This window comes from Somniosus microcephalus, chromosome 3 (assembly GCF_052327205.1).
Source record: "Somniosus microcephalus isolate GS21.2 chromosome 3, FLI_Smic_1.0, whole genome shotgun sequence".
Lineage (NCBI taxonomy): Eukaryota > Metazoa > Chordata > Chondrichthyes > Squaliformes > Somniosidae > Somniosus > Somniosus microcephalus.
Window position 1 is genome coordinate 188166625 of NC_140989.1, and position 72089 is coordinate 188238713.

General features: G+C 47.2%; 1 protein-coding gene across 1 annotated transcript; it reads left to right on the forward strand.

The window, feature by feature from the left end:
- Positions 1 to 8531: 8531 nt before the first annotated feature.
- Positions 8532 to 31645, forward strand: LOC147121637 (sentrin-specific protease 6-like). Its single transcript, XM_085982050.1, has 5 exons — positions 8532 to 8649; positions 11873 to 11952; positions 17396 to 17464; positions 17571 to 17721; positions 31111 to 31645. The coding sequence occupies exons 2-5, from the start codon at positions 11897 to 11899 to the stop codon at positions 31219 to 31221; spliced, it is 387 nt and encodes a 128-aa protein (XP_085838176.1). The 5' UTR covers positions 8532 to 8649; positions 11873 to 11896; the 3' UTR covers positions 31222 to 31645.
- Positions 31646 to 72089: the final 40444 nt, after the last annotated feature.

The window sequence follows — 72089 nt, forward strand, 5'->3', positions numbered from 1 at the left end:
AGTGCTGGGTGATTTAAAACCCATTCAAATCTTGAACGTTTCCCATTCAAGGTACAAAAGCCTCTTCTGCAGTTTAGATGTATCCACTCGATATACAAACAAATGCTAATAGCATTCAATTGCTTTGTAAACAAAGCATTGTCCTTTGTCTTCGGCCATGTGGTGACAGCCATTTTTATCCCAGGAAATTTAAAAGCACATCGCCCAGGGATTCTTTAATCAAAAAAATGAATCTTCAGAACTGTAAATTATTGCGAATTCTTACAGTCCGCCCTTGGATACTTCCAGCTTGCTTGTAGTATCCTCTTGAAGAAATGAGCAATGATTTCTGACCCCCCACAAACAACCATCCCCTGTATTTACCTAATAGCTATCTGCCACTGATCCCCGTCCCGTCTATTCCCCTTAAATTCAAGAAAAAAAACCATGGTACGGTAGGCATCTTACAGATACTTCAGTTTTCAATAAGGGGTCTCATACCCCTACACGCTTGTAAAATTATACAAGGTAAACCAAATTTACAATCACCTTTTACATCATAACTTATTACAAAATGTTGCAATCTTAGCTACACAATGTACTCAAAATGATCCCAAGCACGGAGAGGGTCCTACGCCTCTGCTCAACTTGGAGTTGTCACAAACTGGTCCCAAGCACGGAGAGGATCCGACGCCTCTGCTCAACTTGGGGCTGCAACACAAAATACAAAAAATCATTAAACAACATGCTTAAATGAACCCCGATCACGTGCCGATGATGGGTCGCGAAATTCGAGTGGGTAATGCTCCTCCCACCCGGGCAGTAAATGTACCTTCCACCCCCCCTTTGATCATCATAAACTTTAAAACAGGCAGAATAGATTTACAGACCAGCCTGCTCCGCCAGCCCCGAGCCGTTCCCTTGTCCTTTTGTGGAGGCGGGGTACCCCTCACGTTTCAAATTACCTTGGCACAGACCGAGACCGGGAAGTATGGGATCTCATGACTCCCAGTCCCTCCCCCTCCCGTCTTCCCTCGACTGGCTGCAGAAAATGATAGGTGCCTGTGTGGCGGCACTCCCTGGCCCCACACTGATCCGGCCACCCACTCATCCTTCCCAGCCACACTTATCCTCTTTGCCCGTGGGCCCCCGGGTGAGTTCCTCCCTCCCCCGACCGCACCCACTCGACTCCTGGGTCTCCCCCTCCTCTATACAATCATTCCCGGGCCATCACCACCCACGCCCGGGGAACGCGTCCCTATCACCAGGCGCCCGCGCTTCCCCATCATGACTCCTCAACAGCGAGGTCTCCCGCAAGTGAACTTCGGTCAGGATAGTGCTGGGTTGGGGGCCGTGCCCCACCCAGCTGGGGCCATCTCCTCCCCGTAGGAGGAGTAGGCAAATTCCTCCGGACTCTGTCCGGTTTTTCCTGAAGATCGCTGCGGTGTCTCCTGGATTCGTCCAATGGTGAGGTGATCCCCAACATTCCGTATCTTCATTCGATGTTCAGCTCGGGCTGGGCGAACATGGCTGCTTCATTTTCCCATCTCCTGCAAAAACTTAAAAGGGACATGCAGCCAGGTCTCGCTGACCTGCTGCCTTAGGTGGAGACATGGTCGGGTCCCTCGACCTCGGACCAAAATACAAACATTCGGCACACATGTAAACTTAAACTCTTTAAACTTAAACTTAAAACTAGTTATATCAACAAAACTTAAAATGCACCTTAAAGCAAGCTATATGCACTCACATAGTATAATACAATACAAATGCCGCCCGTCTCCGGACGGCCAGGCTAATTTCTGGCACTGTCGCAGAGTGCTGCTGGCTGCAGCGAAGCTGGACTGCCTCCTGTCTCTCGTCCCTCGCAGCTTATGGCTGTTGAGTGGGGCCCCCTGTTCTCTGGCTTCTCCCTGGCTCGGGAGTCCACCCTACTCCACTGTAAAGTGGGTGACCATGCTTTCTTAGGCTGGGGCACCCGCTGAGACCTTCTGAGGGGTGTCTCTATGGGGGAAACTTTGGCTGGCGGACCCTGAGCTTGGGTCACAGCCCCAGCTGGCTGGGAACCTTCTCCCCCATGTCCAAATAGCCCGCACTGTATAATGTACCTGGCAGCCTGCCGGTGCAAATCTCTCTCTGGGTTTGTCTGCTCTTCCCTGCCTACTCCTGTGCTGGGGGCAGGTATACTCTCACCACCTGCTGCTGGTGGCTGGAAATTTTCCTCCCCATGTTTAAAACCTGGTGTCAGCTCCCTCCCTATGTCTCCTGCAAGAGGGATTGCTATCCCTGCCCCCGCAGAGTCCCACATCATGGGGGGGACCACTCTAGAAGCGGGCTGGGAAGCTGGCCCCTTTAAACAGGCCACAGTGCCTGTCTTTACAGGCGGTGAACTTGAACTTGCATGGATAGCAAACTCATGTTCCCTCACCCAGGTGGCTTTAAATGGGGAATTTTGGATCTGCCTTTCGTCTGGGGCCAAAACTATCCCCTGTGTGCCTCCCTTGTCCTGGATTTCTGCTACTGCACCTGCTCTACAGGGGTCCCAGAACTCTCCTTTCCTGTTCCCTGGCTTAAACAGCTTACTCTGAATATGAATGGCTCCTCCCCCCCACACAAGCCACAGTGCTTGCCTGTGAACTCGAACTTGCTGTGGGCTGAGGATTCCTATTCTCAGGCTCACTCCTCACGGGCAGACCGTACCTCCGTTGTTGGAGGGGGTACACTGGTCCTGGTCCCTGCCTGCCTAGCGGGACCTGCTGGTGATCTCCTACCACCCCATTGTCCACCCCTCCTCGCTGCCAGAGCTCCTCAAGACTCGGAGCTGTGGGCTGCGGTCTTGGGGTCTCTAATTCCCAATCCAGCACTGTTCTGGGTGCTGCCTGCGGGATGGTTCTACTTGGGCTGCCAGTAAAATCCGGCTGACCTGCCTTCGGGCTGATCATGCAAATCATTCCCTTTGATGCCTTTAAAGCCATGTTAAGGCTTTCTATCTCTGCCCTACAGGGGCCATGATCTGCTTCACCAAACCTGGCATTCTCTTCCCGCAGTCTCATCTCATTTTCCCTGGCCTCAGTGATTTGGTACTTTAGGAATTCTATTTCGTTTCTCACATGGCTCTCTCTCTCGCTAGCTTCTTGGGTGAAGTGTGCATTCTCCTCTTGTAGCCTCATCTCTCTGTCCCTCGCCTCTGTGACTTCCTGCACAAGGCGCTCTATAAATGCCTGGCATTTCGTGACCTCTAGTGTGAGGCGTGCATTCTCTTCCCGCACCCTCATACCACTAGCTCTGGCCTCATACACCTCTCTGAGGCGTTCTACCTCCGCCTGGCATTTTTCAAGCTGGGACTCACGATTCTTGGCCTCTTTAAACTCCTCCTGCTCTCCCATCTCACCCTTCCTAGCCCAGCCACCTATACCCCGATAGGTCAGCTTACACACTGCCACTACCTTCCGCAGGGTTGCCCACAGACTGAAAGCAAGAAAGACAATAACTGATGCTTTCTCTAGATCCAGACCACTTATCATATCAAAAACGGCCTGCAGTCCTGCCCGCGGTCGCCATTGTAAGGGTTTGGGGGCTTCTTTAAACTGGTTTAAAGTAATTTTCCTGGTCTTGCAGCCTTTGCCTGCACCCTCATACCAATTCCAATAAAACCAATTTTAAAACAGCGGTTTCGAATCGCTACCCCACCTTCCAGTTCTGACTGCAGGGCTTATAATTATTGATATTAAAACAGACACGTAGTTTGGATGAGAGAAAAAAATCAAGTTTTATTAACTAAAAGAAACTATAATCAAAATATCAAACTATCCCACACGAACACAGTAAAATTGTAAAACTATATAACGGGGGTTGCAGATGGCGAAAACGAGGGATACAATGGCTACAATGTTATTTTAAACAATCTTAGCAATTCCCTTAAATCACCATCCCCCAAACTCCTTAACTAGGTTGCTTTGCTGAGGAGTCAGAACACCCTGCTCACCTTTGGTCCAGCGAAGTAAGAGAGAGAGATAGCTTCTCAGCCGCTATCTTTATACCTGGTGAGGCCCCTGCCATTCTGCCTTGCAAGGGCTGTGTGCAAAATTCCCCACCCAAAAGGGTCCAATACACAAGAGAAAGCTGTGATTGGCTAACTCAAAGTGGTTAGACTGGGTTGATGTGTCTTCTGGAGCTCCCTGGGCTGAAACAAAAGGGAGATACAACTGCTCTATTGTCCAGTGCTGGGTGATTTAAAACCCATTCAAATCTTGAACGTTTCCCATTCAAGGTACAAAAGTCTCTTCTGCAGTTTAGATGTATCCACGCGATATACAAACAAATGCTAATAGCATTCAATTGTAAACAAAGCATTGTCCTTTGTCTTCGGCCATGTGGTTACAGCCATTTTTATCCCATGAAATTTAAAAGCACATCGCCCAGGGATTCTTTAATCAAAAAAATGAATCTTCAGAACTGTAAATTATTGTGAATTCTTACACCTTCCTGCTGCCATCTCCAGCTGCTTGTAAGTACGGGACTGAGAGAAATCAAAGCACGCAGCCAGTGGTTGCGTGCTGCTGCTGCTAGCTTTCCTCTTGGTCCTAGTGCCCCTCCCAGCTGTCTTCGGGCATTTGTCTCTTCCCTTGTGTTACTTTGTATCCTAGGTAGATTTCTTCGTCCTTCCCTACCTGTACCTTTCTAGGGTTTAGCTTTAGTTCCGCATTCTGTAGGGCTCCCAGTACCGTAATCAATCAAATATTGTAGAGAGACCTGCCACTATCGGATGTTCTCGCGGAGCGGATTTATCTTATTCAATTCGGACTACACCAATCCACACCCCGTGGCCACAATGAAAGTCTGGCTTCAATAGGTTAACCCAACTCTCAACTCCAATTCAATTGTAGACCAATCCCCCTTTCAACCAACCAGCATCACTTGGAAAAGAAAGAAGGAAGCCATTTCAACAAAGAAACAATCCCTCATGCCCTGCAAACATTCACATTCAAATTCATTTTCTTCCAGGCACACCGGCAACTGTAACGTCAAGGCCGAAGCCCATCCTCTGCATCAACAATGAACAGACAAAACAAAACAAAATAGCACATTCTTGCAGAAAACAGTAAATTATGTCATATTTCTTGTTGTCCTTTCTTCAGATGTCTTTCCAAAATACTATAAAAACATTGAATATAACTGGAGAAAAATTAGTTTTTCAACATTTAAACAAATCAAATCAAACTGCTTTGGAAGATTCCACCATAGCAACCGCAACTCCAAGGTTAAATCTTAGACTGATACTTAATCTTTTGTTAAACAAATTGTTTTTTTGTTTTTTTTTACACACCAGCTTAACTTAAATTAGTTCAAAGTTTTTCCAATTCTGGGGGCACAATCTTATTCGCACATTCTTAAAACTTCCAAAATCCAAGACAAGACAAAAGGGTTAAATGCCTTTTTTAACAGAGAAGTGGGTGGAGCTAAAACACACAACAGACATTTTTCTTTTTTTTTTAAGGACAGACTTTCAGACAAAGGAATATTGCAACTTCTTAAACCTCCATAGTCAGGAAAACTTTCACACTTTAACACACTTTCACACAAACTAAAATTCCAGCATTTTTTTAAGGTTCCTTTCACTCAGCAAATCTTGTATTTTATTTGCCTCGGCACAGATGTTAATAACTTCCATGTCGGTAAAACTTTAAATTTATTATTTAAAAAAAAAAATGTTTTTTAATCGGTGACTCGGCAGCTTTGCCTGGCTTTCCAAATCTCTTTTTTTTCCTTGCTGAGTTTTCAAATTGGTTAGCCTGCAAATTAGATCTTTTTCCTTCTTTATTTCTGTATCCTTTTTAGGCATTCTATATAACTTCTGACTTCTCAATAATTCTTATGTTACCCTACCATTCACCCACACACACTTATTTTGCGCACACTCACTCGTCACGGGATCACGATCCTGTGGTGTTTATGGTTCCCTACGCCTACTTGATCCTGGCCGTCACGTGGGACTACGTCCTCTTAATTCAGGCTCCGGCAAGGTGTTTGAGATAATACACCACCCTTGTCCGTGTCGATCACCCCGTGACTCTCAAGGATCCAATTTTATGCTTTATCAGAATGACGACACAAAACTTATACTCTAAGCAGACAAACACTTATGCTCTAAGCAGACAAACACTTATGCTCTAAGCAGACAAACACTTATGCTCTAAGCAAACACTTCTGCTCTAACTACCCTTTAATCCCTCCGGATCGTCACCCGGTATTTTGTACCGCGGGGATCCCCTATCCCCGGAGAGACTCCCTTTAAGCTCTCTCCCCCGGCCTTCCCCTGACCATCAGCGACACTTAACCCATTCCCTTGAGGGTCTCTCAATCCTCTAGCGCCTTTCCCGAGGGTTTCTGAACCCTTTTAGCACTTTCCCCTTGGATTTCTAAACCCTCCAGCGCTTTTCCTTCCCCCTGGGTTTCTAAACCCTTTAGCGCTTCCCCGCCCAATTTAGGTTTCTAAATCCTACGCTTTCCCACCTAGCGCCTTTCCCTCCCAAGAGTTTCTAAACTCCTCAGGTCTGTTTGTATCCTAAAACGCGTCCTATTGGTCCACACCTGAAGCCTGTTGTTCCTCCACTTGCTGTTCTTTATACCACCGCTACCCCGACCCGCCTCGCGGACTTCCACGTTAAGGGTGAATATTGCTACTCACCCCTCCATGTATGTCATTGTGGAAGATCGATCAGCAGTCCGGTGGTATCCCACTTCTGACAGCGAGGAAAATCTGGATGGTAAAACAGAACTAACAGACTCGGGTGTTACCCAGATCAATAGTTTTATTACGAGTGCACACGGGAGAACCACCTCAGCCACCCCCAGCTAGAGGCACCGTTCTCTGAGGAAAAGTGACAATACAGCTTAGTTTATACAGTTTATTAGACAACACCAACTTATTACTAATGGGGTGTATACATGGGAATATTGATACTTCATTGGTTTACATGGTTAATCAATCAACTGCTAAGCCTGTCCTTCGAACTCGAATGCCCCCTGAATACATCAGCAAAAAGCTTATGGGCTGCGAAGGCATCATTCTAACTTCGCATTTATGAGCTTATCTCTTATTCTTGTTATCAAAAATAGGGAGGCAGGCATCTTCAGCACAACATGGCCTTGCTGAACAAAGCCCCAGTCAAAAAGGGCCAGCTGACTATTCTCTAAGACCTGTCTGCAAAGGTCTCATCAATGTGCCTTTGTGCCTTATCTCTTTCAAGAGGCCTCCTCCAAACATGTACTTGGAGTAATTTACGAGTGGAGCTTTGGAATGTCCTTGGTCATCTACTTGTTAATTTAAAAAGAGTTAATGTAGCCAAGTATCCCATGGTGCTTTGCGTTTCATTTTCCAGCTAACAAGACTAAATGGTACCTTTCAGATAGTTTTATACCGGTCGAATATTGAGGACCCCTTTATATCCCTTAAACCAAATTTTATCCTAACAAGTGTGCACTCGATTGGGGTCACTGTGACCCAAACACTCTGTCTCCTGGAGTATTAACCTGAGCCGGTTGATGCACTATGGCGTATTGTTACCTGTTTGACACATGCAGTGAGTTCATGGTGGAATACGCAGAATACAAAATGTTTACACCAACCAGATGCGAAACTCCTGTTTCAGAACGTTGAACAAGCATTTATTTTTAACTCCAACATCTGATTTTAGCAAATAACTGAACAGTTTGGCCCTGATATTTGCAGGGAGGGTGTGGGTGAGACCGATATTTGCAGGGAGAGTGTGGGTGCGACCGAAAATGGCCGAAGAACCTGGCAAGCCCGGGGATGTGGAGGTCTTAACGGCAGGCACTCATTAACATATTTTTTATCTCCATCTCTTGCCTAATGGTCAGCCTGGCCAGCTGGCGGCAGGTTTCGCTGGCGGCAGGAGGTTGAGGACCCTTGGGGACGGTCCCGGGAGGTCGGTGAGGCCCGTGATTGGGAGGTTGGAGGTACCCACGATCGGAAGGGCTGCGGGGGGAAAGGCTGATGATCGGGGCTGGGGGAGAGGTTGGCAGTCAGGGCTGGGGGTGGCCAAAGGTTTCCTTGAGGGGGCCATGGGGGAACAACTCCTCCTGGCTCACAAGGAGTGCTGAAAGAGGCACTTACCTGTTGGAGCCGGTAGCTCCTGCCTCCCTTTCACTGCCAGGAGCAACAGTAAACTTTAAGCCGGGCTCCCACTTGCACTATAGTGAGTGTGATTTAAATATGTCAATTAAGTGTCCTACCTTTCTACCCTACCCCGTACAGTATTTAACTTTTTAACCCATGACCCTCTGCTGTGTGTGTGTGTAGGGTGGTTAATATTGAGGCCTTTATGCTTGAACATTTGCTGTGTTCAACTACAGATCTGCAACAATGTTAACTTGCAGGACAAGGACAAATTGGTTAATAACTGTTTTAAGGTCTGAAAGCATTCTGCTAATACTGTAGATTTTCAGTGTATTCTGAACCATTTTAACATCTATTGGTTAATTGTGACAGCTGGAGGCTTGATGTTGATGATTAGTAACTTCAGTTTTAAGACTGCTGATGATGTGTGTTGAATTTTCTAAACAGATGCCTTAACGCAAATCCAAGTCAGTTATGCCGATGATAACAATGATCCCTATGACTTTTTGCCAGATCAGGAGTATAGCCAGGTGAGATGATGACTTTTACAGCCCTTTCGTAATAAATAATATTTTTGGATAAAAGGATAATCTGGTTATGGTATCATACATTTATGAATTGATGCTAACTACTGCATTATGGTGCGTGTATTCTAGAATGGCACCAGTCTGTCTCAAGTCCATGCGGATTCACTAACTGCAGCATCTGCTGTCAGGACTTCAAAGAAAAAGGACTTGCATTTATATAGTGCTTTGTCAGAAACATTTCACAACACTTCATGTGCAGTGAGTTGCTTTGACTGTTCTGTAGCCTACAATCCATAACCACAGAAAACAAAAGCCACTGTTGCTAAAGCAAAGTTTGAAAGAAGACAGTTCGTTAAAGATCTGTTGACCCTTCCTCATCTCTACCACTGGCCATTTGTCCACATTCTGTGCATCACAACACTGACTAATATTTTGTGCAAAATTAACAGATATTTAGCAAAATATCAGTCTAGAATCTCTGCTCTGCATTACTTGCACTGACTCTTTGTTCAGTCAAGCTGATGACGGCCAATTCTACCTCTTTTCCTCCTCTATCAATCTAAACGCCATTACTATGCTCATCATTGAGACCTAGGTGAGCCAAAAAATTATAGTTTAATGGCAGCAATTTAAAAAATATGTATGTATATTTCTATATATATTTATATATCATACTTAATTTTTATTTATATCAAAATCAGTGATGGTCATGCCATTGAAGGCCAAGAGGAGATGGCTGGGCTTTTTCTTATTCAAAACCATCCTTTTATTTACCAAGGTTGTTCACTCCTGCAGCTGAAAGATTTCTCACCCTTTTCCTTCCCCCATTGCCACCAAAGCCCTAATATAGGCCTTCATTGTCTTGAGGTGCTTCGAGCCAATCTGCCATGTCTTCCTCCCACAAATTACAACTCATTCAGAGCACTGCAGTCACTGCCATTGCCCTCTCCCACACTCCCATCACCCCACCTTCTCCAGCCACTACTGGATCCTCATGCCCCAATGAGTTTGCTTCAGAATTCTCATCCTTCGTTTCAGATCCCTCCATGGTCTTGCTGCACCTACCTTAGTGGTGTCCCTTCAGTTTTATAATTCCACAACTCTGGCATCCACTCCATCATTGGTAGCTGCTTGTTCAGCCATCGTGTTTCTGTCATCTGTGGCTTCCTGCCTAGCTCCCTTCTACTATGTCACCCTCCCAGTTTTCAAAAATCTCGTAAACATGATTCTCTTCAACCACTTTCCACCCACCGCTCATCTTAACCTTATCCATTTTCCCTTTTTTTTTTGTCCTGCATGGCATCCACTATTTTATTTTTGCTACATTAAAGTAAAGCACTTTAAGACATCTTCCTCTATGCGAGGATGTTATAGAAATGCAAGCTATTGTTGTGATATGTATTTCATTATCTGATGATTTGGAGAGATAAGAATCCCTTGTAAAGTTTAATAACTTCCACTAGAGGCTTAGTTATCTTTTTGGACAATACCAGTGTGGCCTTGAAATCCATCTATATGACAGCTCAGTGGAACAGTCCTTAAATTTTTAGAATCATAGAATGATGGAGCACAGAAGGAGGCCATTCAGCCACTGTACCTGTGCTGGCTCTTTGGTACACCTATCCAATTAGTCCCACTCCCCTGCTCTTTCCCCATAACCCAGTAAATGTTTCCCCTTCAAGTATTTATCCAATTTCCTTTTGAAAGTTACTATTGAATCTGCTTCCACCACCTTTTCAGGCAGTGCATTCCAGATCACAACAACTTGTGTGTTTTTAAAAAAAAAAAAGTTTCCTCATGTCACTGCTGGTTCTTTTGCCAATCTCTTTATTTGCTCTATCAGAACTGTTCATGATTTTTAATATCCCCATCAAATCTCCTCTTAACCTTCTCTGCTCTAAGGAGAACAACCCCAGTCTCTCCACATGGCTGAAGTCCCTCAGCCCTGGTACTATTCTAGTAAATCTCTTCTGCACCCTTTCTAAGGCCTTGATATCCTTCCTAAAGTGTGGTCCCCAGAATTGGACACCATACTCCAGCTGGGGTCTAACCAGTGTTTTATAAAGATTTAACATAACTTCCTTGCTCTTGTACTCTATGCCTCTATTTATAAAGCCAGGATCCCATATGCATTTTTAACAACTTGCTCAACTTATCCTGCTGCCTTCAAAGATTTGTGTACATACACCCCCAGGTCTCTCTGTTCCTGCACCCACTTTAAAATTGTATCATTTAGTTTATTGCCTCTTCCCCTCATTCTTCCTACCAAAATGTATTACTTCACACTTCTCTGTGTTAAATTGCATCTGCCGTGTGTCTGCACATTTCACCAGTCTGTCTTATGTCCTCCTAAAGTCTGTTACTATCCTCCTCATTGTTTATTACATTTCCGAGTTTCATTGCTATAATTTCATCCCTCTCCAGTGCTATAATAGTTTCTTTGATCAATACTGCCACCCTTTTTATCCTTCCCTATCTTTCCTGAATACCTTGTAGCGAGGAATCTTAATGAATACCTTGTAGCGAGGAATCTTAATTTTCCAATCTTCCTTTTCTTGAGCCAGGTCTCTTATTGCTATTATATCATAGTCCCATATGGTGACTTGTCCCTCCAGCTCGCCAACCTTATTTACCACGCTACGTGCATTTACACACTTGCACTCCAAACTCATCTTAGGCTGCCTCGTATTTGCCCCCGTCTTATGCACCCTTTAGTATCTTAGTCCTTAAAGTAGGATTGGAAATCCATCTTTAATAGTCCAGCTGCAGATTTTTTTTGTACTACGTTTCATGATGAATGATTTTGTCATGGTCTTTCTCAGTATTTTTCAATTCTCAGTTCATTTTCCATATATGCAATGCTCGCGCTTTAACCTCTCCAAGCCGCTCAACTCAAGTTAAGTGGAATATTCTTGGCTGTCCTGCTTCAGAGTGGCGTCCCTAAATTTAAAAATGCCTCTCCTATGTCCTCCAGCCTGTTTTATGTTGTTAGTCCTATAAGGTATTTAAGTTACAGACATTTGGAGGATAAAATAAGTGTGGTGTGTGGTTTTAACAGTTAGAGGGATTGACTGACATTGTATTTTGATTAAATCTACCATCCAGTTAGTACAGTGGTTATAAATTTGCCTCTTTCCTTTTGCTTGTCCCCCATGAGATTGGTATGCTGTATTTGTAAGGATTACTTGTTCTTGGTAATGATTGTAGAACTTGTGCTATTGTTCAGGAGGACAGCAATGAAGCTGGGAGCATGGCAGAGGATAACTCGTCAGAAAGCGTGCCATGGGGTCAACAGCCTTCTAAACAGTGAGTTCTTGATCCTGTACCCCTGTTATGAAGCAGGACCAGTCTGTCCCTGACTTGAAGATAGTTAGCTTACAAACGCATCTTTCACAATTATACAATTTCTTAAAATTGCCACAAGTAGTGATAATTTTTCTCCTGATCAGGGTTTGGGTTCTGGGGCTTCTACATAAGATGCAAGAAAATTCAGCACTTGGGCCTGTTTAGATATTCATCATTTGCTGAATCCATCGCATGGATTCCGTTGGGTCTATTATCCAAACAAGGTGGCACTGCAAGAGTCATTTTTTAAATATTGCTATAGTCTTGGGGTACCCATGTTACTGTCTCCATCTTATGTATTACGTAAGAGGCCAGAGTGGAAAATATCATGAAGCTTAACAAGTAATTTTTTTTTACGTTTAAGTTACGTATGTTAACATAATTATGTAAATTAAATTGTGAATGTAAAAGAAAACTGTACTTTACAAATAACCCACAAATACGAGCAGGCCTTACGGACCTTTCATCCGCCCTTCTTCAGCAATTAAACAGTTTCTTGAAATTGAACCATCTCCTGGAATTTATTTAGCAGATGTAGACTAGGCATATAATTCCAGCCATCTTAGAGAGCGTTGTCATCACCAGCATACAAAGCGCATAGACCATCAGATAATTTAGTTAGTGGGCATGATTCAGCAATGTGGGACATAGTTTGTTCTCAAGGACATTTGTCATCGTCACAAAGGCCTCGGGTGAAGATTTGAGGCGCACTCTCCCTGTCCAGTTTGAAAGTGGTTCAGAAGTGCCCAACTCGGACGTGGCCAGTTAAATCTGGTTGACGGTCTGTAGAGTCGGAGATGATCGGAGCATCTGTTGTCCACTCTTCACACCAACGAGTTAGTAAGGAAATGTCCACGCAATCAGGAAAGGGTCCTCAATTTAAATAAAGGAAACTACGATGGTCTGAGGAGCGAGTTGGGTAGGATTGATTGGGGAATGGCACTCAAAGGGTTGACGGTGGATAGGCAATGACCGAATGGATGAACTACAGAAGTTGTTCATCCCAGTTTGGCATAAAAATAAAACAAAAAAGGTGACTCAACCGTGGCTAACAAGGGAAATTAGGGATAGCATAAGATCCAAGGAGAGGACATACAAATTGGCCAGAAAAAGCAATAATCCTGAGGATTGGGAGCAGTTTAGGATTCAACAAAGGAGGACAAAGGGATTAATTAAGAAAGGGAAAATAGAATATGAGAGTAAGCTTGCAGGGAACATAAAAACTGACTGTAAAAGCTTTTATAGATATGTGAAGAGGAAAAGATTGGTGAAGTCAAGCGTGGGTCCCTTGCAGTCAGAATCGGGGGAATTTATAATGGGGAGCAAAGAAATGGCAGACCAACTAAATACATATTTTGGTTCTGTCTTCACAAAGGAGGACATAAATAACCTCCCAGAAATACCGCAGAACATAGGGTCTGATGAAAGGGTGGAACTGAAAGATATCAGTATTTGTAGGGAAATGGTGTTAGGAAAATTGATGGGACTGAAGGCCGATAAATCCCCAGGGCCTGATAATCTGCATCCCAGGGTACTTAAGGAAGTGGCCCTAGAAATAGTAGATGCATTGCTGGTCATCTTCCAGAACGCAATAGACTCTGGAACAGTACCCATGGATTGGAGGGTAGCTAATGTTACCCCACTATTCAAAAAAGGTGGGAGAGAAAAAGCGGGGAATTATAGACCGGTAAGCCTGACATCGGTCGTGGGGAAAATGCTAAGAGTCCATTATAAAAGATGTAATAGCAGAGCACTTGGAAAGCAGTGACAGGATCGGACAAAGTCAACATGGATTTACAAAAGGTAAATCATGCTTGACTAATCTACTGGAATTTTTTGAGAATGTAACTGGTAAAATAGATAAGGGAGAACCAGTGGATGTGGTGTATTTGGACTTTCAGAAGGCTTTCGATAAGGTCCCGCATAAGAGGTTAGCGTGCAAAATTAAGGCACGTGGGATTGGGGGCAAGGTATTGACTTGGATAGAGAACTGGTTGGCGGACAGAAAGCAAAGAGTTGGAATAAACGGGTCGTTTTCCAAGTGGCAGGCAGTGACTAGTGGGGTACCGCAAGGATCGGTCCTAGGACCCCAGCTGTTCACAATATATATTAATGATCTGGACGAGGGAATTGGATGTAATATCTCCAAATTTGCAGACGACACAAAGCTGGGTGGGAGGGTATGCTGTGAGGAGGATGTCATGAAACTCCAGTACGATTTGGACAGTTTGGGTGATTGGGCAGAAACATGGCAAATGCACTATAATGTGGATAAATGTGAGGTTATCCACTTTGGTGGCAAAAACAGGAAGGCAGATTATTATTTGAATGGCAATAGACTGGGAGAAGGGGAAGTGCAAAGAGACCTAGGTGTTCTTGTGCATCAGTCGCTGAAGGTAAGCATGCAGGTGCAGCAGGCGGTTAAGAAGGCAAATGGTATGTTGGCCTTCGTAGCAAGAGGGTTCGAGTACAAGAACAAGGATGTCTTGCTGCAGTTGTACAGGGCCTTGGTGAGACCGCACCTTGAGTATTGTGTGCAGTTTTGGTCACCTTACCTGAGGAAGGACATTCTTGCCATGGAGGGAGTGCAGCGAAGATTCACCAGGCTGATACCTGGGATGGCAGGAATGACGTACGAGGAGAGATTGTCAATTGGGCTTATACTCACTGGAGTTTAGAAGATTGAGAGGGGATCTCATCGAAACCTATAAAATTCTGTCAGGCCTGGACAGACTAGATGCAGAAAGGATGTTTCTGATGGCCGGGGAGTCCAGAACCAGGGGTCATAGTCTAAGGATAAGGGGTAAGCCATTTAGGACTGAAATGAGGAATTTCTTCACCCAGAGAGTGGTGAACCTGTGGAATTCTCTGCCACAGAGGGCGGTGGAGACCAGTTCATTAAATATATTCAAGAAAGAGTTGGATATATTTCTTGAGGCTAAAGGGATATGGGGAGAAGGCAGGGACAGGGTACTGAATTTGGATGATCAGCCATGATCTCGTTGAATGGCGGAGCAGTCTCGAAGGGCCGAATGGCCTACACCTGCTCCTATCTTCTATGTTGACCATATTGGATATCTTGAAGCTGTCTGTTGGTGGACAGAACAAATCGGAGTGAGTTGCCGACATGATTTTGTCGTAAAGTCTATTCATTAATTTTGCTACTGCATCTGAATAGCGAAGATGTGGAGGAGCTACGTTGCAGAGGACTGATGACCACGGGAGGGGAGTAGGGCATAATGTACCTGACAGCAGCATGGAGTTGAAATTCCACCGGCTTAGTGTGTGGTGAGCGAACCTAAATGGGAGCGCATTATTCCGCAACTGAACAGCAGAGTACAGAAACGGATGAGTATGAAGTGGAATCCTTTCCTCATGAGGCAAAGTTGGTACATTTGGCGATTGTTATTTCATGTTTTGACTTTCTCAGCAGTTAATAGCAAACTACCGACCAATATCCCTCCTAAACGTTAGCTATAAGATGCTCGAGCAACTGGTCCTCCAGCGTATATCTTGGGTAGTTAATGCTGAGCTGGTCCTACCAACGTATATCTCCAGCAGTCGATGCTGCGTTGAGCCCAGACCAGGCTGATATCTGCCGTGGCTACACATGTGAACAAGTACTTACCCTAACCGCGTTAATTGAAAATGACTTTCAGAAAAAAAACCTTAAGACTGGAGTTGTCTTCCTTGATCTAACAGCAGCCTATGACACTGTCTGATGTACTAGCCTTCTGGCAACCATATGGAAGATCCTGCCATATTGGTCACCTATTTGGACTTCTCCGCCCTTGAAACCATATTCACAAATGATATGGAAGCTGTACCTGAAATGGCATCTTCAACCAAGTATCACAAAGACTGTGTCCTTTGTATTTCACTTGCACAATGTTAGTGCCTCTCGGGAAATTACTATTATCTTAAATGGACCACTTCTTAACCATGATTCTTAACCATGATACTCACCCTGCTTACTTGGGCATCACCCTCGACCGGTTACTAACCTACAAAAACCATCTACTAAAAATTGCTGATGAAGTCCAAACCCGACATGCACTTTCATTCCAAGAGATTAGGTTATCGTGCCTCATTTGGAGCTTCACGTAAAATTCAGCAGCCAAGTCCTCACCAAGCTCTTTTGAGTCTGAAAAGCCTTCAGAAATTTGGTCAGAGGTAAGGAACCACAGAAAGGTCCTTAGTTTATCTCCTTGATTCCTTTCTGCAGAAGAAAACAACTTAATTGATGCAGAATTGCAGACATCTAACAAAATTGCCGATCGACAATACAGTGGGGTGGGCGGGGGGGGGGACGAGATTTGGTAGAATCGAAGCCTGCTGTATAGTATTCGCTTTCATAGCAGTCAGCCATTTTAACGTAACAGCAGCCCAAAAGACGATAATGTGTCAGATGTGGACTTGTCATCAGAACTGGAAACTGGAAGGTAAGTGAGCTGTTTGACAGAACTGAGAAAACAAGAGGAGGAGGAGAAATAATGGGCGCAGTGGCCCAAGTTTTATTTGAAAAGCTGGAAAGGGGTCAAAGCTGATGGAAATTTATGAAGATCATCTTAGCAAGGGAATGAACTGATCAAGAAGAAAAAAGCATGGAGTAGCTCATGAGGAAAATCTGAGGGCCAGCTATCTGGAATCGAATACAGAAAATGCTGGAAACGCACCGCAAGCTGCCAACACCCGAAAAGAGAAAAGACCATTAACATTCAGATCCCCCCCACCACTAGTACTGCTCTGACGAATGCTCCACAGCCTCTCCCTTCCAGGTGCTAACAGAGCCACCACACATCCCCAACGCCACTGCCTCTAAGACAAAGCGAGAGAGTGCTGCGGTCTGAAATTGCTGAAGTCCATGATCACATCAGAGGGTTTCCGGGAGCTCAGGAGAAAAAGACATTGTTCCTGAAGCTTGCATGAGCCGGTTGTGACCAGTATAGGAGTTTGTAGACAGAGCCCACAGTGGGAATAGAAGGGGGAGTTGAGATTGCGAACATCAGTAAGTCAGAGTCACACTTGTGGCCAGAATGTAGGTGTTCAGCAAAGCGATCACCCCAGTGTAGAGGAGGCTGTGCGCAGCAAATGCAGTATGCTAGACTGGAAGAAGTGCACACAAATGACTATCTCGTATGGAAGGTACGTTTGGGGCCCCCGGAGAATGGTATGGAAAGAAGTGAATGAACAGATATTATACCGGGAATGGCAACTAGAAGCTTGGGTGGTGGAAGAATGAACAATTGTATTTTATGTGAAACAAGTATTATAACTGGTCTGTGGCATTGCTTTCAGACATTCCAGAATGTGAGATGGCAGGTGTATTATTAAAATTCTTTTACTCACTTGACAGCCGTAACCCAATTAATCACATGCAGCTTCACATTGTTATTTTTCACAGGCCATGCATTCTCATCATGGATTCTTTACGTGGACCAAGTCGTACAAACGTGGTTAAAATCCTGCGAGAGTAAGGGCACTTCCTCAAATCACTTATTCGTTCCCTTTTTAAGATTTTATGCTAAATTCCAGGAGGAATATTCCCATTTGACTCCCTTTGTTCGTTTTCGGAACAGGTACCTTGAAGTAGAGTGGGAAATGAGGAAAGCGAGCAAAAGGTCTTTCACCAAAGACGTGATGAAGGGCTCCAATCCTCGTGTTCCTCAGCAGGATAACTTTAGCGACTGCGGTGTATATGTCCTACAGTATGTAGAAAGCTTCTTCGAGGTTAGTATCAACTTTTATTCTAGGTTGGGAAGGAGAGAGGAGTCTGTTGTGATAGAAGAAGGCTTGCTTTTATGTACACCTGTAATGGTAGCCAGTCACTTTTGCCCTCCAGAGGAAGCGGCACAGTACTATACAGCTTGGAGGGAGTGGCCCTGGGAGTCCTCATCATTGACACTGGACTCCATATAGTCGCATGGCATCAGGTCAAACATGGGCAAGGAAACCTCCTGCTGATTACCACCTACTGCCCTCCCTCAGCTAATCATAGAATGGCTACAGCACAGAAGGAGGCCATTCGCCCCATTGAGCCTGTGCCAGCTCTCTGCAAGTGCACTTCAGCCAGTCCCACTCCCCCGCCCTTTCCCCGTAGCCCTGCAAATGTTTTTTCTTTCAGGTACTTATCGAACTCCCTTTTGAAAGCTGTGATTGAGTCTGCCTCCACCACCCTTTCAGGCAGTGCATTGCAGATCCTAACCACTCGCTGCGTAAAAAAGTTTTTTCTCATGTCACCTTTGGTTCTTTAGTGAATCACCTTAAATCTGTGTCCTCTGGTTCTTGACCCTTCCACCAATGGGAACAGTTTCTCTCTCTACTCTGTCCAGACCCCTCATGATTTTGAACACCTCTATCAAATCTCCTCTCAACCTTCTCTGCTCTAAGGAGAACAACCCCAGCTTCTCCAGTCTATCCACGTAACGGAAGTCCCTCATCCCTGGAATCATTCTCGTAAATCTTTTCTGCACCCTCTCTAAGTCCTTCACACCCTTCCTAAAGCGCGGTGCCCAGAATTGGCCACAATAACCCAGTTGAGGCCGAACCAGTGTTTTCTACAGGTTCATCATAGTTTCCACACTTTTGTACTCTATACCTCTATTCATGAAGCTCATGATTCTGTATGCTTTTTTAACTGCTTTCTCAACCTGCCCTGCCACCTTCAACGATTTGTGCACATATACCCCAGGTCTCTCTGTTCATGCACCCCCTTTAGGATTGTACGCTTTAGTTTATATTTCCACTCATTCTTTCTACCAAAATGTATCACTTCACATTTTTCTGTGTTAAATTTCATCTGCCACCTGTCCACCCATTCCACCAGCCTGTCGAAGTCCTCTTGAAGTCTATCCCTATCCTCCTCACTGTTCACTACACTTCCAAATTTTGTGACATCTGCAAATTGTGATATTGTGCCCTGTACACCCACATCCAAGTCATCAACATAGAGCAAGAAAAGCAGTGGTCCTAGAACTGACCCCTGGGGAACACCACCATATACCTTCCTTCAATCCGAAAAACAACCATGTTTCCTGTCACTTAGCCAATTTCGTATCCCTGCTGCCACTGTCCCTTTTATTCCATGGGCTTCATGGTGTGGCTCTGTCAGCTGTAATTCAGTTGGTAGCCCACTCGCCTCTGAATCAGAAGGTTGTGGGTTCCAGTCCCACTCCAGGGACTTGAGCACATAAATCTAGGCTGACACTCCAGTGCAGTGCTGAGGGAGTGCTGCACTGTCGGAAGTGCCGTCTTTCGGACGAGACATTAAACCGAGGCCCTGTCTGCTCTCAGGTGGACGTAAAAGATCCCATGGCACTATTCAAAGAAGAGCAGGGGAATTATCCCCGGTGTCCTGGCCAATATTTATCCCTCAACCAACATAACAAAAACAGATTATATGGTCATTATCACATTGCTATTTGTGGGACCTTGCTGTGCGCAAATTGGCTGCCGCGTTTCTTACATTACAGCAGTGACTCCACTTCAAAAGTACTTCATTGGCTGTAAAGCACTTTGAGATATCCGGTGGTCGTGAAAGGCGCTATATAAATGCAAGTCTTTTTCTTTCTTCAACTTTGCTGGCAAGCCTATTATGTGGCACTTTGTTGACGCCTTTTGGAAATCCATGTACACCAAGTCAACTGCATTGCCCTCATCAACCCTCTGTTACCTCATCAAAAAACTCGATCAAGTTGGTTAAACACGATTTGCCTTTAACAAATCCGTGCTGACTTTCCTTAATTAATCCACACTTGTTCAAGTGATTGTTAATTTTGTCCCTGCTTATTGTTTCTAAAAGCGTCCCCACTACCGAGGTTAAACTGACTGGCCTACAGTTGTTGGGTTTACCTTTACACCCTTTTTTGAATAAAGGTGTAACATTTGCAATTCTCTAGTCCTCTGGCACCACCCCTGTTTCTAAGGAGGATTGGAAGATTATGACCAGTACCTCCGCGATTTCATCCTTCACTTCCCTCAGCGTCCTAGGATGCATCCCATCCGGTTTAGTACAGCCAGCCTTTCCAGTACCTCGTCTTTATCAATTCTTATCCCATCTAGTATCTCCTCTACCTCCTCCTTTCTTCTCTTTCTTAGGCAGTCCCTCGGAACCGAGGATGACTTGCTTCCACATTAAAAATGAGTTCGCAGGTGACTGATGAGTCCAATGCGGGACCTACAGTCTCTGTCACAGGTGGGGCAGACAGTGGTTGAAGGGGCGGATGGATGGGGTGCTTGGGTTGACTTGCGCTGCCTGCGCTTGGTTTCCGCTTGCTCCTGGCGAGGAGACTCGGTGTTCGGCGCCTTCCCGGATGCTTCTCCTCCACTTTGTTCGGTCTTGGGCCAGGGATTCCCAGGTGTCGATGGGAATGTTACACTTTTTCAAGGAGGCTTTGAGGGTGTCCCTGAAGCGTTTCCTCTGCCCACCTGGGGCTCTCTTGCCGTGCCGGAGCTCCGAGTAGAGCGCTTGTTTTGGGAGTCTCGTATCGGGCATACGGACAATGTGACCCGTCCATCGGAGCTGATCAAGCGTGGTCAAAGCTTCGAATGCTGGGGATGTTGGCCTGAGCAAGAACACTGACGTTGGTACGCTTATCCTGCCAATGGATTTGCACGATCTTGCGGAGGCAGCGTTGGTGGTACCTCTCCTGTGCTTTAAGGTGCCTGCTGTACATGGTCCATGTCCAGAGGCATACAGCAGGGCGGGTATCACTGCTGCTCTGTAGACCATGAGCTTAGTGCCAGGTTTGAGGTCCTGGTCTTCAAACACACTCTTCCTCAGGCGACCAAAGGCTGCACTGGCACACTGAAGGCGGTGTTGGACTTAGTCGTCGACGTCTGCCCTTGTTGACAGTAGGCTCCCGAGGTATGGAAAGTGGTCCACGTTGTCCAAGGCCTTGTCGTGGATTTTGATAATCGGGGTGCAGTACTGTGTGGCGGGGGCAGGTTGGTAGAGGACCTTTTCTCTTAGGGATGTTTAGTATAAAGCCCATGCTCTCGTACGCTTCGGTGAAGGTGTTGACAATGGTTTGGAGTTCGACCTCCGAGTGAGTGCAGACGCAAGCGTCGTCTGCATACTGTAATTCGACAACAGAGGATGGGACGACCTTGGATCTGGACTGGAGGCGACAGAGATTGAACAATTTCCCGTTTGTTCTGTAAATTAGCTCCACTCCAGTGGGGAGCTTACTGAGGGTGAGATGGAGCATTGCAGCAAGGAAGCTTGAGAAGAGCGTTGGTGCGATGACATAGCCTTGCTTGATCCCGGTTCGTGAATTGGGTCTGTGGTGGAACCTTCGGTCATGATCACGGCTTGCATGTCGTCGTGAAGCAGGCGGAGGATGGTGACAAACTTTTGAGGGCAGCCGAATTTGAGGAGGACACTCCATAGTCCGTCACGGTTGACGGTGTCAAAGGCCTTTGTGAGATCAAAGAAGGCCATGTACAGCGGTTGGTGCTGTCCCCTGCATTTCTCTTATAATTGACATGCGGTGAAGATCATGTCCGTTGTGCCTCTTAGTGGGCGGAATCCGCATTGCAACTCTGGGAGGAGCTCTTCGGCCACTGGGAGAAGGCGATAGAGGAGGATTCTTGCGATGACTTTCCCTGTGGCAGACAGCAGGGAAACTCCTCTGTAATTACTGCAATCGGACTTGTCACCTTTCTTAAAGATGGTCACAATTACGGCGTCTGTGAGATCCCCTGGCTTGCTCTCCTCCTTCCAGATAAGCAAAATGAGTTCATGAATTTGCACCAGTAGTGCTTTTCCGCCATGCTTTAGTGCCTCGGCGGGGATTCCATCTGCTCCTGAGGCCTTGTTGTTCTTCAGCTGTCGGATGGCCTTTTCAACCTCATGCCGGGCAGAGGTTAGGCTGAGTTGGTGGCGGGTATCATGCTGTGGGATGGAGTTGAGGACACTCGCATCGAAGACAGAGTCGTGGTTAAGGAGATCTTCAAAGTGCTCCTTCCAGCGGGCACTGACTGCCTCTCTGTCCTTAGAGTACCTCTCCGTTCTTGGTCCGCAGTGGAGTAGGGCCTTGGGTGCTTGGGCCATAGATGGTCTTGACTGCGCTAAAGAATCCACGCATGTCGTGGTTGTCGGCTAGCTGCTGGATCTCCTGCGCTTTCTCCACCCACCATCTGTTCTTTAGGTCACGAGCTTTTTGTTGGACCTCGGTCTTCAGGCTTCTGTAGAGCTGCTTTCTTGCTCTCAAGTTCTGTTGCTGTTTCCGGATCAGGAATGCCTTGCGCTTGCGGCTTATTAGCTCCTGGATCTCCTGGTCGTTCTCGTCGAACCAGTCTTGGTGTTTCCTGGTTGAGTGACCGAGCGTCTCTTCACAGGTGCTGATTATGGAGGCCTTGAGTGCAGACCAGGCGCTGTGGACAGTGTGTCTCTGCATCAATGGGAGTTGTCAGGTTGTTTGTGAGGCGCAGGCTGAATAGGGTTTTCTTAGTGGGGTCTTTGAGTGCTGCAGCGTTAATTTTCCTGCGGCATTGTTTCTGTTGCCGCCACTGTTTTGGGACTACGTTGATGGAGATGACGGAGCGGATTAGGCGGTGGTCTGTCCAGCAGTCATCAGCTCCTGTCATGGCGCGGGTGATGCTGACGGCCTTGCGGTCCCTCGCTCGGACGATGACGTAGGCCAGCAGATGCCAGTGCTTGGAGCGAGGGTGTTGCCATGAAGCCTTGTACTTGACTCTCTGACGGAACAAGGTGTGATATCAGACTATGTCTATGGCAGCACCCTCTTCCTTGGTGAAGACAGATGCAAAGTACTCGTTTAGTACCTGAGCTACACCCTCTGCCTCCATTGGTCTCCATGCATTTGGCCCACCCCTCCTCTTACTACCTGTTTACTATTTATATGCCTATGGAAGACTTTTGGATTAGCATTTATGTTAGCTGCCATTCTATTCTCATAACCTCTCTTTGCCCTCTTATTTTCTTTTTCACTTCTCCTCTGAACTTTCTATATTTAGCCTGATTATCAGATGTATTCTTGACTTGACATCTGTCATACGTGCTCTTTTTCTGCTTCATCTTACTCTCCATCTCTTGTCATCCAGGGAGCTCTGACTTTAGTTGCCCTACCTTTTCCCCAAGTGGAAATGTACCTCGACTGTACCCAAACGATTTCCTCTTCAAAGGCAGCCCATTGTTCCATCACAGTTTTGTCTGTCAATCTTTGATTCCAATTTACCCGGGTCAGATCCATTCTCATCCCACTGAAATTGGCCTTCCTTCAATTAAGTATTTTTACTCTAGATTGCTCCCTGTCCTTTTCCGTAGCGAATCTAAACCTTATGATGCTATGATCACTGTTCCCTAAATGTTCACCTACTGACACTTGCTCCACTTGACCTACCTCATTCTCCAGAACCAGACCTAGCAATGCCTCCTCCTTCGTTGGGCCGGAAATGTACTGATCAAGAAATTTCTCCTGAACACACTTCAGAAATTCTTCCCCTTCTCTTCCCTTTACACTATTACTATCCCAGTCTATATTAGGATAGTTGAAGTCCCCCATTATCACTGCTCTATAGTTCTTGCATCTCTCTGTAATTTCTCTGCAAATTTGCTCCTCCATATTTTTCCCACAAGTTGGTGGCCTATAGAATACACCTAGTAGTGTAATGGCACCTCTATTATTTCTTAACTCTAGCCATATAGATTCTGTCCTTGACCCCTCTAAGACATCTCTCTCCAGCACTGTGACATTCTCCTTAACCAATACTGCCACACCACCTCCTATCTTTCCTGAACACCCTATAACCAGGAATATTTAATACTCTCTTTTGAGCCAGGTCTCCGTCATTGCCATGACATCATATTTCCATGTGGCTATTTGTGCCTGCAGCTCACTTACCTTGTTTACTATGCTTTGTACGTTCACATACTTGCACTGTAAACCTATCTTAGACCATCCTGTGTTCTCTCTTAGTCTGACCCCACCTAATACAGGTAGACTACCCTTTATCCGGACTTCCGAAAACCGAAACCCTCTAAAAACCGAAGGTTTTTTCGTTCAGCGTAAGTCGTGCGTACGAACGAAAAAACCTTCGGTTTTTAGAGGGTTCCGGTTTCGGAAGTTCGGATAAAGGGTAAGTTGTGCGCACGACCCCCCCGTCGACCCCCCCCCCCCCCCCCGCGGAACCCGCCGGCCCCGACAACCGCCGACCCCGCCAGCCCCGACAACCGCCGACCCCCCCTGCCGGCCCCGACAACCGCCAGCCCCGACAACTGCCGACCCACCCCGCCGGCCCCGACAACCGCCAGCCCCGACAACCGCCGACCCCCCCCCCCCCGCCGGCCCCGACAACCGCCGATCCCGCCAGCCCCGACAACCGCCGACCCCCCCCGCGGACCCCGCCGGCCCCGGCAACCGCCGACCCCCCCGCCGGCCCCGACTGACTTATGCTGAGCGTCAGCGTAAGTCGTGCGCACGACCCCCCGCCGACCCCCCCCCGCGGACCCCTGCCGACCCACCTTCCGAAATCCGAAATTCTCCTTTATCCGAAACTGGGCTGGTCCCGAGGTTTTCGGATAAAGGATAGTCTACCTGTACCTTACTATTTATTGCTTTAGTGCTATCCTCTCCCAATCCTTTGCGCCCATTGTTTCTCCTTTCTAATGCTATATCCTGGTGCCCATCCCCCTGCCAACTTAGTTTAAACCCTAAATAACAACCGGAAACACTGGAAAAACTCAGCAGGCTAGGCAGCATTGGTGGAGAGAGAAACAGAGTTAACGTTTCAGGTCGATGACCATTCGTCAGAACTGAAAAAAAAGCAGGAAATGGAAAGCAAGTTTGGGGGCTGGGAAAAGGGGGAGGGGATGAAAGAACAAAAGGGAAGGTCAGTGATAGGATAGAAAGCAGGAGAAATTGAGAGACATTAAGAGATATTCAAGGCAAGGGGAGGTGGAAATGGGGCAGGTTAAGGAACAAAGGATGGCTCTAGATGGGGTGTGAATTGCGCTGGTAGAATGAAGGACAGCTGAAGGGAGGGAAGAAAAAACAAAGTGTGGATTAAAAAAAAGAAAATATATATATATGTGATAGGGGCCGAGGTTATGATCTAAAATTGTTGAACTCTAAAGAGTGTTCCACATATCCCACGAAGAGGCAGGCATAGCTAGGACCCATGCAGCAACACCTTTGATTTGGAGGAAATGAGTGAAGTCAAAGGAGAAGTTGTTCAATGTGAGAACAAGTTCAGCCAGGCGGAGGAGGGTGGTGGTGGATGGGGACTGGTTGGGCCTCTGTTCAAGAAAGAAGCGGAGCGCCCTCAAGCCATTCTGGTGGGGGATGGAGGTGTAGAGGGATTGTACGTCCATGGTGAAAAGGAGGCGGTTGGGGCCGGGAAACTGGAAACTGTTAAAGTGGCGGAGGGCGTCAGAAGAGTCGCGGATGTAGGTGGGAAGTGACTGGACAAGGGGAGAAAAAATAGAATCGTGATAGGAAGAGATAAGTTCCGTGGGGCAAGAACAGGCTGAAACGATGGGTCTACCAGGGCAATCCTGTTTGTGGATCTTGGGAAGGAGGTAGGGGAACAGCACCTCATCTTTCGATTAGGCACTCTACAGCCCTCTGGACTCACCATAGAGTTCAACAATTTCAGATCATAACCTCGGCCCTTATCACATATATATATTTTCTCTTTTTAATCCACACTTTTTGTATTTTCTTCCCTCCCTTCAGCTGTCCTTCATTCTACCAGCGCAATTCACACCCCATCTAGAGCCATCCTTTGTTCCTTAACCTGCCCCATTGCACCTCCTCTTGCCTTGAATATCTCTCACTGTCTCTCAATATCTCTTAATCTCTCCTGCTTTCTATCCTATCACTGACCTCCCCTTTTGTTTTTTCATCCCCTCCCCCTTTTCCCAGCCCCCAAACTTGCTTTCCATTTCCTGCTTTTTTTCCAGTTCTGGCGAACGGTCATCAGCCTGAAACGTTAACTCTGTTTCTCTCTCCACCGATGCTGCCTAGCCTGCAGATTTTTTCCAGTGTTTCCTGTTGTTATTTCGGATTTCCAGCATCCGCAGTATTTTGCTATCGTATTAGTTTAAACTCTCCCCAACAGCACTAGCAAACCACCCCCCCCACAAGGACATTGGTACCGACTCTGTTGAGGTGCAACCTGTCCGGCCTGTACAGGTCCCACCTCCCCCAGAACCGGTCCTAATGTCCCAGGAACCTGAAGCCTTCCCTCCTGCACCATCTCTTCAGCCACGCATTCCATCTGCTCTATCCTCCTATTTCTATACTCACTTGTGCGTGGCACCGGGAGTAATCCCGAGATTACTACCTTTTGAGCTCCTGCTTTTTAATCTGCCTGCAGGAACTCATCCCTTTTTCTACCTATGTCGTTGGTATCGATATGGACCATGACCTCTGGCTGTTCACCCTCCCCCCTCAGAAGGAAAAGGAGGCGGGGTAGCATTGCTGGTTAAAGAAGGGATTAACACAATTGAAAGGAAGGATATTAGCTCTGATGTGGAATCTGTATGGGTAGAACTGAGAAATACCAAGGGGCAGAAAACGTTAGTGGGAGTGGTATACAGACCCCCAAACAGTAATGCGGCAGTTGGGGATGGCATTAAATGGGAAATTAGAGACACGTGCAATAAGGGCACAGCAGTTATCTTGGGTGACTTTAATCTACATATAGATTGGGCTAACCAAATTAGTAACAATACTTTGAGGGGGAATTCCTGGAGTGTGTACGGGATGGTTTCCTGGACCAATATGTCGAGGAACCAACTGGAGAACAGGCCATCTTAGACTGGGTATTATGTAATGAGAAAGGATTAATTAGCAATCTTGTGCGAGGCCCCTTGGGTCGGAGCGATCATAATATGATAGAATTCTTCATTAAGATGGAGAGTGAAGTAGTTAACTCGGAGACTAAGGTCCTGAATTTAAATAAAGGAAACTACGATGGTATGAGGGGCGAGTTGGGTAGGATTGATTGGGGAATGTTACTCAAAGGGTTCACGGTGGATAGGCAATGGCAAACATTTAAAGATCGCATGGATGAACTACAGAATTTGTTCATCCCTGTTTGGCATAAAAATAAAACAAAAAAGGTGACTCAACCGTGGCTAACAAGGGAAATTAGGGATAGTATCAGATCCAAGGAGAGGACATATAAATTGGCCAGAAAAAGTAGTAAACCTGAAGATTGGGAGCAGTTTAGGATTCAGCAAAGGAGGACAAAGGGATTAATTAAGAGGGGGAAAATAGAGTATGAGAGTAAGCTTTCAGGAAACATAAAAACTGACTGTAAAAGCTTTTATAGATATGTGAGGAGAAAAAGATTGGTGAAGTCAAGCGTAGGTCCCTTGCAGTCAGAATCAGGGGAATTTATAATGGGGAACAAAGAAATGGCAGACCAATTAAATACATACTTTGGTTCTGTCTTCACAATGGAGGACACAAATAACCTCCCAGAGATGTCAGGGAACATAGGATCTAATAAGAGGGAGGAACTGAAAGAAATCAGTATTTGTAGGGAAATGGTGTTAGGGAAATTGATGGGATTGAAGGCCGATAAATCCCCAGGGTCTGATAATCTACATCCTAGGGTACTTAAGGAAGTGGCCCTAGAAATAGTAGATGCATTGCTGGTCATCTTCCAAAATTCGATAGACTCTGAAGCAGTTCCCAAGGATTGGAGGGTAGCTAATGTTACCCCACTATTCATAAAAGGTGGTAGAGAGAAAACGGGGAATTATAGACCGGTAAGCCTGACATCGGTAGTGGGGAAAATGCTAGAGTCCATTATAAAAGATGTAATAGCAGAGCACTTGGAAAACAATGACAGGATCGGACAAAGTCAGCATGGATTTGCAAAAGGTAAATCGTGCTTGACTAATCTGCTGGAATTTTTTGAGGATGTAACTGGTAGAATAGATCAGGGAGAACCAGTGGATGTGGTGTATTTGGACTTTCAGAAGGCTTTCGATAAGGTCCCGCATAAGAGATTAGCGTGTAAAGTTAAGGCACATGGGATTGGGGGCAAGGTACTGACTTGAATAGAGAACTGGTTGGCAGACAGGATGCAAAGAGATGGAATAAACAGGTCTTTTTCCGAGTGGCAGGCAGTGACTAGTGGTGTACCGCAGGGATCGGTCCTAGGACCCCAGCTATTCACAATATATATAAATGATCTAGATGAGGGAACTAGATGTAATATCTCCAAGTTTGCAGATGACACAAAGCTGGGTGGGTGTGTGTGCTGTGAGGACGATGCCGAGAAACTCCAGTATGATTTGGACAGGTTGGGTGATTGGGCAGAAGCTTGGCAGATGCTGTATAATGTGGATAAATGCAAGGTTATCCACTTTGGTGGCAAAAACAGGAAGGCAGATTATTATCTGAACGGCAATAGATTGGGAGAAGGGGAAGTGCAACGAGACCGGGGTGTCCTTGTGCACCAGTTGCTGAAGGTAAGCATGCAGGTGCAGCAGGTGGTTAAGAAGGCAAATGGTATGTTGGCCTTCGTAGCGAGAGGGTTCGAGTACAGGAACAAGGATGTCTTGCTGCAGTTGTACAGGGCCTTGGTGAGACCACATCTTGACTATTGTGTGCAGTTTTGGTCGCCTTATCTGAGGAAGGATGTTCTTGCCATGGAGGGAGTTCAGCGAAGATTCACCAAACTGATACCTGGGATGGCAGGAATGACGTATGAGGAGAGATTGGGTCGATTGGGCTTATACTCGCTGGAGTTTAGAAGAATGAGAGGAGAGCTCATTGAAACTTTTAAAATTCTAACAGGACTAGACAGACTAAATGCAGGAAGGATGTTCCCAATGGCTGGGGAGCCCAGAACCAGGGGTCACAGTCTAAGGATAAGGGGTAAGCCATTTAGGACAGAGATGAGGAGGAATTCCTTCACCCAGAGAGTGGTGAACCTGTGGAATTCTCTACCACAGAAGGCAGTGGAGGCCAATTCATTAAATATATTCAAGAAGGAGTTAGATTTCTTAAGGCTAAATGGATCAAGGGATATGGGGAGAAAGCAGGGACAGGGTACTGAATTTGGATGATCAGCCATGATCTCATTGAATGGCGGAGCAGGCTCGAGGGGCCGAATGGCCTATTCCTGCTCCTATCTTCTATGTTTAGAATGTTCTGTAGCTGCTCAGTGACATCCTTAACCCTAGCACCTGGGAGGCAACACACCATCCTGGAATCACTCAGTCAGCACTCTTCCATGTTGAACACCAGTTGGAAGAAGCACTGAGGGTAGCAAAGCCCCAGAATATATTCTAGGTAGGGGACGTCAATGTCAATCACCAAGAGTGGCTCTGTAGTACCACTACTGACTGAGTCCTGAAGGACATAGCTGCCTCTGGCAGATGGTGAGAGACCTCACGAGGGAAAAACCTACTTGACCTTGTCCTCACCAATCTACCTGTCGCAGATGCATCTGTCCATGACAGGATTGGTAGCAGTGACCACCGCACAGTCCTTGTGGAGACAAACACTAGTCTTCACACTGAGGATACCCTCCATCGTGTTGTGTGGCACTACCATTGTGCTAAATGGGATAGATTCAGAACAGATCTAGCAGCTCAAAACTGGGCATCCATGAGGCACTTTGGGCCATCAGCAACAGGAGAATTATATTCCACCACAATCTGTAACCTCATGGCCCTTTCATATCCCTCTCTCTAACATTTCCATCAAGCCAGGGGACCAAACCTGGTTCAATGAGGAGTGTAGAAGAGCATGCCAGGAGCATCACCAGACATACCTAAAAATGAGGTGCCAACCTGGGGAAGCTGCAACACAGGACTACATGCATGTTGTAGAGGGAAGCAGCATGCTATAGACAGAACTAAGCGATCCCACAACCAACAGATCAGAACAAAGCTTTGCAGTCCTGGCACACCCAGTCGTGAATGGTGGTGGACCATTAAACAACTAGCGGAAGGAGGAGGCTTCATTAACATCCCCATCCTCAATGATGGCGGAGCCCAGCACGTGAGTGTAAAAGACAAAGCTGAAGCATTGCAGCCATCTTCAGCCAGACATGCCAAGAGGATGATCCATATTGGCCTCCTCCTGAGGTTCCCCACCACCACAGAAGTCAGTCTTCAGCCAAGTCGATTCACTACACATGATATCAAGAAATGGTTGCGCGCACTGGATACATCAAAGGCTATGGGCCCCGACAACATCCTGGCTGTCATGCTGAAGACTTGTGCTCCAGAACTAGCCACACCTCCAGCCAAGCTGTTCCAGGACAGCCACAACACTGGAACAATGGAAAGACACTCACTGGACGATGAACAAATATGTTAATCCACAATAATCCGCTCCATCACCAAGGCCACCTACTTCCACCTCCATAACATCGCCCATCTCCACCCCTGCCTCAGCTTATCTGCTGCTGAAACCCTCATCCATGCCTTGTCACCTCTAGACTTGACTCTTCCCATGCTCTCCTGGCCAGCCTTCCACCTTGTAACCTCCATCAACTTAAACTCATTCAAAACTCTGCTCGTATTGTACTTCGCATCAAGTCCTGTTGACCCATCATTACTGACCTACATTGGCTCCCGGTCCAGCAACACCTTGATTTTAAAATTCTCATCCTTGTTTTCAAATCCCTCCTATCTCTGTAATCTCCTACAGCCCCACAACCGCGCCCCCCCCCCCCCCCCGCCCCGAGATATCTGCACACTCTCTAATTCTGGCCTCTTGTGCATCCTCAGATTGTAATAGCTCCACAATTGGCAGCCATGTCTTCACCTGCCTAGGCCCTAAGCTCTGGAATTCCCTCCCTAACCCTCTCCTCCTTTAAGACACTCCTTAAAACCTATCTCTTTGACTAAGCTTTTCGTCATCTGTCCGAATATTTCCTTATGTGGCTCGGTGTCAAATTTTGTTTGATAATTGCTCCTGTGAAGCGCCTGGGATGTTTTCCTGCATTAAAAGGTGCTATATAAATACAAGTTGTTATTGTTGAGTGGCATCAGCCAATGTTGGCTAGAGAGTAGCTACAAAACCATTGGCCGATATTAATATTTGCAGCAGAATGCTTTCTGTTCCCCTTCCTGCGTGCTTTACTGTTGATCTAATGTTTATTGCACCATGCCACCCACAGAATCCGATTCCGAGTTTTGAGCTGCCCATGAACTTGACGGACTGGTTTCCTCAGCAGCAAGTTAAAAAGAAACGAGAAGAAATACGCAATGTTATTCTCAAACTGTGCTAGACACAAAGCAAAGGGAAGAAAGGGCAGGAACTCGGAGCAACAGAGGCACCTTCATGAGCCGTGCCCGACCAAGACAGACTCTGACGGAAGATGCCGTTTTCGGTTACAGGATACTGTTGCACTAACACAGAAATGACTTGGATTTGTTCTAGTGTAGGTTTCCACAGAAGGATAAATACCCAGTGTGCTATTGATCTTTTCGAACATTGTTTGATGCACACGTCTTCATTTTACAGGCACCCAAATGAATGTTCATGTACTGTTAGAAATATAACAAAGTGTACATATGTTCATAAACAGATTTTGCAGCATTTGTGATGATCAATTTTCACTGTTTGGGTTAGTAAGCATTTTGGTATGTATTTTTGTTAAAGGTAGTGGATAGCTACTTACAAGTATGATTAAAAGTTATTGTAGTATTAAATGGACTGGGCAAATTTCTTTTTATTTTATTTTTCTTGCCGAGTTTCTCTATACATTTTCCTCCCCTCCTCACATGAATGAATTCACTCCTTGCTGGGGTATGGTTCCAAGGTGTCCTTCAGTACCTTGTCAAAGTGGCCGTTATTCATGAACCTTAATACTGAATGTTGGCAGCCTAACCCTCCATGGGGAGCACCCACTCCTGTTCTTACCAGATGACCATAGATGCATGCTTCCAACATAGAGGTCACTGAGGAGCAGGAATCCTAGCCCATTTCTCCCTCTTTAACCCCAGGGTGTTGAGGCCAATTTGTAGCCTGGCCTGAGATCAGCTAATTAGCAGACTGAGCCTCAAACCTTCCTGAATTGCAGGGCTCATTGAATACATTTAAGCCAGTTTTTAAATAGGAGCACAAATGGTTGTATTTCATCAGCTATCTGTGGTAGCACTTAACGTGTTTGCATATTGAGTTCTCCCAACGGCTGAACTGTACCCAACCGGGAAGGTAACTGGTTTCAGAGTTGAGGCTCCCATGTAAATAGCACCCACTTAAATGAGGTGCCTGTGGTACCGTACCCCAGCAAGGACCCAATGTTTTCCAGAGAGGATGGGAGGAGAGAAAATTGGTAAGTGAGGGTGGGGTGGGTTGGGGGGGGGGTGGGTGGGTGGAAGGGAAGGTACAAATTTAAAGCAAGCAAGTGCCTTCAAAAAAAAAACTCTTGGGCAATTGGTGTAAAATTACACATCCCCAGAATGTGTTGGTTATTAATTTGCAATTAAATCAGATTGTACTTGGCGTCTTCCCTCAAGAGTTAGGTGATGAAGGATTGGCAAACGTTGAAGTGAAGTGCCCCATGGAATTGATGACCAAAACCGGATCCACTAAACCAAGTCTGGATGCCTTCAAAACCATTACTTCAGTCCCACTTACTGCAGAAACTGTCCATTTCATGTCTATTTTTAGCATTTCATTGCATTAAAGCTGTCTGTATTCAGAGGTTTGTTTAATCTAAACCATATTCGGAACTCGACTGAATATATTCTTGCTCCTCTGCAACAATACCTCAGACTATTTATGCACATCTGTATATCAGTAATTGCCATCATAAAAACAAGTTTATATGTGTGCTGATTTTCTGTAATTCTGGTTTTAAACTGTAATGTGTATACCGATTTATGGAACATGTCTATGCTTTGATTATATTTCATTCTGCTGCTACAACCAGAGATGCCTCACAACTACACTATTTAAGCTGCAAGTGTGGCACTGAAATAAGGGAATTGAGCTGGTTAAAGCATTGAGCTATTTGCACAGAGATCCAATTCAGTTGGATTCTACTTGACATGTTTGTGATTTAAATTACCCTTTATATTAACCTTGTGGACTCAACTTTTAGATTCCTTTTTAAAAGAGGTTGGAGCGCAATTGAGAAATCATTTCTTAATTAGCAATCAAATGAATGCTGTAGGCGTGGTGTGTGGCGTTGGTGGTTGGTTTCAGTTGAAAGATGTTGGTGTACTACCTTTTGGCCTCGACAGCCATAGTTATAGCGAGGAAGAAACAATCGGCCAAAGTTACCATTACTAATGCCGCCCCAGCAACTCTCGTTGGAAGTGTGCCTTGAGTCAGATCAAGTGTGATGTCCCTACGGTTCAGTCATCTGGTGACAGTCACAGTCTAGACACTCAAGACGAAGAATGATCACTTGGACCAGGTATTGGAGGATCAGAGCCACCCGTGGGAACATACTGCAGAATAATTTTCCACCTTTGGGAGAGGGGAGAAAATTGAAGGACACAAAACGTCTTGTATTGTTACATCAGTCACTTAAGACAAGCTGCAGCATTAGTCACTTCATATTGCAGTAGTATTTACATGCTTTCCCTTCAGTAAAATTGGAAAACCGACTACATGGGAGCAAAATAATATTTTTCCTATTGTGGATTAAAATATTTGTTCATAGTCCAGTGAGTGTCTTTTCTTTGTTTCAATGTTTGTACATAACTTGAAAAGAGCCAACATTCCTATAGATCCCTTTTTTGATATTTTTGACTTTGTGCATTGCCTGCCAAATTTCTTTTTCCAGGCCGTGTGCAGGCACTTCCTCGAGACACGTGTGTCTTTTTCTGATGTAAGTTGATTGCCCCCTCTCGTTCCAACAGATGAGATCGGATAAGTCAGCATGGATCAGAGATGGAGCTGGGAATTGTTCCGTCGGTACAGTATGCATTTACTTATTAAACCATCATTGGCATTCTCCCTGTTATCAGGTTTTGAGAACAGACTGCCAATTTGCTCTGGTGGCACTGGGACCAAGTATTCTCTTGGGGTTAGTTTCCTTTCTTGATGCCAGTAGCAGCTGCTCCTAACCGGTTGAAGGGCTTGCGTAGAGGTGGTAAGGATCTATGCCTCTCCACTCCAGCAGCAGTCTAGGTGGCACAGCTGAATAGTTGGTCTATACTGTTGGACTTTCAGGTTGAATCAGTGTTAAGCAGTACATTTCTAGATGGCCATCACCACACAGTGTTCCAGTTGCTAACTGAGTAACTTATTCAATTATCAGCAAGCAATGGCTTTTGGTGTCAACAGTGCTCCATTTCTCCATAATTTGAGAGAGTAGACAATGGTAATGCAGTAGATGCAAGTTATCTAGATTTTCATAAGGCCTTTAATAAGGTACCCCATAATAGACTGATGAACAAGGTCAGAGAATGTGGAGTCAGGGGACAAGTAGCAGAATGGATTGCTGGTTGGCTTCAAGACAGAAAGCAGAGAGTAGGGGTAAAAGGTAGCTATTCACAGTGGCAGAAGGTGGGTAGTGGAGTTCCACAAGGATCAGTGCTGGGACCACTGCTGTTCACAATTTACATTAACGATTTAGACTTTGGAATCAAAAACACAATTTCTAAATTTGCGAAGACACCAAATTGGGGGGGATAGTCAATACTCAGGAGGACAGTAATAAACTTGCAGAATGGGCATATAATTGGCAAATGAGGCTCAACACATTAATATGAGTATTACATTTTGGTAGGAAGTATAGTGAGGTCACATTACTTGGAGGGTGGGAGTCTAGGTGGGGTAGAGGAACAGGGATCTCGGAGTACAAATACATGAATCACTAAAAGTTGCGCCACAGCATAGCAAGGCCATAAAAAAAGCAAATAAGCACTAGCGTTTATTCCTAGAGGGATGAATTGAAAAGTAGGGAAGTTATGCTAAACCTATATCAAACCTTGGTTAGACCACACTTAGTACTGCGTACAGTTCTTGTCACTATATTATAAAAAGGATATAGAGGCACTGGAGAGGGTGCAGAGAAGATTTACAAGGATGATACCAGAAATGCAAGGGTATACATATCAGGAAAGGATGAACAGGCTGGGTCTCTTTTTCTCTTTGAAAAAAGGTTGAGGGGTGACCGAATAGAAGTCTTTAAAATTATGAAAGGTTTTGATAGAGTGGATACAGAGAGAATGTTTCCACTTGTGGGGAAGAGCATAATTAGAGGCCATCAATATAAGATAGTTACCTAGAAATCAAATAGGGAATTCAGAAGAAACTTCTTTAGCCAGAGTGTGGTGAGAATGTGGAACTTGCTACCACAGGGAGTGGTTGAGGCGAATAACATAGATGCATTTAAGGGGAGGCTGGACAAGCATATGAGGGAGAAGGGAATAGAGGGTTATGCTGATAGATTTAGATGAGGAAAGATGGGAGGAGGCACAAGTGGATCATAAACGCTGGAAATGGACTGTTTGTGCCGTATATCCTGTGTAATTTTTGCCCACTACTATTGGAACTTTGTTTACAGAAGGAAGCTACTGATCCTTTGACCTTCATGCTCATAATTCTGAGTTGGCACCTCGCTTCCATTTTGTGAATTCAAAGGGCCTTAATTGATTATATGGGTTGCACAATGTCCACAGTTACTGATATATTCCAACTAGAAGTGTATCTTGTAAGACAAAATGATTAGTCTAATAACTGGTTGAATTTATCCTGCATTGTCATCACCTAACAGAAAGAAAATCATCCAAGTAGGACTGAAGATCATTCAGGTAGATCTACAATTATTTCACAAGAAGATTACTCGAGACCACCTATAAAGCTGCCAGTTGGAACAATTTTTGTTAAGCATTACTTGTCAGCTAATGGATAATCTGTATTTTTGCATCTGGATGTGTGTGCCTCTTTTAGGGCCTTCTCTTCCTGAGTACAACTCAGTTGGTTTCCTGTGTTGTGGAGGATGTTTGAATGAAGAAAGTTAGATTATCTGCCTTGCACTCGTTCCTGTTCTTGGCTTGAAGCATTCTTCACACCCCACAATTCTTGCGTCTAACCATGTAGTCCCGCTCTCTAAAGAATTTCACACCACAATGTTATTTCCCTTATTTTTGCCTGCTCTGGAGAACAGAACTGATGCATCAGTTATGGGGAGTTACAGTAGGGGCAAAAGAAACCCACACAGATGGTGTTCCTGACTCGATGGGGTGAAATTGGTCTTCGCCAGTAGCACAAAATGGGTTCCTAGTGACTTGGCAGTCATTTTATGGAGTGAATGGAAAAGAAAGTCAGGTAGGGTAACACTGCTGGCAAAGATGAATTTCATCCCCAGTGACATCAAAAATGTCTTAAAGGAGCTGTATCCTCAATGATTTTTCCTGTTGACCTCCGCAATCTCCTGCCGAATGTTGAGGGATGTTTCCATTTGAATGAATGAGACTCTGCAAGGTAGATAATCTCATAGATATGGTAAAGGCTACTGAACAGGCTCTTTCTGGTTGTGTGATGGAAGTACCAAACAGGTATCATTACAGCAATGACTGGATAAAATGAAAGATAATAGGAAACAGTACATTTGGGAACGATATTAGCCTTCCCAGCCTTGGAGGTACCTATTTAATCCTGTAATGTGGATATTTTTTCATTGCTCCCCATGTGATACAGGAAATTACATTGACCGATGGTGCCCCTAATGATCTGATGTGAATGCACCTCATGATACTGGCATGGAGCAGCAGATGAGAATAATCTCCAGTTCAATTGCAAGCTTTATCGCTTGCTCCCAGATTAAATTACAGTATCTTTTGCTGATTGTACAGCCTCCATGCCACCTTATCTGTCCATGCATTTCTCCTTTCCACTTATCTCATGCTCTTATCACTTCTCAATTTGAGCTTGATCTCTAATGCTTACATCTTTATCCAAGTGCTTAATGCCCATTGTCACTTTTGTTATCCTTTGTGCAAATGGGACTGCAAGGTTCATCTGAACAACAACAGAAAATGCTGGAAAAACTCAGCAGGTCAGGCAACATCTGTGGACAGAAATTTGAGTTGACGTTTCGGGTCGAACCCTTCTTCAAAACTGGAAAGAAAAGATAGATTGGAGGCAGGGCTGCGATTGGACAAAAGAATAAAAGAAACAAAAGAAGTAAAAAAGACAATAAAAGGTATTCGAAGCTAGACGAGATGGTAATAGGCTGAGATTAGGTTTAAAGTGTACTGGCAGGGCAAGAGATAGCTGCCAGGTGTGAGAGAGAAACAAAAGGAAAAGGGGGGGGGGAGGGAAAGGAGTGGAAAAATTACAAGAAAAAATGAAATAGGGGCCAAGGTTATGATCTGAAATTGTTGAACTCGATATTGAGTCCGGAAGGCTGCCAAGTGCCTAATCGGAAGATGAGGTGCTGTTCCTCGAGTTTACGTTGAGCTTCCGTGGAACAATACAAGAGGCCAAGGACGGTGAGGTAATGACAGACAGGTAAAGACCTGCTGGTCCATTGAGCCTGCCCACACTATTGTGATACCTTGTGTATCACAATATATACTCTCCACCCCACCCAAAACCATGGGATCTCCTGGGAGAGGTTAAAAACCCAGAGCAATTTGGGGAGTGGGGTGGGGGGGGTGGAATCTGGGAAGTTCCTTTCTTCCCTCCTTAGGTGATCAAAACTAGTCCAGGAAATCACTCGGGCCATTCATTATTCACCCCATTTCACTCACATCTTTTGCATTCTGATACTTGTCTCCTTCACACTGAGTTTAGCAACTTATTCAAACTAGTTCCAAAATGCTTTCATTAGCATTCTCCATTTAAACCAGGATATATTTAACAGAACAATGTTGCAGGTTTCAATACTGAAGGACACCAGCTGCACAAGAATAAAATCAGTCATCTGTTGGTTTGAGATACTGTAGCACAGAGTGGGCAAATGAGGGCATTCCCCATGCCCAATGCACACGCCTTGCATCGAGTCTACAGCCATTCGGCCCAACTGGTCTATGCCGGTGTTTATGCTCCACACACGCCTCCTTCCACCCCCTCTTAATCTAACCCTAGCAGCATATCCTTCTATTCCTTTCTCCCTCATGTACTTATCTAGCTTCCCCTTAAATATACCCTGCTGAGCTAAACTCTGCTGCAATTTGTGGGGCAGCACCAAGCAGATCTCAGCCATCTACTACAGTCAAAGGGGGAAAATCGGACAGAGCGTTACCAGTAGATTGCACTCATCAGCCTCCTGGTATGCTGCAAGAGTGGTATTGGCAGTGGGCTATTTCCCCAGGCCCCACCCTCTCAAATTCAGAATGTGCATAACTTAAAAAGAAAATAAAGGGAGAAAGAGAGTGTGCATGCCCAAGTAGGTGGATACACACCTTCAAAGACTGAAATAAATTACTTATTAAATGCGCAACACTGATATTTTCTTATGTAGTAACAGATAAGTTTTAATGTAGAATAAACACAGAAAATGCTGGGAAAACTCAGCAGGTCAGGCAGCACCTGTGCAGAGAGAAACCAAGTTAACATTTTGAAATATTAACTCTTTCTCTCTGCACAGATGTTGCCTGACCTGCTGAATATTTCCAGCATTTTCTGTTTTTATTTCAGATTTCTAACATCCAGTACCACTTGCAGCATTCCAGGAGGCATTTTGCTTAAGCTCTAATTTAGGTTGAGTTAGGTCTCTGATTAGTGTTCAAGACTCTCGCTAGAGATACCAGGCTTGCCTTAATACTCATGCTCTTTGTTTTAAAATGTCTGACTCTAAATAGGTTAGATGAAGTAAGCTTCATGTAAATGTGAATATTCAAACACATAACTGAATTGTTTACAAACTCACTGCATTACACGGTAGGTTTACTTCCAGGATTTTTAAAATCAGCTTCTGTTGATTTATCTCTAAGGCAATGTTACAAATCAAAATTTAAGTCATGGTTTTATTGGCCCAGAAATTAGGATCGGGGGCTTGCCGCGCGTGCAAGCCGCGCGTGCAAGCCCCCGATGAGCACTTATCGGCGTGCCTGCCGTTCGGCTCCCGGGACGCTTGCAATTCCTGTTTTCAGTTGATTACTCCCGGGCAGCGCCTGACGTCACGCCGCCCAGGAGTGCAGCCAGCGCGAAGCCTCGAGCGCGGAGTCTAAGTTAGACACGCCCCTTGAGGTCTCCTTAACATAGGCCACGCCCCCAATTTTTAACACAAGCTGCAAAGCAATTCTGCATGCAGAGCAGCATTTTAAAGAAATTTTTTGTATTTTTATTAATCTTTAGGTAACTTTTATAAAGTTTTAAATACTTTTAAATTATTTTGAAGAATGTAAAGTAGTTTTAAACAGAATTAAAGCGTAGTTATTTTGATGAGCCGGCTGGGATCACGTGGGCACTGGGCAACCAATGGGAGGTTGCAAAAGTTCATTCATGAGTTTGATAGTAAGAACTGTCAAACTCATGAAAACTCAGGGCGCCCAAAACAGCACTTAAACTACAAATAAAAGTTAAAAAAAACATCCCACTAAATAAATGAACTATGAATAACTGTAAAAAAAAACTATTTTAAACAATTAATCAAATTAAAAAAAAATTTTTTAACAAATAGGGTCTAAAAATACACTTACCTTACTGTAAATTCTTTAAAAATAATAAACCTGTGGAAAAAAAATTCTAAATTGTATTAATAGACCACTTACCTGTAAAACTAAGTACTTACGTCTGGTATTTTCAAGCGTAAAAACCAGAGGCCTTTACGCACAGGCAACTCTTTACAAAAAAAGGAAATTCAGCGCGCATGCGCTGCCTGATACGTCGTACGCGTTCCGCCTCTTAACCCCTTAGGTCAGAGGAGAGGAAATGCCGGTTCTCCCTGCATGCGCTGTGCATGCTGAAAACCGACAATTCCTCCGGGCCCACGCGTGAGTACCCCGTCCGTACTCACACGTTGGGACAGGAATTACTGGCCCATTATCTCACTACTGCTTGAGCATGATGCAGAACAGCATTGGTATGATGCATAGTTATTAATTACTAATTAAGCAGTATTGTTCTGTTGGCTTTGCATTGCCTCCTGAAGCAAATGTAGGATTGTGCTGTCTACTGTTGTTTATTTTTTTTGGGCATCCCTATTATCACCTCAATACATCTAACTGACCTAGACTGCAGTTTGAGGTCACTCCTCTGTCACCGCAAATCAGTTTCTGCAACCAATGCAGTGTTGAGCCGAGTTTAAGAAATGCACAGGACCTCCTGGGCACTCTTTTTTTAAAGAAAACTGAAACCAAGGGTATTTAAATGTTTTGACAAAGCAGGACTCCCGCCTGCACTCTCAATAAACTTAAAATTTATTCGTCAGGAGTGCTAATACAGCTCGCCTGGTCATGACTGACTGGTTTGAAAGAAGAAAGAACTTGTATTTATACAGCGCCTTTCACAACCTCAGGAAGTCCCAAAGCGCTTTACAGCCAATGAAGTACTTTTGAAGTGTAGCCACTGTTGTAATGCAGGGAAACACGGGAGACAATTTGCACACAGCAAGGACTCAGAAACAGCAAATTTCAAAAAAATAAGCTGGAGCATTTGAAAGTTAAAAGGCTTGACTAACAACAATAGTAAAGCAATTATGTCAGAAAATATCAGTCAATGAACTGTTACATTTCCTGATTACACAAAGTGATTTCTTCACTCTAGTGGCTTGTAATTAAATTGTTGTGTTTGATTCTATTAGAAATGTATGTCATAGATTGTCCTTTGAAACCTAGTGAATAAGATACATTGATTAAATATATATTCAGGTATTTTGAAAAGGGACTGAAAAACACTGCATTGTATCTTACATTCAATGCAACTTGTTTCCTTCCATTGGTTTCAGAATTATTTCTGAAAAAGCTCATCAGCTAACTTGTACTTTTTATCAAAAGTATTTGCTTTTTGTTGCGTTTCTCTTAAAGAGAAAGAAAAGATTCATTGTACACAGCCAACAAATATTGGGTGGCTCAATTTAAACCAGTTCAAAGCCTCTCCTTGGCCCTTAGCAACAAATTAGGTTTTAATGTTACAAGTTTAACCTAACTCTGTCACAGGAAGACTCATTCCTGGAATGGCTGCATTTAGTATTGATTGATTGTAAGACTTTGAGGTTATTAATACTGTAAAAAAATGTATATTAAATTACATTTTGAGAAGATTTTTTAAAAATACATTACTATCCCCACAATGACTGGGAGCTGGTTTGTTAATTTTGCAGTTGTTGGGGTCGCTAGAAATCAACAGGCTCTGAGACTTTTGTTGCAGCAAAGGCAAAACGCGTGTTACTTTATTCACTCTCCATGAGGACTGAGGGTCTCAGCCTCGTTGCAGGGCTATGACGTCATCACGCTACCGATGCATGACGTCGTCATGCTACCGACGCTCTTAAAGGGACCCTGCCCTGATAACCCAACCCAGTATGTACATATAACAACATTGGCTATACATAGTGAATTGTATTTAGGTACATATAACAACATTGGCTATACATTGTGAATTGTGTTATTGTTCCTATATACGTCCCCCCAGAATTCACTAGCACTGGCAATGTCAGTTGTTGGGGGGGCCGGATCACACGGTCGGAACGGCTCCTCAATTCCGGGGCGGGGACCAGGGGGTTCGTTGGAGGGACCTCGGGCGCTCGGTGGTGGACTGAGGGTGCAGAAACCGGAGGTCGGCCCCACCTTGGGGGCTGTGCCAACTCAACGGGTCGGTCCAGATCCAGATGGGTAAGCTTAAGACGGTCCACGGAAATGCAGTCTGGCTTCCCGCCGACATCCACTATGAAGGTCTTGTCCCCGGTTTCCAGGACGCGGAATGGTCCATCGTAGGGTGGCTGAAGAGGTCCCCGGTGGGCGTCGTGGCGGACGAAAATGTACTCCGGCGCACGAAGGTCGAGCGGAACGTGGGACTGCGGGAGGCCGTGCTGCGACGTGCGCACCGGCGCGAAAACCTTGGCGTTGTCCAGAAGGTCGGACCGCTGATGGGCTGCGGACCAAGGTTCCGTTGCATTGGGGACGAAATCCCCGGGAACCCGCAGCGGCTGTCCGTAGACGAGCTCGGCGGACGAGGACTGGAGGTCCTCCTTGGGGGCGGTCCCGAGTCCCAGCATGACCCACAGGAGTCTGTCGATCCAGCTATCGTCCCGGAGGCTGGCCCGGAGCGCGGCCTTCATGGAGCGATGAAACCGTTCGCACAGTCTGTTAGCCTGAGGGTGGTATGCTGTGGTGCGGTGGAGTCTCAACCCGAGGCCTCGGGCAACAGCATTCCAGAGCTTCGACATGAACTGGGGCCCCCGGTCGGAGGAAATGTCAGATGGGGCGCTGAACCGGGCGACCCAAATGCTGATGAACGCCCGAGCCACATCGGTGGGCGTCGTTGAAGACAGCGGGACGGCTTCCGGCCATCAGGTGGTTCTGTCGACCATTGTGAGTGTTATGTTCATTAATAAATAGACATTCTTATTATGAACACAGCTAGCTTCTAGCTAGTCATTTATTCAGTACACGTTCTCTAGGTACAGTATCTGTAGAGATGCAGCATGTGTGCTCCTGTGTGCAGGCTGCCATCTTGACTGTTGCCTTGTGGGTAGCCTAGTGCCTCATGGGTAATGTAGTCTTAATATCTATACAGTTGGGTAGTGTAGTCTTATATACATACAGCTCTACGGCTCCACCTAGTGTCCACTATAGAATGACATGTTATTGATCATTACAGTGAGGAGGTGGGTGAACCCGCGGGAGGGCGGCAGGGGCCCCACAGGTCCACGTTAACATGGTCAAACCGCCTCTCGGGCACTGCGAAAGGCGCAACGGGGCCTTAGTATGGCGATACACTTTTGAGCGTTGGCATACCACGCAGGTGTTGGCCCAGTCGCGATGGTCTTTCCTGAGCCCGTGTCAGATGAACTTAGCCGCCACCAGCTTCTGTGACGGCTTCCTGCCCGGGTGGGAAAGATTATGGATGGCATCGAAAACTTGCTGTCTCCACCCGTCGGGCACGACGGGACGTGGCTGCCCAATGGAGACGTCGCACAGGAATGTGGTGCCGGCATCATCGAACGCGACGTCCGCTAGTTGAAGGCCCGTGACCGCCGTGCTGTAGGCCTGGACATCCGGGTCAGAGGCCTGGTCGGCCGCCATGCGGGTGTAGTCGATGCTGAGGTGTACGGCGCTGGTGATGGCTCGGGAAAGACAGTCGGCGACGGGGTTGTCTTTCCCAGCCACATGCTGGATGTCCGTTGTAAACTCTGAGATGAAGGCCAGCTGGTGTTGCTGATGGGCTGACCATGGCTTGGAAGCTTTGGCCATGGCGAAGGTCAATGGTTTGTGGTCCACGAATGCTGTGAACGGGCGAGCCTCCAGTAGGAAATGGAAGTGTCGGACGGCGAGGTAGAGGCTGAGAATCTCGCAATCAAAGGTGCTGTACTTCCGCTCGTTGGGGTGGAGCTGCCGGCTGAAGAAGGCGAGCGGCTGCCAGGTGCCGTTGACCCACTGTTTGTGGATGGCGCCGACCGCATCGTCTGAGGTGTCGGTGGTGAGAGCGATCGGCGCATCAGGTAACGGATGCGCCAGCATGGTCGCGTTAGCTCGGGCCCTTTTCGTGTCCGTGAAAGAATTGGCCATCTCCTCGGACCAGTTGATGGCGAGCTTGTCAGGCTTGCCTTTGAGGGCCTCGTAAAGGGGCCACATAAGCTGGGCTGCTCGGGGGACAAAGCGATGGTAAAAGTTCACCATGCCCAAAAACTCCTGCAGGGCCTTCACGGTGAGGGGTCATGGGACGTCCGTCACGGCCTCCACTTTGATGGCAGTGGCACCGCCCCGTCCTTCGTGATGCGGTGCCCAAGAAAGTCGATCGAGGACAGCCCGAACTGGCACTTGGCCGGGTTGACGATTAGGCCGTGCTGGCTGAGGCGTTGGAAGAGAGTCCGAAGGTGCGACACATGCTCCGTCCTGGAGGCGCTGGCAATGAGGATGTCATCCAGTTATACGAACAGGAATGTCAGGTCCCGTAACACGGTGTCCATTAGGTGTTGAAAAGCCTGGGCGGCGTTTTTGAGGCCGAATGGCATGCGGAGGAATTTGAACAGCCCCAGCGGGGTGATCACCGCAGTTTTCGGGACATCCTGCGGCCGGACAGGGACCTGGTGGTAACCCCAGACGAGGTTCACGTTCGAGAATACCACTTTCCTGGCCAGGCGGGTGGAAAAGTCCTGGATGTGTGGAATTGGGTAGCAGTCGGGGGTCATAGCGTCGTTGAGGCACCGGTAATCGCTGCATGGGTGCCACCTGCCACCTGGTTTTGGAGTGATGTGGAAGGGCAAGGCCCACAGACTGTTCGATCGGCGGATGATGTCGAGGTGCTCCATGGTTTCGAACTCGGCTTTAGCGATGGCGAGTTTCCCCGGGTCGAGGCGCCGAGTGCGGGCGTAGACAGGCGGACCGGTGGTCGAGATGTGGTGTTGTACCCCGTGTTTGGTGGCGGCGGATGAGAACGTGGGCTTCGTGAGGTCCAGGAACTCGGCGAGGAGGTGGGAAAACTCGTCGGAGGCCGAGAGTCCGCTGAGGGAACACGGGAGTGAGCTGAAAGTCTCAGCATTGATGAGACGTCGGTTCTTGGCGTCCACCAAAAGGCCATTGGCACAGAGGAAGTCAGCGCCGAGAAGGGGGGTGGACACTTTTGCCGTGATGAAGTCCCACGTGAACCGCTGCCTGCCAAAACAAAGCGCCATGCTCCGTTTCCTGAAGGTGTGGATGGAACTGCCGTTGGCGGCTTCGAGGACGGGCCGTGGTTCCCCCCTTGCATGTCTATGGTTGACGTGGGCAGGACGCTCACCTGGGCACCCGTGTCACAAAGAAAATGACGTCTGGAGTCGGTGTAAGGGTTTGGGGGCTTCTTTAAACTGGTTTAAAGTAATTTTCCTGGTCTTGCAGTCTTTGCCTGCACTCCGACCAATTCCAATAAAACCAATTTTAAAACAGCAGTTCCGAATCGCTACCCCTCCTTTAGTTCTGAGTGGAGGAACATATAATTAATGATTTTAAAACGGAACAAGTGATTTGGATGAGAGAAAAATCAAGTTTTATTACCTAAATAAACTACAATCAAAAGAATAAACTATATCACACGAACACAGTAAAACTATATAACAGGGGGTTGCAGACAGCGAAAACGAGGGATACAATGGCTACAATGTTATTTAAACAATCTTAGCAATTCCCTTAAATCACCATCCCCCAAACTGCTTAACTAGGTTGCTTTGCTGAGGAGTCAGAAACTCTGCTCACGTGGTCCAGCAAAGTGAGAGAGAGAGGCTCACCTATGGTCCCAGGAAGTCAAGAGAGAGATAGCTTCTCAGCAGCTTATCTTATATATGGTGAGCCCCCCTCCCCCCTGCTGTTCTGTCCTGCAAGGGCTGTGTGCAAAATTCCCCGCCCAAAGGGTCCAATACACAAGAGAAAGCTGTGATTGGCTAACTCAAAGTGGTTAGACTGGGTTAATGTGTCTTCCGGAGCTCCCTGGGCTGAAACAAAAGAATGCAACAGCCCTATTGTCCAGTGCTGGGTGATTTAAAACCCATTCAAATTCTTAAACGTTTCCCATTCAAGGTACAAAAGTCTCTATTGCAGTTTAGATGTATCCACTCGATATACAAACAAATGCTAATAGCATTCAATTGCTTTGTAAACAAAGCATTGTCCTTTGTCTTCGGCCATGTGGTGACAGCCATTTTTATCCCTGGAAATTTAAAAGCACAACGCCCAGGGATTCTTTAATCAAAAATAATTGATCTTCAGAACTGTAAATTATTGCGAATTCTACACGGTGTCCGTAATAAATAACAAACTGCCTGAACGGCCGACAGCCATAGCAGCCGACGAGTGGTCTTTCGTTTGTTTCGACGCGGGAAAACTGCACGGGGGCCGGCACTTCCTGGCTTTGGGGCTGAACTGCGCGTGGTAGAAGCAGAGGCTTGGGGGCTGCTGCCGTTGGGCTGTATCGGTGGGGGCAGGGCTCCGCGTGGCCACACAGTACTGTTGCCCGGTGGAGAAAAATTTGTCAGCCTCTTTGGCCAGGTTGCGGAAATCGGTACTGCAAGAGTTGGCAAAAGCCGACCGTACCTAACCTGGCAGCTGTTGAGGGAACAGTTCCTTGAAGAGGAAGCACGGCCTGTGTGTGCCCAGGAGGGCCAACATGTGGTCCATCAGCTCCGAGGGCTTGGAGTCGCCAAGCCTGGGTAGAGAGAGAAGCCGGCATGCGCGCTTGGCTTCGGTGAGTCCAAAAGTTTCTAAGAGGTGCATTTTCAGCGTTTCGAATTTGTTGAGCTCCGGGGGGTTCTCGAGCAGGCTCACGACTCTGGCCGTGGTGGAGCTGCCGAGAGCAGAGACGACACAGCAGTACCTCGTGTCGTCCGCGGTGATGTCCCGGAGTGCAAATTGAGCCTCGGCCTGGGCGAACCAAGCGGCAGCCTGTCATTCCCAAAACTCGGGTAATTTGATGGAAACAGCGTTTGTTGCCATTTCGGATGAGGTCTTTGGAATCGTCCAAAAGAGCAGCGGGGTCACCAATGTTGGAGTCGCTAGAAATCAACAGGCTCTGAGACTTTTGTTGCAGCAAAGGCAAAACGCGTGTTACTTTATTCACACTCCATGAGGACGGAGGGTCTCAGCCTCATTGCAGGGCTATGACATCATCACGCTACCGACGCATGATGTCGTCATGCTACCGACGCTCTTAAAGGGACCCTGCCCCGATAACCCAACCCAGTACATACAATTCACAATGTATAGCCAATGTTGTTATATGTGTTATTGTCCCTATGTGGTCTCCGCCACACAGTGATTTCTCACTGGAAGTGTTACATCCCCTTCATGAGATCATGCCCCACAGAGTTAACTCCAGTCTATGTTACTTTTGGGATTCCATGCTAGTTTATTAAAGTTAAGTAACAGGTTTGACTGGCGATTAATATTTATTTAGAGTAAAGAAATGCATAAGTAATTAGCTGAGAACTCTACCAAAAATGTGTCATTATACAGCCTATATAATCTACATATATATGCAAGTCATGCATGTAGTGTGTGTCTTGTCACATTTTAAATACCACATTTCAAACTCCCAAACATATTAAAAAAGAGAGCGAGAAAGCCAATCATTTCCTGCTGCTTTTCTCTGACCTCGATAACCTGGCCTCTCACCAACAGCAGGAGCTGCAGATTTACAAGCAGCTGCCAATCTACAGAAACCTGCTTCGACAATTGGCCTCAGGATATGTCTGTACAGGGAGTACCTGTGCGGTGGTCCTAAAGGCACAGGCCAAGTTAAACACAGCTCCATCGTTACAGCTGTACGTAACAATTGCTAAGCAATCAGTGAGCATCGCCACAAGAGATCAACCCATCTATTTTACACAAGCACAAACTAAACCATTACAAATTGTATAAAAACACAATTAGTTGACATTTGGAAATAGTTTTCTGCAGGCAATAAAATTCACTTAAGGAAAATTATATTAAGATGATCCAGAAAGAAAATTGCTTTTCAATTGAATGGCAGAACAGGCTCAAAGAGCTGAATAGCCTACTCCTGCTCCTATAACATGATAAAGCGCCACATACTGCTAACAGGGAGCTTCTGTTTCTACAGATATTGGGCCAACCTGTAGGGTTCTCAAAATTCCCACATTCCCCGAAATTATGGATCAAGGGGCCCTGTTTGGACAAGTTATTAAAATCGGGTACCCAAAATGGCTTCTGCAACCTCGTGACCAAACCAACAGGATTTTTAAAGCAAGGTTCTGCAGACAGGCAGGCCCAGAGACGAAACTTAAAATGCAGGAATCTGTGAAAGAGGACTCTCTGGAGCCAGCCAGACAAAGTAAACACAGAATACGCATTCATTCGACTTGAAACAAATCAAGCTAGAATGGGCCTAGAATCGAGGCCATTAGGTTTCTGCATATTTAATCAGTAACAGCTCAGAGTAGCCATCAAGTCAGGATGGGGACAATTAAGTCTTATCCATGACAAACAACCAGGACATCGGGGCCATTAGACCCGGAGACAACCACTCCAAAAGTCGTTAAAATAAATGGTTGTAATCATTTAAACAAGCCCGCCAAAAGTTAAACAATGGACTGACCTGATTTGGTGCGCAGATAAGGAGCTGGAGAACGGGTATAATTGTAGGCCTATTAGTGGTAATCGGGGCTTAGCTCTCTGATCTCTTGCTTCTGGCCTCGGCATGCTGCCGCTCATACTCGTGCGCTGGCCTCGTGACGGGCTCTCTTCTCGCTCCCCGCACTGCTCAACAACCAAGGACGCCTATTACACCGGGGCCAAACGCGGGAGGAGAACGCGACCCGAGTTCAAAACCACACAGGACACACAGGCCACAAATGGGCAGACGAAACGAGACGAGAGGAAGAAGAAGGTAAACCGATAAAAGCAGAGAAGGGCAGCGAAAGACGCATTGGGAAAAACCAAATGCCTAGTTATAAGCTGGCGTTTGGTGAATAAGTTGGCGTTGCATGCATGAACAGTGCGAATAAGCAGGCGTTTGAAGAGTGGGTGGCAGCGCCCATGACGAATAAACTAGCGTTCGAAGCATAGGTAGTAAAATCTTTTAGACGATAAAGACCGCCAATCGACCCTGACCATAACATTACCGCCGACGACCGCCCGAGGGAGAAGAAGAAGAAAACCCATTGCAACGAGACGATGACGGTAGCTGAGGAAAAGGGAGGGTGCTTCGCATCAACAACTTCAGCGCCGCGCCCTGAGACCACGTGGCGACGGGGTACCCCAAAGGACAGCGGGAGCGGACCTCAAAACTCATAACTGTTTAAGCAACAGGTTGTGGATCGGTGAGCATGAATTCCTGGCCCCTCATAGCTTAATCTAGTTAGGTATAGGGGGGTGGGATAAGGATAAGGGGATTGGTTAATGTAGTTGTTTTCCCTCGATGTGCTGTGTGTTCCCCATTCCCATATATAAGTGTAATTGTTTATGCCTGTAATTTTCATACCAGTAATTTTCATTAAATTGTTTTATTCTGCTTTTAATAAAATTTTGGTTTTCTTGCACCAAACCACTTGTCTACTCAATTTTTCTGTATCGCCGCCTGTACCTAAGTCCGGTGTCTAGAACCCAGGGGTGTGGGAGTGATTTGAACTGCTCAAAGGGGACAGTGAGAGGCGAAGCTGGCTGGGCACGACACACCACCCCCTGCAAAAATGGCGACCGCAGCAGGACTCCTGCAACAGGGTTGCGATACAGTAGACAATGGTTCGGATGAGCAAACCATGATGGAGGAAAGGATTTCTGATTATGTGTTTAGCAAGGTGAATATCACAAAGAATGGATCACCACTCTGTTAAAGGCTGGGCGTCCGGTCGATGCAGCAGCTTAGTGGACAGAGGGGAGGTCCTTAGAGAAGGCAGTCTGGCTAATGTGTTTCAAAAAGCAGGTCCAGCTTTTGGACAGGCTCATTGCAGCACAGGCAGCTGAGTTAAAGGAGTCAGCCCTGGAGATCCAGGAGAAGGCGCTAGCAGGGGAGAAGTTACTGGTAGCATTGCAGGCCCTGAATCAGAAGAGGTTGTATTTAATGAGTGAACATAAGGCCCAGTTGGAATACCTACAGTGCCAAGTCACCGAAGCCAAGTGTAATGAGTTAAGGTTGCGGGAAAAGAACGCCCGCCTAGCAAGGCAAGTTAGAGAGCAGGAGGAGAAAGTAAAAGAGGTAAAGGCAGCTTACAAGCTAATGAGTGAACAGGGGTTTGAAGATGCCGATCATGGCCCCTGCAAGGAGCAGATAGAAAATCTGAGTCTGGCCCTGAGGAAGGCGAAAGGCATGGTGTGCCTCTATAAGCCTGAAGGCAGGCCAAGCAGATTTTATGGGGAATGAGGGGAGAACAGTTCAATCATCACTGGTAGTGCCCAGGGATGACCCGGTTGAGGAACAGGAGGTCTCACGACCACCACCCGTAGTGCCAGGTTTCAGCGAGGTTTGGCAACAAGGGGGGGTGGAGCCAGAGGTGGGAGCGGAGGTGGAGCAACCCCCGCCAGAGAGATCGGAGCCGGGACTGATGTGCCCAGCCCGGCATCGGAGGTTCGGCCCACCCGTCAATGGCGACGATGAGGGACCCCTCCAAATCCAGTTCGTATTACCCTATAGCACCCAACAGCTTAGGGCTATGGTGAGCCATATCCCAAAGCTCTCCGAAAAAGGGAGACCCCTCGATCCACTTCAGGGAAGTAGAGCAGGCAGCCAGCGTCAATGACTGCGATGGAGCTGAGCAGGCCAAAATGCTGCTATTCTCCCTGGAGAGTAGGCTCCTCCAATCCCTCTCTGATGAGTGTAAGAAGGGGCAGAGCGGGTATGAGGTGCTCAGAGATGAAGTTCTGGAGGCCATGGGGATGAATGAGTGAAGTCCTTTCTCCCGTGTGGAGAAGACGGTCCAGCTCACAGGGGAAACCCCGCAGGCCTTCGCGGACAGGTTATGGCCGGTGTACCGGAGTGCCTGTCCGGGGACACCTAACCGGGCGTTCCTAAACGGGGATCCACTGGCTCATTGGCTCCGGTACCTGGTGGCAAACAGCTTGCCACAGGTCCGGGCCAAGGCGGAAGTCTGGTTCGACCCCAAGAATCCCCAGACCACTGAACTTACGGTGATCAGACAGTTGACCCGAGCCTATAAGAATGGTAGGGGAACCGATGCACACCCACCTAAGGGGAAGGTGCATGAGGTAAAACCCGGACCGTGTAGGAAAGAGTGGCATCAGGAAGGGAATAACCCCCCTAACACAAAGACGAATTGTTACGGGTGTGGGAAGGACGGTCATTGGCAGAAGGAGTGCAAAAACCCTTGGAAAGACAACAAGGGAAAGAATTCCACAGCCCCAGCCCAAAAGGTGAAGGCGGGAATCTCTCCCGCAGCGGTCGAGTCATTCTTGGACAGCATGAGGTCCTTATTGACTGGCCATGGGAGAGTAGCAGCCGCTACCGGTGCTCTGACCCCGTCAGCCCTGTCCAGGCCACAGCCATGACTAGAGCCAGCACAGCATATTTACCTGTGTTCTCTCCGGTATGATGAATGGAAAAGACCCCTCGTGGAGATGGAGGTGGAAAAGGTGAAGGGGACCTATCTGTTGGACACGGGGGCATCATGCACCGTGGTCCATTCAGCTAACCCCACCACCTCACCTCTATCTAACGGGGTCCCATATAGTCTGTCGGAGTTCACAGGCAAAGAACAGGCTGGCTCGTTTTCCATCCCGCTCACCATTCGTTTAGGACCGCTCCGCTCCAAGTGGACCTGTGTCCTGATGAAATGGGAAGTGGAAGGTGGAAGAGGGGTCCTGGGGGCCGACTTTATTGTAGGCCACGGGATCCTAGTAGATTTAAGGAATCATTGCCTATGGCGTGCAAGTACAGGAAAGGATGGCGAGGTAGTAATAATCCCAGGGAAAGAAGGGAAGGGGACCCTATGCACCATGAAGCCCAAAGAGGGTTATAACCTCGAGCTTATGGTCAGTAACACCCCACCAGAGTTCCAGGCATTTGTGCAAGCCCACCTAGCCACATTTGCCACACACAAACACGACTGCGGGAGGGTCAACGGGTTTGAGGTCAGCGTAGACGGGGACCCCATGGCCCCACCACAGAAACAGTATAACTTCCCCAGGGAAGCGGAGCCAGACATGGGAGCAGCCATGTCCTCCTTAGTGCAGCAGGGAGTCTTGAGACCGATAGCCACCCACGGAAACTCCACTGTGGCCGGTTAGAAAGCCGGACAATTCCTGGAGGGCCACGGTGGACTATCGGGTGCTCAGTAGTAACATCCCAGCCTGTGCACCCACGGTAGCAGCAGTCGCCGACCTGATAGGAAGTATCCCAGCATCCGCAACCACTTTCACGGTGCTGGATATTTCCAACGGGTTTTGGTCCATCCCTTTAAGGAGGGAGGATCAGTACAAGTTTACCTTTACGTTTAAAGGGCAACAGTACACGTGGAACTGCTTGCCTCGGGGCTTCCACAACAACCCCAGCATTTTCCATCAGTGCATGGCAAACAGTTTAAAGGATTTCAGTCAGCCCAGACAGTTGGTACAATATGTGGATGGCCTGCTTCTCTTCACCGATTCGAGAGAGGAGCATGGCCCACTATTGGCCGAACTGCTGGAGCTGCTCGGGCAAAAGGGTTTTAAGGTAAACCCCAAGAGAGCGCAGATCGGCCAGCAGGAGGTGAAATTCCTAGGCCTGACCGTACGCGCGGGAGAAAGGGTCATAGATAAGGCTAGGAGGGAAGCTGTACAAGAGTTACCGGTCCCCAACACAGTCACGGGTGTGAGGTCATTTCTAGGGCTAACCGGGTACTGCAGAGACTTCATTGAAGACTATGCAGCCACAGCAGCCCCTCTGCTCCGACTCCTACACAAGGGAGTGGAGTGGGTTTGGGATGAGGGTTGCCAGGCAGCATTTGTCAGGCTCAAGAAGGACTTGCAGACCACACCAGCTCTAGGGGCCATAGATGAGGGGAAAGTGTTTTTCCTGGAGGTAGCAGCCAGCGGGGATAGCCTGAGTGCTGAGCTGCTCCAAGAGCGGCACGGCAGGCTGAGGCCGGTGGTCTACTCCTCCAGGATACTCACGGATGTGGAGAGGAGCTGCTCCAACTGTGAGCGGCACCTTTTGGCCACACATTGGGCTGTGAAGAGATCACTGATCTTCACAGGCACCTCACCCATCACACACCCACCCAGATGCTTCTGGATGGGAGGATCAAGGATGGAACAGTGAGCAGTGCCTGCATTGCCCGCTGGACTCTGCTCCTCTCACAGATGGATCTTAAGGTGAAGGGTCTCTGCAAGCCAAAGCTCGCAGCCAACCTGGTATATCCTGGAACAGCCCACCGGTGTTCCATAGAAGGGGTTTGGGAAGTGAACATAGGTTTACGGGCCGGGATACATCCCACGGGCCATGAGATCTATGTAGACTGTTCCAGCACGGTATCTGCTGGCGAGCGCCTCATGGGGTGTGGAGTTTATGACCCAGCGGCAAACATTGCCCTGGCGATTAAGCTCCCCAGCTCCATGAGCGCCCAGCAGGCTGAACTGTCCATGGTAGTGTACGTCGTTACACACCCCGAAATCTTCCCTACCCCATACACGATTTGCTCGGACAGCATGTTTACGTGCAATTCATGTACGGAGTACCTGGCCATCTGGTCCTGCCGCGGATACACCTCCGCCGACAGGAGACCCCTCACAGTAAAACCCCTGCTGGAGAAAATCCTGGCAGCAGTGGGGGAGGGAGGGGAGGTTTTCATTCACAAGGTGAAAGCCCATTCCTCCACAGAACCCCGCAGCCAAGGCAACCAGCAGGCTGACATGCTCGCCAAGGAGGGTGCCCGCGCAGGCACTTTCTGGGACCCATATGGGTCTAGAACCATGGCAGCAGTCAGAGGTAGGGACGGGACCCAAGGGAGTGCAGGGGTAGCTTTAGCGCCGGACCTTAAGACAGTCCAAGCCCAAGACCCCATCCTCAAAGCAGTCCTCAGTGCAGTGACTGAGGGAAAAAGGGTAGAGGGTCCTTACGGCACAGCAACCCTCTCTGTCAAAGAGGGCATGCTGTTCCGGGGGGAGCAGTGGGTTGTGCCGCAGCAACACCGGAGGGAATTCCTTCAACTAGCCCATGAGGGTCCAGGAGCGGGGCATCCCGGGCCTGAGACCACCTGGCAGTGGGTGGAACAGGCGGGATGGTGGCCGGGACTCAGAGAAGATGCCCGCGAGTTCTGCACCGGCTGTCTTGTGTGCACTGCTAATAACCCTGACCCCCACAAAAGGAAGGTACCCATGGGGCACATCAGGAGGGTAGAGGGAACATGGCAGTCGATACAGGTCGACTACATCGGGCCCCTGCCCACCGCCCAGGGAGGCTATAATACTGCCTAGTCCTGGTGGATGTGTTCACCAAATGGGTAGAGGCCTTCCCCTGCAGAACAGCCACAGCTCTGGGTACTGCCAGGATCCTGGTCCGGGAGGTGTTCTCGTGGTGGGGGCTACCACAGTATGTGGAGTCTGACCAAGGGAGTCACTTCACTGGACAGGTGATGCAGGATACCCTTATGCTGCTTGGCATTGAGGGGAAGTGGCACATTTCCCACAACCCACAGTCATCAGGGATTGTGGAGAGAATGAATAGAACCCTAAAAGGAAGGTTGAGGAAGGAGACGGTGGACTCGTCCCGAAAATGGGCCGAGGTCCTACTGTTGGTTCTGATCCGGGATCCGGGCCAGCCAGTCAAAAAGCACGGGGTACTCCCCGTACAAGCTGATGACTGGCAGGGTTATGCGGACCCCCACCCATGTACTAGCCCTGGTGCTCACAGAAGATCAGCTCAGAGAAGTAAACCGGGAAAGGTTCGCCCGAAACCTCTTCGAGCAACTTAAACAGGTCCACGAGCAGGCGGCTGGGAACATGGGAAAGCAGCATCGGAGTAACCGATTGCTGCTCGAACCCCGAAAGCACCACGAGTGGGAGGTAGGAGATCAGGTCAAGGTAAGGAACTATGCCCGAGTAGGGAGTCTGGAACCATTATACATGGGGCCCTACAGCATTGTAGACAAAGCCAGCCCCATGGTATACACCGTTAAGATGCCTCGGCGTACCAAATGGATTCACATTAATCAGTGTAAACTGTTTAAACCCGAAAAGGGAAAACAGCCAGTTGGGGTAGGGTCTGAGGATAGAGATCCTCAACCTGCAGCGGGGGCGAGTTCACAGACTGCACAGGCAGGCGCTGTGGTTTGCTTAAGGGGAGGGGCCATCCCGCCCACTGATTGGGACACTCCCCCACTCTTCTGGGCCCCAGATGAGGAGGGACCCGAGGGCGAAGACCCCGCCCCTGACCCAGGCTTAGAGGAGGAGGGACCCGAGGGTGAAGACCCCGCCCCGGACCCAGGTTTCGGACCTGGGGGCGGAGACTCTCAGCCTGCAGCAACAGGCTGCGAAGAGTTATCTGCCCCTAGCCCAGGTTCGGGAGAGGTAAAGCCCGAGGAAGAAGATCCCCGGCCAGCGGCAGTGGTAAGCCCACAGACTGCACCGGAGGGGATGACAGTTCGGGTTAAAGGCCCACCAGCCAAGAAAACCCCACCCACCCACCCAAGTCCCTAGAAGGTCCCCACGGACGCCCCAGCCAAGGAAACCCTGGTCACCGGCTCCCCATTTCAAAGGGGCAGCATCCCGAGTCAGGGGTAAGTCCAAAGACAGAGGCCCCCAGCTAGCAGCTGCAGGCTGCGAGGACCCGGAAGTGCAGGACAGTGCGGCCACATCAAAGGGAGTGGTGTGCCACAGCCCTAACAGGGATTAGGCTGGCCGCCCGGAGATGGGCGGCGGATGTATATAGTTTAGGTAATGTAAGTTTAGGTATTTAATATAAGTTTGGGTGTTTAGCTTAAGTTAAGTAAGGTGATGGGTAGTTTTAAATAAGTAGTATTCTGCTAAGAGTGTGTGTATTTGAGGTCGAGGTCACGAGACCCGACTATGCTTCACCCAAGCCAGAGAATCTCCTCGGGACCTGGCTGTATGTTTTTGTATCTGTTGCAGAAGGACTTTCGGGATGAAGTGGGGCGTGATCCTACTTGCCCTGATAGGACTGAGCATTGGAAGGAGAGGTGACGTGGAGGAATCCCACATCTATGGGTGCTCAGGAGGGAGAGCACCTATAGTGACCGACGGAAGCGGTGAACGGGATGTGGAGGAGCTCGCCATTTATTTCCACGAGGGAAGGTGGCCAGGGTGGCTGGGGTCCAATTCGTCTCAATACTCCAGCAAGACTGGGTTCACATACGGGGAGGCCTTCCTGTGCCCCAGGGTACAGGTCGTTACCACAAGGGTTAGCGTCACCGTAGGGAAATGTGTATATTTAATGTGCAAAGGACACATTCCTTTGGATAGGTGGTGGTTGCTCAGAAAGCTGAGCAAAGATATGAGAGACCCCGCAGTCGAGTGGGAACGGTGGGGGAACAATACCCACCGGACAATTACAGGGACTCACGGGGGATTAAGTGTGTGTTGGGACAAGTGGTGGGAACCGTATCAAGGGATTTATATCTGCATATGGGGGTCAGAAAGGGTCTGCCCCGCAAGCATATCCATCATTTTCCACCAGCAGTGGCAAGAAGCCGGGAAGGGGATGAAGTGGGATACCAGCCGGAAGGTGTGCGCAGTCCCATACTCCCCGATCCCAGTGAATGCCACTGAGCTTGTGACCCGCCCCCGAAAGCCCCTGCCCATGACCCAGGCAGCGAGGATACACAGGGAAGGGTGCCCCGCCACCATCAAGGGACCAGGGAATGGGCTGGTACTAGTGCCTACAGATCAGGTACTATACCAGGGGGTACACTACACGGTAGCCTCCGTGATTTTAAATCTCACCGAGGTACATTTACCAGAGTGGTGCCCCAAAGAAACAGAGCAGCTATACCAGGCCCTATTAAAGGAGATGTTCAGAAAATTTTAAGAGTTCGATTTCGCCAATGTCGACAAAACTGAACTGTACACCACACCCCATGAGATTTTGGGTAATGCAGGGAGACAAAGGAGGGGAGTGTGGAATGATGTTTTTACTGCGTTTAACAGTTTGGATGACATAGAATTGCAGACCCAGATAAATAGTTTAAAAACACAGTTAAAGAAAATCCTAATGGATGAGAACAAAGTAGTGGGCTCGGAGTTACATGAGGACCAGGCCATGATGGTCCATTTAAAGGAGATTATAGCGGAGTTGGAAAAGCATGCAAAGACTGTAAATGCCCTCATAAGGGAGGACAGAAATGCTTCTGACCAAGCTGCGCAGAATGAAGTGTGCGTGCTGTACGGGGCGTGGTTGCTGGGCGAGGGCCGCAGTAATCTGGAGGATTTAAAACAGGGTTTAGTCCCCTCCTGGATCAGCAACAAGCACCTCGCAGCCCTCCACCCATTTGAGAATGCATTAAGCCCGTGCCAACTCCGGCTAGCTTCTGAAGCCTACCCAGTCCCAGTGGATTGTGGATGGTCCAACCAAACCATTATGGGTATAGTAGTTAGGATGCCGGTCATGGGTAGGACAGCCCAAGCTGCGCCGGTATACAGGGTTGAGAACATCGGAGTCATTCAAGGGGGTGCACACATTCGTTTCACAGCGGTCCCACCTTACGTCATAAAGTGGGAGCACGCTATGACAGGTACTGACCTCTCAGGGTGCCGGAGCCAGGGAGCACACATAATCCTGTGTCCCCAGCACTTGAATGCCTATTCAAAACTGCAGTACGGGTTCAGAGCTACTGGCGCGAAACCTATAAATTGTACCATGGAGGCAATGGCACAAGGCCATGTTCCCCCGCAGGTAGCATATATAGGAGGTGGGACATATTGTGTCACCACAGGAGCACCCCACTACCAGCATGGACAGTATAGCTGGTGTCTGGTTAGTGACAGCAGTTTCTGCTTTAAACCCGAGGCAGAAGTTCAAGTGGCCCAGGAACGAATTGTCCTCATTCCTGAACCCTCCACTGTTCACCTCACTGTAAAAGAGAATTTTACCAACTTGCAAAAGTATGTAGCGCATTTCGGCTACGAAATTCCCCCTCTCCCAGAACATCTTACCAAAATACTCAAAGCAGTTATAGTTTCACAGAAACATTTTTACACTCCGGAGCAGAAAACAGTAGAGATAGGGGCTAAGATATTGGACATTGTGATCCCACCCTGGTGGGACATTTTCACTAATATAGAGATCCCTTCGTGGATCAGACTGGCTTCCCACATTCTCGTGGGTTGCCAGTTGGGGATAGTATTGTACCTAGTATGCACGCAGTGCAAGGGAAAGGGTCAGATACTAGAATTCTGAAACCAAAGGACCTGGAAGGAACATTATGTTAAGGTGGAGGGAGATACACCTGTTTGAATTTGCTGTTTGTACCGTTGATTAAAGATTGTTGTTTTTTTATGTTCTTTTATTGTTTTTAAATAAAGGTTCTCAAAGTGTTATGTTAATAAAGATGTATGTGTACCAAGTGGTGCAGGGGTGTTGGACCCCTCCATGCTTGGATGTGTGTAAATGACTGTAATTATTCTATGTATGCTTATGTACACTACATTTTTGCAGAATGGGAAATGCATGTGTTGTGGGTATCTTAGATAGGTAATTACAGGTGAAGGTTGACTATGGAGGGTTGGAAATTTTGCTCACCTCACCAGGATGATACTCAAAGCAAGTTTAGTATCAACAGGGGGGAGTGTAGGGTTCTCAAAATTCCCACATTCCCCAAAATTATGGATCAAGGGGCCCTGTTTGGTCAAGCTATTAAAACCAGGGTACCCAAAATGGCTTCTGCAGCCTCGTGACCAAACCAACAGGATTTTTAAAGCAAGGTTCTGCAGACAGGCAGGCCCGGAGTCGAAACTTAAAATGCAGGAATCTGTGAAAAAGGACTCTCTCGAGCCAGCCAGACAAAGTAAATACAGAATACGCATTCATTCGACTTGAAACAAATCAAGCTAGAATGGGCCTAGAATCGAGGCCATTAGGTTTCTGCATATTTAATCGGTAACAGCTCACAGTAGCCATCAAGTCAGGATGGGGACAATTAAGTCTTATCCATGACAAACAACCAGGACATCGGGGCCATTAGACCCGGAGACACCCACTCCAAAAGTCGTTAAAATAAATGGTTGTAATCATTTAAACAAGCCCACCAAAAGTTAAACAATGGACTGACCTGATTTGGCATGTGATGGGCCTTCAATAACCACAAAACTAGAAGTTATAGACTTAAACAAGTTGGCTTTTAATCACTAAGATCAGAGTTAACATCTCAACATACCGACTGGTTCACAGGAATGAATCATACAGATCCTGGGATCTTTATGTAAGAGAAGTCAGGGGCAGAGCCAAGAGCCAAGACCTGGAACCTCCCAGGTTAGTCGGGAAAGAGGAAGTGAAACTATACACAGTGGGGGAGGGTAATATACATGAGTGCAAAACGAATACAGGATCAAGACAAACAGATTTCATTACATTCACCCCTTCTATAGATTTAGTCCAGCGGGGTGATGTTTCTTAAAAGTTGGTATAAGTGAGTCTGTCAGGAGGTTTTGCAGTTCTCAGTGATTGGCGCAAAGCCGGTTGGGGTGCCTCTGGGGGAGTGGATTCTGGTTCCTCCGCTGTCCGGGCCTCCGCAGTGTCTTCCAGGTTATCTGCAGTGTCCTCCAGGTTAAAGTTGGGTATTGATACCTCTGGGCGTCCTGTCTCTTTGTAGTGTAGGTCTTCATCGGGTAGTCTCCCATCGTTCTCTCCGCTCCCCGAGGGAGCGAGGTCTTTTATGCAAACAGTGTCCTCTCGCCCGTCAGAGTATTCGATATAGGCGTACTGAGGGCTTGCATGGAGGAGCTGTACCTTTTCCACAAGGGGGTCCGTTTTATGGCGCCTCATGTGCTTCCGCAATAGTACTGTCCCCGGAGACGTCAGCCACGCGGGTAGAGATATGCCCGAGGTGGATTTCTGGGGGAAAACGAACATCTTTTCGTGAGGGGTAGCGTTAGTGGCAGTACATAACAGAGACCTTATGGAGTGGAGCACGTCTGGGAGGACTTCCTGCCAGCGGGAGGTAGGAAGGCCTTTTGACTTTAAGGCTAACGTGACAGCCTTCCAAACAGTAGCATTCTCCCTTTCCACTTGCCCATTACCCCGGGGGTTGTAGCTAGTGGTTCTGCTAGTGGCTATCCCCTTCGAGAGCAAGAACTGGCGCAGCTCGTCACTCATGAATGACGTCCCCCTATCGCTGTGTATGTAGTTCGGCATGCCAAACATGCAGAATAGATTACAGAGACACTTGATGACCGTGGCACTGGGCATGTCTGGGCAGGGAATGGCAAAGGGGAAGCGGGAATATTCATCAATTATATTGAGGAAGTATACATTACGGTCGGCAGAGGGAAGGGGTCCCTTGAAGTCCAGACTTAGGCGCTCGAATGGCCGTGTGGCTTTGATAAGGTGTGCACGGTCAGGCCTGTAGAAACGAGGCTTGCATTCCGCACAGATGCGGCAGGCTCTGGTCATTGCCCTGACCTCCTCGATGGAGTGGGGCAGATTGCGGGACTTTATAAAATGGTATAGTCGGGTGACCCCTGGGTGACAGAGGTCGTTGTGGAGACCCTGTAATTTGTCCGTATGAATGCTGGCACACATTCCCCACGATAGGGCGTCTGGGGGTTCATTAAGGGCTCCCGGCCTGTACATAATATCATAGTCGAACGTGGATAGTTCGATCCTCCACCTGAGTATTTTGTCATTCTTGATTTTTCCCCTTTGTTTGTTATTAAACATGAAAGCCACCAACCGCTGGTCGGTGAGCAGGGTCAAACGTTTGCCGGTTAGGTAGTGTCTCCAGTGCCGCACTGCCTCCACTATAGCCTGTGCCTCCTTCTCGACAGAAGAGTGCCTGATTTCAGGTCCCTGAAGGGTTCGGGAGAAGAAGGCCACAGGTCTCCCAGCCTGATTGAGGGTCGCAGCTAAGGCAAAGTCTGACGCATCGCTTTCGACTTGAAAGGGAATGCATTCGTCCACTTCACACACTGCAGCCCTTTCAATGTCCTGTTTAATACTGGTGAAAGCCTCCCGAGCTTCAGCTGATAGTGGGAAGGACGTCGATTTAATGAGGGGTCGGGCCTTATCAGAGTAATTGGGCACCCATTGGGCATAATACGAAAAAAATCCCAGGCACCTTTTTAAAGCTTTGGGATTGTGTGGCAGGGGCAGTTCCTTTAGGGGGCGTAATCAGTCAGGGTCCGGTCCAATTACCCCATCTTCCACCACACAGCCGAGGATACAGAGACGGGTTGTGTTGAAGACACATTTGTCTTCGTTGTAGGTTAGATTCAGCTTTAGGGCAGTTTTTAAAAATCTCGCAAGATTTAGATCGTGGTCTTGCTGGTTGTGCCCGCAGATAGTGACATTGTCCAGATAGGGGTAGGTAGCTTGTAGTTTATTCTCGTCAACCATGCGGTCCATCTCACGTTGGAAGACCGAGACCCCATTTGTTACCCCGAAGGGCACTCTGAGAAAATGGTAGAGGCACCCGTTCGCCTCGAAGGCGGTGTATGGGAGGTCCTCTGTTCTAATGGGGAGCTGGTGATACGCGGGTTTGAGGTCGATAGTCAAGAAGACTTGGTATTGCACAATCTGGTTGACCATTTCTGATATGCGGGGTAAAGGGTAGGCGTCCAGCTGGGTATAAATATTAACAGTCTGGCTGTAGTCAATTACCATCCGTTTCTTTTCGCTATTTTTAACTATGACTACTTGGGCACGCCATGGGCTGGTACTGCATTCAATAATGCCTTCGCGCAGGAGTCTGTCCACTTCCGCCTTGATAAAGTGTCTGTCTTCCAGACTGTACCGTCTGCTTTTGGTCGCTATGGGCCTACAGTTCGGAGCGAGATTAGCGAATAAAGAGGGCGGGCTGATTTTTAAGGTTGATAGGCCACAGACTGTGAGTGGTGGCTGGGACCCGCCATATGCTAACGTGACACTTTCGTGGTGGCACTGGAAGCCCAGGCCCAAGATTACATTAACACAGAGTTCTGGCATCACGAGGAGTTTAAAATCCTTGTAGTCCGTGCCTTTTACAGTCAGTGTTACCACACAGTAGCCCAAAATGTCCGAAGTGCGGGGCTTAGCAGCCATAGCAATTCTGCTCCGTGTAGGGGTTACCGTTAATGAGTGCCGCCGTACCAGGCTAAGGTGGATAAAACTCTCGGTACTCCCACAGTCAATTAAACATTTCATTAAATTCCTGTTTACCTGTATGTCCATCATGGATTTTGTCAACGTGTGTGGCCTGGATTGATCCACCGTGATCGAAGCCACTGTTGGGCCCTGGGCGGCCGTTGGGTCGGGAAAAGATGGCGGATCCCAAGATGGCGGCCCGCACAGCACGCACGAGGCGGTGACGGAGTTGGAAATCGGATTCCCCCTGCAGACTTTGCTAAAATGCCCCTTTTTCTTACATTTGAAGCATGTAGCGTCCTTCGCTGGGCATCGTTGTCTGGGGTGCTTGGCCTGGCCGCAGAAGTAGCATTTTGGGCCTCGAGACATTGCCGCTGTAGTAGGACTCCTGGGTGAACTTCTGTGTGGGGACTCCGGCGGCGTAGAGCTGGTCTGAGACCTGGATGGGGAAGATGGCTGATTCCAAGATGGCGGCCCCCTCGGCGTGCCCGAGGCAGTGAGGGCCGCATGGCCAGAAGAATAAGAGTCAGAGTTTCTCTGGGCCACGTCCAGCGATCGCGCAGTGGCCACTGCCTTTTTTAAGTCCAGGACCTCCTTCTCCAGCAGTCTCTGCTGGATATAATTCGATTTGAGGCCCGTGATGAAGGAATCGCGGACCAATTCGTCAGAGTACGCGTTGGCCATCATGGCCTTGCAGTTACAGTCCCGGACCAGGTCCTTTAGGCCCTGTAAGAAATCGTCCATTGATTCCTCTGGTCGCTGCCTGCGTGTAGCCAGCAGATGTCTGGCGTACACTTCGTTTACCAGCCTCTGCTATTGGGCCTTCAGGATAGTGATGGCCTCTATGTAAGAGGTGGCGTCCCGGATGAACGAATAAATCCGATGACTTACGCGAGTAGTCAGTAGACTCAGTTTATCTACCTCGCTAGCGGATGAGGCCCTCGCGAAGAGTTCGAAGCATTTGAGCCAGTGTCCAAATTGATTTGATGCTTCAGCAGAATGTGGATCCAAGTCCAGACGCTCTGGTTTTAGGAGTCGATCCATCCTAGTATTCTTCAGTGATTAAAATTGATGGGCCTTCAATAACCACAAAACTAGAAGTTATAGACTTAAACAAGTTGGCTTTTAATCACTAAGATCAGAGCTAACATCTCAACACGCCGACTGGTTCACAGGAATGAATCATACAGATCCTGGGATCTTTATGTAAGAGAATCAGGGGTGGAGCCAAGAGCCAAGACCTGGAACCTCCCAGGTTAGTCGGGAAAGAGGAAGTGAAACTATACACAGTGGGGGAGGGTAATATACATGAGTGCAAAACGAATACAGGATCAAGACAAACAGATTTCATTACAGCGTGCAGATAAGGAGTTGGAGAACAGGTATAATTGTAGGCCCACCATTGGTAATCGGGGCTTAGCTCTCTGATCTCTTGCTTCTGGCCTCGGCCTGCTGCCGCTCGTACTCACACCCTGGCCTCGTGGCGGGCTCTCTTCTTGCTCCCTGTGCCGCTCAACAACCAAGGATGCCCATTACACCGGGGCCAAACGCGGGAGGAGAACGAGACCCGAGTTCAAAACCACACAGGACACACAGGCCACAAACGGGCAGACAAGACAAGACGAGACGAAGAAGAAGGTAAACCGATAAAAGCAGAGAAGGGCAGCGAAAGACGCATTGGGAAAAAGCAAACGCCTAGTTATAAACTGGCGTTTGGTGAATACGTTGGCATTGCATGCATGAACAGTGCGAATAAGCAGGCGTTCGAAGAGTGGGTGGCAGCGCCCGTGATGAATAAACTAGCGTTCGAAGCATGGGTAGTAAAATCTTTTAGACGATAAAGACCGACAATCAACCCCGACCGTAACATTACCGCCGCCGACCGCCTGAGGCAGAAGAAGAAAACCCATCGCGACGAGACGACGACAGTAGCTGAGGAAAAGGGATGGTGCTTCGCATCAACAACTTCAGTGCCGCGCCCTGAGACCATGTGGCGACGGGGTACCCCAAAGGACAGCGGGAGCGGACCTCAAAACTCATAACTGTTTAAGCAACAGGTTTTGGATCGGTGCGCATGAATTCCTGGCCCCTCATAGCTTAATCTAGTTAGGTATAGGGGGGTGGGATAAGGATAAGGCGATTGGTTAATGTAGTTGTTTTCCCTCAATGTGCCGTGTGTTCCCCATTCCCATATAAGTGTAATTGTTTATGCCTGTGTTATATCCGAGTCGTAAGGTCCAAATATATAACTGATATAAGTGAGACTTCAGGAACTCAAAACTTTACTTTTAATTACACAGAATAAGGAGAGAACAGAGCTCTTACAGCTACAGGCATGCACTCTGTATTTCTTACCGCACAAGCAACCCAACATGGAGGCTCTTATGATGTCATACCCACAAGGCCACATTACCTAAATACTTGTGTAGCAGGGCTTACCTTAAAACACTGGTAAATGAACCCTTAGCATTTGTCTCCATCTAGTGGATAACTTAAGCATTACATCCAAGATTACTATAGCCCCCCCCTCTTAAGTTACAACAATTCTTAACAACAGTCTTACAAAGTCCATAAAGAAACTCCTTTAACGATAGTCCATACTGAACGAATCTAGCAGGTCGTGATCAATCTCTCTGGCGGCTTGTGAGTCCTTGTTGACCGTCTTACAGTCAAGTCCCTGCTTGGTTGTGGTAGAGCCACCTGCTGCTCCTCAGCAGTACTCAGAGTATCTGACTCTGCTACGATGGTTCCCTCTTGATGAAGGGGTCCAGGTATAACTGTCTCTGTTCGTGGTGGTGGGACCACCAATGCATTTGGATAACTGGGGACCAACTTGTCCTCCAACCTTTCCTCTGGAACCTCCAGTTCGATCTCCTGTTCTCTGGTCAGTATCTGATCCACATGTCTGCGTACTACCTGACCAGTTCCCAACAACAAAACTCTGTCCTCTGGAGCTGCACGGATAGGTGTACCTGGTAGTGGAAGACGGCTCATGGCATCTGCGTTCCCATGGTACTTGCCCGCTTTGTAAACGATTACATACTCATACGCTCTCAACGTCACTGCCCATCTCTGGATTCGGGGTGACACCATCTGTGGTATTGCTTTCATCTCATTAAAAAGAGATAGAAGAGGTTTATGATCTGTGCATATGGTGAATTTCCTGCCATATATGTACTTATGAAACCTCTGTAACCCAAACATTACTGCTAATCCCTCTTTATCTAACTGGGAATAGTTTTTTTCCGCTGGGGTCAGAGTTCGAGACATGAACCCTATCGGTCTTTCTGTTCCATCTTCCATACAGTGTGAAAGAACTGCCCCACCCCGTAAGGTGAAGCATCACAAGAGAGAATGATGTCTTTCTCTGCATTGTAGTGAACCAGCACATCCGAGGACAGCATCAGTTTCTTGGATTGTTCAAATGAAACCCTCTGTTCCTCTTCCCACTGCCACTGTGTCTCCTTGCGCAGTAGTTTGTGAAGAGGTGCTAACACTGCTAGCAAGTTTGGTCCAGAACCCAATACTACAACTATAGATAGCTGTTCCACGTTGTCCCTGTGTTTCACAGTTACAATAGCTGTACCCAATGTTGCCACTCATTCACCGGTATAGGTTTTAAGCTTCATAGAGCAAGACTTTAACTCTGGAACTTTTGCACGGTTCCACAATTTTGAATACTCTTCCCTGTTCATTATGGTAACACCACATCCAGTATCCACCTCAAAGTTGACCTTAGTGTCATTTACTATCAGTTGCAAAGTGATAGGATCCACTTTTGGAATGTCCTCTACCATACTATGCAATATGAACACGTCGTCTTCTTTCTCAGCTTCTCCACTGATGTGATGTGCTCCCTGTTTTTTCACTTCTCTTCCAAGGTTTTGCTTTTCTCCCCCTTTAAGTTTGTATACCTCCTGGGTAGCTTTTGCTCTACATGCACATTTTATATGTCCTTTTTTCCCACACTTGTGGCACTTTCCCTCCAGAAACCTGCATTCCCTTGCCAGGTGATCTCCATTGCATCTATAACATGCTTTTATATGCTCACATTGTGATTTTGGACTCATATTTAACTTGTGCAAAATCATCTGACCTGCAACTTGCTTCATGGTAGACCAGCCTGAACCTTGTATTTCTTGTACTTCTCGGTTAGCTGTCTCTATTAATTGAGCAAGTTCCAACGCTTTTTCATACGTAAGCCCAGTCTTGGACAATAATCTCCTCTGCATTCGAGCATCCATTATCCCGCAAACCAGCCTATCTCTCAGCATGTCTTTCAAGCTGTTCCCGTAATTGCAATCATGTGCCAGTTTTCTCAACACCGCTACATAATCCAACACAGTTTCTCCTGGTATCCTGTTCCATGAATTAAATTTGAACCGCTGTACAATCTCACTCGGTCTGGGATTGAAATGTTCCTTTAGCAAGTCCACTAATTCAGTAAATGATTTATCTCCAGGCTTTGCAGGACTGCATAAGTTTCTCAATAAACTATACGTCAGACTTCCCACCAAAGTTAGCAAAATAGCTCTCCTTTTTCCAACATCGACAATATCATTTGCTACAAAGAAATGCTCCAGCAACTCACAGTACTCTATCCATGTTTGATTTTGAACATCAAAAGCAGAAATCTCTCCTACTCGAGTAGCCATGATTCAGATGCAGTGATCCTGTATTTTCCCTTCTTCAAGTTGAGATCTGTTAATCCTCGTCGCCAAATGTTATATCCGAGTAGTAAGGTCCAAATAACTGATATAAGTGAGACTTCAGGAACTCAAAACTTTACTTTTAATTACACAGAATAAGGAGAGAACAGAGCTCTTACAGCTACAGGCATGCACTCTGTATTTCTTACTGCACGAGCAACCCAACATGGAGGCTCTTATGATGTCATACCCACAAGGCCACATTACCTAAATACTTGTGTAGCAGGGCTTACCTTAAAACACTGGTAAATGAACCCTTAGCATTTGTCTCCATCTTGTGGATAACTTAAGCATTACATCCGAGATTACTATAGCCTGTAATTTTCATACCAGTAATTTTCATAAGATTGTTTTATTCTGCTTTTAATAAAATTTTGGTTTTCTTGCACCAAACCACTTGTCTACTCGATTTTTCTGTATCACCGCCTGTACCTAAGTCCGGTGTCTAGAACCCAGGGGTGTGGGAGCGATTTGAACCGCTCAAAGGGGACAGTCAGAGGTGAAGCTGGCTGGGCATGATGCACCACCCCCTACAAACCACCTCATCAAATGTGGAACCCTCAAATTGACTGTAGACTCTGGAGGAGACAGACCAGGTCTGTCAGAAACCAGTGGCCATTCTTCATGCTCAGGCTGATGGGCTCATTGCCTTGCGAATTGAAATGTAACAAGTGTGGTGGTCTTTGCTTTTACAGATCCCTAATAATATTTATTAGGAAATACAATTAATTAGGGTACTGAGTCAAGTTGGGATAAATACAAGGATATGACATTTACACCCAAAAATAGAATGGACAGTGGTATCAATGCAGTTGCAAATCTGCGATGTTTTGGCCGATGTCATGGCCTTTCACTATTAATTTGTTAACCACCAAGGAACTGAATATTGTGTTTGTACTCTCTGATAAATGGATAATCAACGAACAAGGATTCGACTGGAGTAGTGGAATTCTCTGCCACAGAGGGCAGTGGAGGCCAGTTCATTAAATATATTCAAGAAAGAGTTGGATATATTTCTTGAGGCTAAAGGGATCAAGGGATATGGGGAGAAGGCAGGGACAGGGTACTGAATTTGGATGATCAGCCATGATCTCATTGAATGGCGGAGCAGCCTCGAGGGGCCGAATGGCCTACTCCTGCTCCTATCTTCTATGTTTCTATGTTTCTATGTGTAACCTACTCCTACTCTTTCCTCCTGCAGTAAGCAGGGGCCCATTTGTCAACTCGGGCCTGTCATTTCAGTGAAGTTGGATCTCTGTCAGTGGCCCTTAAATTTTTTTTCCTGTTATCTCCTCAAATCACTGCTTTGGTCAGTTCTATTAATCTGTGTCTGGGCTTTTTCTCCTGGTTACAATGGTGGAGTTAAGATGTAAAAAAATGTTTTTCTGTATTTCTCAATGACCTCAAAAATTCCGCATCTGAAAAGAGTTTGCCATTCGGATATGTGAGACTGTAATCCACCCATATGTCCTCCATGTGAGACTGTAATCCACCTCTACCTCCTATTTCCACTTGTGCCTATTGTACGCGAGACTGTTATCCACCTGTACCTTCTCCATTTGAGGCTGTAATCTTCCTGTACTTCTTCAACATCAGACAAGAATCCACCTGTACTCCTTCCATATTCGACTGTAATCCACCTGCTTATGAGACAGGAATCCACCCCCCCCCTCCGATCCCCATTTTCTTTACCGTGTTTACTCCTCCTCCTAATGTTTCCTTCACAACCAAGCTCCAATTGGATGTCTGCTCTACTGGTAACACAGTTTTAACCAGCAGTGTGATTCAGTTGCGTGTGGCTCACTGCTACATCTTCCCCTCCCATGCCCACTCTATCCTTTCCATCTGTAGCTTTCTGGACTCTTCAAACCAATCTCAGCTCAGAGTTTAGGATCAGTGCCTCATCTTTCTCATTGGCAACATCATATCATAACTCGCACCAAGTCCCGTTCACCCATCACCCTGGTGCTCATTGACCTACATTGGCTCCCAGGCCGGCAATGCCTCAATTTTAAAGTTCTTAACCTTGTTTTCTAATCCCTCCATGATTTCGCTCCTCCTTGTCTCTGTAACCTCTTCCAGCTTTACAGCCCTCCAAGATCTCTGCGCTCCTCCAATTCAGGCCTCTTGAGCACTCCCGATTTTTTCGCTACACCATTGGCAGCCGTGCCTTCAGCTGCCTAGACCCTAAGCTCTGGAATTCCCTCCCTAAACCTCTCCGCCTCTCTACCTCTCTCTCCTCCTTTAAGACATTACTTAAAACACACCTCTTTGACCGCCTGTCCTAATATCTCCTTATGTGACTCGGTGTCAAATTTTGTTTGATAACGCTCCTGTGAAGCTCCTAGGGACGTCCTCCTACATTACCAATGGTCCTGAAATTGTGTGTGCAGCACCCTGAATTTCTGATGTGTGCTGCCAGTGGGCGAGGCTCCCTGCCAGAAGCACAAAGTCAAAAGAAATTATCCCTATAGTATATCCAGCGTAATGGCTAAACTGATACTTGTACTTTACAAATGGCAGCTTATGCCATTTATATAGCTGTTGTACTTATTCAGATGTTACATAAGTAATTATCACCTCTTCTATTACCAATACAGCTGAAGCCAATCTCAAATACCAACTCCTCTGTTATGATGAGCATACCATTAATCCCATTTAGCTTCCAGTTTTATTGCTGTGTGTGAGCCACATAGTCCTAGATGTAGGAACACAGGAACATCGGAACAGGAGGAGGCCATTCAGCCTCCCAAGGCTGCTCTGCCATTCAATTAGATCATGGCTGATCTGTACCTCAACTCCATTTACTGGCCTTAACTCCATATCCCTTGATGTCCTTATCTAACATACACTGGCTTTTACCTAGTGTGTGCTGTGTCTAAAACTTGTTGCCAGCTTCCTGTTTACTGACTGCGTTGCTTAGTTTGCTGTAAAGCTGGTCAGTACAGATATGATGATCCCAGGCTCCAATCCTGGCCTGTGCGAAGTAAAGCTGGTCTGAGCTGGGAATAGCAGTCACGCTGTTACAGTGCCCAAGGGCTGAGGAGGGGGAAAAATAAACCTGTTTAGTTGTTCTCTTGTGTCGATCTCCATAATTCGTTGGAATTCGTTATTTCCTACATTGGTGACCCTGTTTTTGTGAACGTTTTCACATAAGAAGAGCACAGCATGGAAGCAAACGGCGTTTCGCTAAAGCTACCGCAGTTCTGGGAGCAGCAAGCGCTCTTGTGGTTTATTCAGGTCGAGGCCCAGTTGGCCCTGAGGAACATCGATGCGGATCAGACCAAGTACCTTTATGTGGTCTCCGCACTCGACAGCTCTACCGCCTCTCGGATCGTCAGCCTCCTCGAAAACCCCCCAACGGAGCGCAAGTATGAAACCCTCAAAGCGCGGTTACTGCAGGTTTTCGGGCTCACAAAATCGGAGCGCGCCCATCGATTGCTTGCTATGCTCGGGCTTGCTAGTCACCAAGAGGCGGCCAGACATTTTGCACCAGTGCCCACTTCGCACCACAGGCTGCAGAGGTCACACGTTCCCACGGAGCTTCACAAGGCTGAATACGTTTTTATTCGCCATGACGCACATAGGAATCCGCTCAAGGCCCCATATACCGGTCCCTCTCGCGTGTTGGAAGCAGGGGACAAAACCTTCATGGTAGATGTCGGTGGTAAACCGGACCACATTCGGTCGACCGCTTAAAGCCAGCACATTTAGACCTCGACCGCCCCATCGAGACAGCACAACCGCTGAGACGGGGTCGGCCACCCATCGTCGTTACGGCAGACCGAGTGCGACCGCCTGCCAGACCGCCAACCGACCAGCAGCCTCCGCATCGAGAGTACAGGAGTCATTCTGACAGGCTCGTCAGACCCCCTCACTGTTTGACTTTGTCCGTTAAAGCGAATTCTGGGGGGGGGGGGGCGCATGTGGCAGAACCACTGAATGACTCTGGCTAACTGTATATAATTCTCTTTAATGATGTTCTAACACCAGCCTAAACCTGTACCATTGTATTAGGCATTACTGTGTTTTGTATATAGAGTTTGCATGTATGGGGCATGGCCCCTTTAAGAGCGCGGGAAAACGCGGGCAAACGCGATGACGTCACGTCGCGAACCATGGGGCTGCCCGGGCTGTCCTCTTGGCATCTCCGTTGAGTAAAGACCTGTTTATTTGTTCTCTTGTGTCGATCTCCGTTATTCGTTGGAATTCGTTAATTCCTACAGCAGGGTTAAAAATGCAGCTGCTGCAGACTAATTATATTTCATTTACAAATAAATAGGGTTTAAAAAGAAGTGCAGAATTCTTTTTCTGCTTTACTAGCTGTGCAGTCTACCCTGCAGGCACCTCGGTGGATCACTTCAGACTGATGTTTCTTGTTTAGAAAGCATTGTGCTACTAAGTATGCAGCTATCAAATGACCGCCTAATTAAAATTGCCTGTTGTATTGTCTTTCGTGCCTAGCTAGAATGACACCAAAATAATTGCTATGAATAGGCTTAGATTTCTACACAGTTTAAAAAATGCATGAAGCCCAGGTGGACATTTGCTGGTTCTTAGCTCACTGTTACCTCATGCAGTTTAGCTTACACTTCTTCCTAACTTTCTTCCAAAATGGCAAAGGGCATGAAAAGAATGGCTCTAGTTTTACTAACATAATCTATCTGTTTGTTTTAGTAACTTTCTTAATATTAGTTTTAAATAATTGAGGCAATATATACTAACATATCCTTTTACTGATCCTCAGTGTGACAGCAATTTCATATGTTAATACGCCCACTAAACTTTACAGTTGCTGACTACTTCGACCTAATTTCTCTTTACCACTGGTACAAATTAACATACATGTAAATGTTTTGGTGATGCCATTACAATCATAAGAAAATTCAAGGTTATGAAAAGGATATTTGACCCAGTAAAGGGCATCCATGTAGGACCCTGCCCCTCCCATTATAGCTTCCAGCAGCGACGTGTACCTCCCCAGCACCCCTTCCCCTTTGCCCGGCACCTTCCCGTGCAAGCGCAGGAGATGCAACACCTGCCCATATACCTCCCCCCTTCCCACTGTCCAGGGCCCCAAACACCCCTTCCAGGTGAAACAGCGATTTACTTGTACTTCTTGCAATCTAGTATTCTGTATTCGCTGCTCACGATGTGGTCTCCTCTACATTGGGGAGACCAAATGCAGATTGGGTGACCACTTTGCGGAACACGTCCATTGAGTCCGTAAGGGTGACCCCAAGCTTCCGGTCACCTGTCATTTCAATTCACCGCTCCATTCCCACTCAAACCTCACCGTCTGCGGCCTCTTGTATTGTTCCACGGAAGCTCACCGTAAACTCGAGGAACAGCACCTCATCTTCCGAATAGGCACTTTACAGCCTTCCGGACTCAATATAGAGTTCAACAACTTCAGATCATAACCTCAGCCCCTATTATATTTTTATATTTTTTATCCATACTTTTGGTTTGTGACTTTTCCCTTTTTTTTCTCTCTCCCACATGGCAGCTGTCTTTCACTCTGCCAGCGCATTTTGCACTTCATCTAGAGCCATTGTCTGTTTCTTTACCTGTCCTATTACCATCTCGTCTCACCTTGAATATCTCTTAATGTCTCTTCTTTCATCCCCTCCACCATTTCCCAGCCCCCAAACTGCCTTTTGTT

Excerpts from the sequence above, each read along its gene's own strand:
- LOC147121637 (XM_085982050.1), top strand. The coding sequence starts at position 11,897 with ATGGCAGAGGATAACTCGTCAGAAAGCGTGCCATGGGGTCAACAGCCT. Across the intron at positions 11,953-17,395 it reads GGTCAACAGCCTTCTAAACA|GCCATGCATTCTCATCATGG; the intron begins GTGAGTTCTTGA and ends TATTTTTCACAG. Across the intron at positions 17,722-31,110 it reads ATGTAGAAAGCTTCTTCGAG|AATCCGATTCCGAGTTTTGA; the intron begins GTTAGTATCAAC and ends TGCCACCCACAG.